This window comes from Chenopodium album, chromosome 18, assembly GCF_948465745.1.
Source record: "Chenopodium album chromosome 18, dcCheAlbu1.1, whole genome shotgun sequence".
In the NCBI taxonomy this organism is placed as follows: domain Eukaryota; kingdom Viridiplantae; phylum Streptophyta; class Magnoliopsida; order Caryophyllales; family Amaranthaceae; genus Chenopodium; species Chenopodium album.
In genome coordinates this window covers 48,517,637-48,589,725 of record NC_137851.1, presented here as the reverse complement: position 1 = coordinate 48,589,725, position 72,089 = coordinate 48,517,637, and the positions used below count along the sequence as shown (strand labels likewise).

The window sequence follows — 72,089 nt, the reverse complement described above, 5'->3', positions numbered from 1 at the left end:
AAAGAAAGCTTTAGCCATTTGAGCATTTATTTATTTTGGGATAATATTTTATTATTTTTGGACAACTTAACAATGGAGGTACACACGATTTTGTAAAAACTTTGTTAATAAGAAAACCTTGGAAATTAAACCTTTTGGCAAGCTTATCCAGAAGGTTGTTTCTACATCAAAAAAAGTAAGGAATATCTACTTCGTATATGTTATCATCACCCCTTGTATATAATATATATTAACACTTACACTCGGAAGAATTGTAAAAAAGGAAAAACAATTTATTTTTTTTTATTATTTTTTTTAATGTCTCTTTAGAAAGTCTTTTTTTATTTTTTTGAAATAAAATTGATTCATAAATAAAGTCATATACAACATCTACAAAGGGATTTAGATCTAATAAATACATAATAATTGAATCAAATAAATACATTCCATAAGCAAAGCTACGATCGTTGTTGCAAATCGTACATTCTTTATACCCTCTTTCATATCGCTGCAATTTACAGCATTCGTCGGCAAGAGGGTCTATCGATCTATTGTAGCCATGTAGTTATTTTCCGTCTGATTCACTAGATTGTAATCAAAATAATAATCTCTTTTTTGATCCCGCACAAATTTTTACCCATGAAACAACTCTATAGCAATCCATGAAATAAAAAAGCAAATCCTCCCTCAAAAGAGAGAAAAAAAAACCCGGTCTTTCGAAGGAGCCAAGTCCTCCTAAAGAAGAAAAAAAACCCTGTCTTTCGAGGGAGAAAAATTCCTCCTAGAAGAGCAAGAGTTATTATAAACCTAAAACAATAGAAAAAGCACACAAAAACAAAAGATTGGGGCTTCCACCGATAAAAATCGATGGAAGCCCCTCTAATATTCAATAATGGAGGCTAAGGTTTTAGAGAGAGAAGAGAGGAAAGAGAGGCTAGGGTTACAGAGTAGTTGATGTCTTTAGAAAGTCTAATACAAAATAACCTTATAAAATTAAAGTTTTTCTAGCTTAATTAGGATATTATTTATTTTAAAAGGCTTTATGCATAATTTAATCCAAAAATTGCTTAGGTCCAAGACCAATTTTTAAAACTTTTTGGTACCTGAAGACCGAAAAACATATTTCTCTAGAGATCAAAATTATAATTCGTTCTGGTCCAATTCATTTTTTCAATTTGGACCGGCTTTTGAACACCCCTTGCAACAAGAGTGCCCAAATTCTTTGCCTCTCAAAATCTCAATAGAGAACCCACAAGACACACACACAAAAAAAAAAAAAAAAAAAAAAAAAAAAAAAAAAAAAAAAATTGCATTTGAGGTAGTAAGCTTCTCGAAAAAAATTAGGGCTTGTTTGGCATCATTTTTGGTTTTGAGTTTTCTGTTTTTTTTTAAAAAACTAAAAACCAAAAACTAGAAACAAGAAAAAGGTGTTTTCACTTTTTGTTGTCAGTTTTCAAAATCATTATGATTTTAATTGGTTTAAATAATTTTTTATTCATTATGTGACATATATCATATACTTTTATACAGCAAAAAACCAAAAAATAGAAAACCACAACAATACCAAACGAACCCTTAGTTCATGGTTAATGTGTCTCTTTTTTGTAAGTCATGATAATAATGAAATGATGAATATGGCAACGATAATGAACTCAAATTAATAAAGGTAACCTACGTACAATCTTTCCTCTTCATTTTCTTTTCGCTTTTAGGTTACGTATAATATTTTTTCCTATTAAAAAATATTAAAGTTTCTTTTTAGTTACTCAAGGTAAACATTTAGTAAAGGGGATGGAGGTAATAACACTACCTCTGTTTTGTATTAGTCGCAACTTTAGAATATTTTATATTTCACAAATAATACTCCAAAGTTGCAACTAATATAAAACGAATCGGAGGTAGTATTTAATTTGACACCCCTATTACATGCAAAAATGTCTCTTAACTATAATCTTTATGTTATTTAAAAAAAAAAAAAAAAAAAAAAAAGTTACACACTTGGAATAGGCCAGGACTTTAATGATAAGAGAAGGCGATATGTACAATTAGGAATATAAATCCCTCAAAATAGAACACAACAATATAAGAATATTTATATATTCTCTTAATTTCTTTTTTCAATATAATTTCATCTCTATAACTCCAAGAATCTAGTTGTAATATTTACATAGAAATTCATCTACAAGAATTAAAATTGACTTGATAGGAGTACAAATAGTCTAAACTTCAAAGCACTATCAGGTCATAAGAATCCGTGTTTTTACCAACCTAAAAAGGAATAAATCGGTACATAGAGGAAATTGAATTTAATATGTCGATAAATACTTGGTTATTAAATTTGAGAATTTGAATTAACTTTGTTGATAAAATATTGCGAGATAGGACTCCTTAAAAATTGAGATTTATTCCTGCATTTTATATTGCAAATTGCCTTTTACAATGTACATACTTTTAGTCTAAACTTCAAAGCACTATCAGGCCATAAGAATCCATGTTTTTACCAACCAAAAAAGCAATAAATCGGTACATATAGGAAATTGAAGTTAATATGTCGATAAATACTTGGTTATTAAATTTGAGAATTTGAATTAACTTTGTTGATAAAATATTGCAAGATGGGATTCCTTAAAAATTGAGATTTATTCCTATTTTATATTGCAAATTGCCTTTTATAATCTACATACTTTTAAAAAGCCAATCAAGAATATAACAATAAATGTCTTTTCTTTAGTAAAATGAACTGAACACTTTTTTTTTTTCATTGGCACAAGTGTGATACATAACATTTAAAAAAAAAATAATAATAAATAATTACCTTATGCCAATCTTACTTATCTTATTACCATAGTGCAAGTAAAAAAAAAAAAAAAAAAAAAAAAAAAAAAAAAAAAAGTTAGATTGCCTTTTCTTTTTTTATTAGATCAAAGATGCAAACATGGTATAATAGCTAAGTTGAGATCTAAAACATTTTTATTTTCCAAACTAAAAAAAAAAAAAAAAAAGGAACAATAAATCACATGCCACATGTACATGTGTTAGGGGCACGAGATTAATGCAAAGACATAAATTGCACGAGATGTTTGTTCCCTAAATTGAAAGACATCATCTCACTATTTATGTTGTCTTTTAGTCACACTACTCACTGCTCCATCATGTTTTCTGCTGCTACACCGTCACCTGATTACTGATAATTAGCAGATTAACAATGAACCTCAAACTAAAATACAATCAACTTTGTCTTTAATTAGTGATTAAATCACTAATCAACAGCCTAATTGATTTATATTCCCATCATATGTCTGACAACCTTAGTCTCTCATCGTTTTGCTAGAATCAACTTAATTCAGGCCACCACCTGATGACTACATTACGTTAGCATAACCAAAAATTCTACGTATGTATTATTGACATACATCTAGTATGCTTGCTGCCATTATTGCATGGTTTGTGCACCCCATAAGCATAAAATTCAAGTTCAAATAGCACAAGGCTTAAAATAAATGAAATGATGAACTCTAAGTGAACATGCAAAATTTATATTAAAAATAACAAAATATGAGTCCGAAAAGATACAAAGAACATAATAATAAAATTTGAAAAATATGTCTAATTTCTATATTCAAATCCAAAAAATACATACTACTATATACGTATTTAAAAATAACCTATTGAAGAAATTAAAATATAGTTTAATCCCAAAAAATATATGTTGTTATTTTGGCCGTATACATCATGAGTTACTATTCCCCTACTAATTTGCATGCTTGGTGGCCATTGATCTTAGGGTATTAGATTTGTGAATATTATTGGGATTGGGATGAAAAGTTGACAATCAATAATTATTAGAGCTCGGAGTGTCCATTTACAGGGATAAGAAATAGAGGTAAGATATAAGAAATAGTGGCCGATTTCAAAAAGGGATGTGCATTTCCCTTGTTTGTCTAAGGGCATGTGAATGATGTGCATTTCCCTTATTTGTCTAAGGGTATGTGAAAATTTTGTTATAGAAGCAACTCAACTATAAGCTTAAGCTTGTGGTTGAAATCTATAATCAATTTATATAATCTATCACGTCTCTTCACATGAGAGCCTTTTCGCTTAATGTGTGGATGCTGCATGAGTCCTATCATACCCAACATTAAATATTAATTCACTTAAAAGTGGAAAGAATTGAACCCATGACGACCTTTGTGTCAGACTCTTGATATTATGTCATAGGACCAATTCAACCAAAAGATGAATATTATAGTTGAAACCCAAGATTTATAGGGTCAAATTAAATTTCTAATAAAAATATCATGAATACTACGTAACTTATTCTTATCGTATATCAAATGAGATATGGTAATTACATTAGTTGAATGAATTGTACCTACCTTTTCCTCATTGCATCCGGCCTTTTAATCTAGCTAGCTTCATTATCACAATGCAACCCCTAAATAATAAATGTCTTGTATCAAGGCTTGGAAAAGAATTGATTAAGCTTGGAATTTCTTGCTAACACAAAGACAACTTTAACCTTAATAATGGAAGAAGAGGAGGAGAGATGGCATCTAATAAGTGAAATTTAAATTTATTCACAAACATCTCCCATTATAAGCCAATGGTATGATAATAATTCAGTGAATTTTCAAATCATCAATTCATATCTTATCACTTTTCACTTTTTTCAGTCCCATCAGTCTCACTTAACTATTGTTCCATAAGATTATATAGCCGCATTTCAGTACGTCACTACATTTATATAAAGGTGGTAATTGGACACGGATGCCATATTAGGGTAGTGATTCATGATTGAACTTTGACCATCCTTTCTATTATTAGTCATGGCCATTTTAAGAAGAGGAGGACAGTGATGGTGTTAGCAAAGTAACAAAACGACAAATTTTTATATACATACCAGTGTAATTAATATATCTTTGGGTGTATGTTGAGCTCATGAAAAAATCCACGTGAGTGGTGTGTTGTCCAACATTGGTTGAGTTTATAAGTGGGAGTTTGTATTGGGATATGTATCCCACATTGAACAGATAAGAAAGTTGTGTCCACTTTATAAGGCTAAGGGGCTACTCTCCTCATTGCCATATGGTTTTGAGGTGGAACCTCCTTGGTCGTATGAAGTGGACAGTTGTGACGGGTATTGCCATATGGTTTTGAGGTGGAACCTCCTTGATCGTATGCCCTAAAATAAGAATCAAAGCAACTACAAGTCATTTAATTAATACGTGCATAAATCCTTAAAAACTTTCCATTTTGCATGTATGCATATCAAAAAGAAAATCCTTAAGATCTTGTGAAGTATATCTTACTTCTATATCAAGAAACCATAGAGCTAGTACAAACATGTGGAAACTCCTACATTAATTAACAGCCATTCGTTAGTAGATAATCAGCAAATACAAGATCATATCTTCTGTTGTAACAGACTAAAGAAGCTCAAGTTTCAAGTTCATGTAACCAAGGAGGATTCGTATCAGTCACAATTAATGTGACTTTCCCAAATTGAATTAGTTGGTTTTATTTTAATTAATTAAATTCTTAAGAAGTGCATTTAAATGATTGATTATGATAATTAGGTGTATATTGATAATTGAATGCCATTATCAAAGTATTAGACGCGTTCTTAGTTAAGTTCTCCGATTAGATAGCCGCAATGCTAGGGATTCCATATCATTTAAAGAGTATTAACAAATATCTATCCACTAACATTTGCTTCTTTGAAACCTTAATTAACTTTTGTTTGGTCTACAAATACTTTTCTTATGATATTTTAAGGTGTATTTAGAAATAGGTACACCCACAAGGTTACACTTGTCATGGCTTATGCACAAGCTCAAAATCTAAGTGGACCAAATTGAAAGACCGAAAGTTTTTATTTTTGTGGATGGAGGATCGATCAGATCGAAAATTCCAATTTGTACTGGTTTAATTTGGTTTTCTTGTCTTAATTTTTTTATGTGATGATACTTCCTTCGATATTATATTACTTGCTTATACAATTTGTCATATTCTGATATTCATCTATTATTTTGACCACACTTTTTTTCTTTTAGTAGTGAGTAAATAAGACAAGTACGGAGTAATTGTTATTATGAAAATATTGTTGGATTATTCTTAATTGTTAATTTTTAATATCAAAAATATTTGAACTTTTGCTATTAGATTTCTAGTGATACTAATGATCAAAATGGTATGTTGGTAAACTTGATCAATCGAAATGGGCAAGGTAATGTGGGACAAATTAATGAAATATAATACATAAGAGAAATACCATACTAACTAAATAGCTTTAAATCTTCCATCGAGTCATCAACATTTCCAATGATAGTAGTATAATGTAACATTGACATTGTAATTTAAGATTGCAATATATATATATATATATATATATATATATATATATATATATATATATATATATATATATATATATATATATATATATATATATATATATATATATATATATATATAAACCAAGAAATTTGATTGAATTTAATTACTAATTCAAATAAAAGGTAAGGTCTACATGATCAAGCCACCAATATATAAATTGAGAAATTGATCGAATTGATTTCCAATTATTTTTCTAATAACACAAAATGCAAAAACAAGAAATTGAATCATATAAGCAACAAAAAATGGTAAATGTTAGACAACAATTAAACATTAGACAAATTCATTAAATTGTGCAATCCCACTAGACAAAGTAAGGCCTTGATAAACCACATGCCAACCATACCATAATAAAAGGAGTGGGACTTAAAACATTAAAGTTGACCTAATATTAATTGCTCTTACACTATAAAGTACACAATCGTGTGATTAAGGCCAAACTATTTTACGCGGCATAAAACCACAACAAGAAAATTGTAACCAACAAATTACCTGTAATTTGAAAACCTGGCTAGGCGGAGTACCCAACGCGCAATCTTGCCACGTGGATGTGGTATCTAGAAGTTTAAAAGCAGGACCACTTCCCAACCAATGGATTCGATGCTTTTTGCCAGCGTGTCACTTCTCACGTGCTTTACTCCTTAATACCCGAATAATTACAACCCTATTCCGTTTTCCCGTTTACTTAATTTAATTAATCATCAAATTGTACACTAGCTTAGATTTCTCATGTTTAGTTATACTTATACATGTTAATTACATCAATTTTTATTCTCATGGTAATGTTATTTTACTCTAAATTATTACTTTTTCTTTGAATGATTATTGGATTGTCCTGTGACTCGACTATGAGCATGAAGACAAACATGGAACTGGTAATCATTCTCACTGAATTAAGGGTCTGTTCACTTCAGTATAATTTCAGTTCAGTTCAGCTGCTAATTTCCTACTCTCATAAAATATTCATTTCAACTCAGTTTGATTCAGCTCTAATAATCAGTTCAATTTAATTTAGCTCCTAATTTCCTACTCATAAAATATTCACATAAAATAAAATGTGAACAGGCCCTAAGACACATGTAATCTATTATAATTCTTTTTTATAACCTATAATGTCGTTGTTTCCACTTGAAAAACTTTAACATGCTAATTATAATGTCTAAAGGTGCATAATATTATTCACAATTTTTTTTTACTTAACATGATTTAAATTCACTTGAATTTTAATGAGCTTGCATTGTTTTAATTAAAAATTGAACTTACATAAACATTATTTACAGAATATTATTCATTCAAATTTAATTAATTTATCATAATTAATTAGCATAACATATTTTTTTTGTATATTACTTCAAGGTACAACGATTGAATTTACAAAAAGTAAAAACTATGCTATACTCATGGGGTAATCCAATAAATTTTGGTGGTGAATCTGGTGACTGGCCGGTGAGTTTATACTAGTGAATTGAGTAAGTTTATTTACACCATGTTGTCCACTAATTTACATGGACCTTAATCATCATAAAATATGGTTTTACTGAAATTAGTTAGCAATTGTTACACTCTAAAACACGGTTTTACCAAGTTGCCATTTTTTGTCAAACTCCACCATAAACTAAATTACCAAGCAAACACAACACCAAACAAAATAAATTTACTTCAATGCCGTTCGACCATAACTCTGGACTTTATATGATATATCAACTGATAAATTATATGAATTGAAATTAATTGGGCCTAGAATTTATTCGATTTTGCTTGATTATTTCTGAAATAAAAATACAGTAATATATACTTTGCAGTACTTGTAATTTACAATTCAATAGAGTCAATACTAAATTTGATTTTATCAAGCAAGGCTAAGATAGCTTAGCTTAACTCCCTTGGTAATAAGACTATATATATATATATATGAGTTTTAAGGTTGTTTAGGATTACTCATTACCATTTTAAAAAAAAAAAAAAGATAAATGATAAACATAGCCCTAAAGGGCTATGTATTAATGTATAAGAAGCTAAAAAATGAAATACTAAAGATAAATTAACATTAATTATATTAATTTACGTGTGATTTGTCATGAATTCTCAACTTAATTCCATTTTAAGAAGTATATTTGATACTTATATATAGCTCTTAAAGGCTATATATACCATTACCTTAAAATAAAATAAAAAAAAAAAAAAAAAAAAAAAAAAATAGGATACCAAATTTAGTTTAACATATAAGCTAGATCAGTTTGAAAGAGTCTATTTTAGAGATTTACAACCCTTACCAAATGAATTGAAATATACTTTGTACATACTTTTTTACAAAGTATGATAGATAAAGTCTTCGTATTACATTTTAAGATTTGATAAGATTCAATTTGATTTTATTTTCTAAATGCTCAAATCAAAATAGAAAATCACAACTTAATTTTTTATTTTAAAAAAAAATAATTATAATAATATAAAGTTACAATCACAAAATGCATCAAATCAAAAAAGAATGATTTTTGAGCTAATTGTAAGTTAAATTTTCTCTCTCTACATTAAACTTGGAGTACCCACATGCCTTTCACAGGCTGTACTAGTTCGTTCTCTCTCTCTCTACCCGTTCGTGCGCGCCTACTTTTCTTATAATTAAATTCTCCCTCTCTTTCTTAACCACCCTTTATAATCCCTTCATTTTTCCAACTCTATTCCATAACTTTTCCACTTCATTTTCTCTACAAATACTTCTCCATTTTCTCTACACTACTCTATCAATAACAACAACACAACCACAACACAAATATAAACTTAAAACCTCTTGCAAATTTAAAAGACAATGGGGAGATACAGGCGTACAGTTTCGTTCCCGAACCCGCCCACACCACACGTCCGGCCATGTGCTAATAAGGGCCTCCACGTCCGCTCAGCCTCCTTGCCTTGTGTCCGATCCCATCCTTTGATCCCGCAGCTCCAGGACGAGGTTACCGAGCTGCGGGCTTGGGAACGGGCCCGATCCGGGCCTGGATCGGGCTCGGTTGTTAACGGGCTGGCGCGTTTAAAGGGTGTCCTAGACTCCCTTGACGATGTCCTTCAGCTGCCCTTGACGCAGGACTCATTATCTACAAAGACTGACGTTGTTGAGAGGCTTCTAGAAGACTTTCTCCGTTTCGTCGACGTTTACGGAAGGTTTCGGGCCTCCATGTTGGGCCTCAAGCAGGAGGTTTCCGCTGCCCAAGTAGCCCTCCGTAGGAAGGACGACTCCAAGCTTGGACAATACATCAAGGCTCAAAAGAAAATCGCTGGCGAAGTCAGCAAGCTCATCACTACCATCGGAGTTCCTATGCTGCAACCGACACCCGTAAACCCTGCCGTCATTGCGGTGGTGTCCGACTATGACGACGAGCTTAGGCACGTGATCAGGGACGTGCATCGGTTAACGGCCTCCGTTACCGAGGCAGTTTTCGGGTCGGTGTCGGGCTTGCCGGGCCGAAGGCCCGTGTGGGCAAGTTTCGGGCTCGGCCGGAAGGCAAGGAAGGATGAACAAGGGATGATTGAGGAGTTCCAAAAGGTGACAGGAGGAGTGGAGGATTTGTTAGAGTTGAGAAAAAACATAAAGAAAAAAAATAGTAATAACAATAATGAAGAGGAAGTAATGAGAATGGGAGTTTTGAAGGGAATGCAAGAATTGGAGGATTGTATTGGAGAAATGGAAAGAGAAAGTGAAAGAGTGTTTAGGAGTTTGATAAGTACAAGAGTATCTCTCCTAAACATCCTAACTCATGCATAGAAGAAGAAGATGATGATATCTTTTACAACATTTCCTTGGAATTGATATTTGACAAAAAATATTTACTAATTTCTTTGATTTCCCCCTTATTTTTTGGTGATTGTAAGAAAGTAAAAAAAAATAAAAAAAAAAAGGATGGAAAAAAAAAAAAATCAAAGAGTTAGAAAAGAATTGATGAGGCCATACTTTAATTTATTTTTTTAACTATTTTTTTCACTTGTAAATCAAAGTCATTCTTTATATACACACTAGATTTACTATACACTTGGTATATTATTTGATTATCTTTTATGTTTTTCTTTAATTATAAAGCATTATCAACAATTTTGTAGCATTGTCGGCAATTGGTAATGGAATATTGTAGAGTTGATTAATAAGATATTCCATTAACAAATTGATGGCCTTTTATTCCATTTATGATCTTTGTTAAAAAAATTTGAACTCAATAATTTGTGTCAAAATGCTAAGTAAAAATGAAGAGCAACTTCTAATGGTAATCTTCAATTTATGCGTTCAAATTTGTGTTAAACGCAAACTTGTCCTTATCTAGTACTAGATCTAAGATCAAACAGTCTTCCATAAAATTACAAATTAAGGGCTACACATTACGAAGTATTAAATTGTCATTAACTAAGCTAGTTTTTAGATTTGTTTGTTTTGAGAAGGATTGCATGTCATTCTAAATCATACTTCTTCCTCTAACATTGTTAATCGGGCTTAACTTTTAACAAATACTACGAATAAATTATCAAGATAAGAACTAGTTCAACAACGTATTACAATGTGAAAAATACAAAGTAATTCTTGATCTAAATGATCACTTTATCCTTGTGGGTTGGAGGTGGTGATAGATTTTCGTGGGTAGGGTTAGGTTTTTGAGTAAGGGAGGTTACTTTTGGTGGGTGATGGAGAGTTTTCTAGCAAGGTTTGAGTTTTGGGTTGGTGGTTGTGGATTTGTGGTGGGATGGGGTGGGGTTGGGTTATTACTTATTAGGTGGGTAAAAAGGGTTTTCGGGGTTCGGGTTGGGTTTTTGGGTGGGTAGGGTGAATTTCGGGGTGGTTTGTTGGTAAAAGGTGGTGGTTATGTGGGTGGGTTGGTGCAAGTAGTTCAGGTGGAGAGGTTGGACGGTGGGTAGTTTTATTGGCTAGGGTTGTTTTGCCCGATGGTCAAGGTGGTGCTTGTGATGGTCAAAGTGGCTATGGGATAGAGTAGAGCTGAGAAAGGGAATAATAAGAAACCTAGGGTAGGGTGGGGTGGGGTGGGGAATGAGTGTAGAGGACTTTGGGTATGAAGGGGGTAAAGAAAATGATTGAATAGTGTGTTTGGATAGAGAAAGTAGTGGAAGGAAATGAAGGGGGGGGGGGGGGGGGGAGAGGAAAGGGTGGGAAGAATGATGGATTTTCCTTCTATATCTCTCTGTTGTTGTAGAAATCAATTTCTTACAATTTAAATATTTAATCCCTCTATTTCTCTCTCCTCCATTTCCCTTTTCTTCCCCATTTGTGATCCAAATGAAAGATACTTCATTCATTCATTTTCCTTTCCTTCCTTCCTCCCCCTTCATTTTTTATCTTCAATCCAAACAAAGTGTTAGTAAATTTGCTCAATTGATTCCCTTACCCTTTCTTAAAGACCCTGAAACAAACACCCCTCCTAATTGAAACCAAAAATAAAAAATAAATAAAATAAAAAAAATAAAAAAAATATTGAAATAGGGAATATATCAAATCTCTTTTAGACTAATGAGTATATGCTTATATTTTAATAAGAGAAAACAACTAAGGTACTACATTGAGATGATTGAGTTGTACTTGCTCTTACACGTAGATCCAATAGAAAGAAAGCAATTAATAAAAGCTTGAAATTTGCACTCTTGGTGGCCTTAATTTTATTTTATTATTGTTTTATGCATCAAAATGATCAAATAATGTAAGATATCTAGTCCTAATTATTTTAGCTATGTACATTTTTTTAAGTATTTCGAATACTAATTTAGAATTTGATCAAATAATTTTGCCAAAGGTCTAATATTAATTGATTTTTTCTTTTTTTTTTGAGAAAATTAATTAACTTTTATTAGGTCAAACTTCAATAACTCTTTTATTTTTCCTACTCAATTCAATAATTCTAATAAAGACACCAAATTAACCTTTAATATATAACTTCTCCAAATTAAAGTGTATAGCATATACGCCAATATTAAAATGATAGTGGTGAACGACATGAAAAGATAAAGCAAGGATGGCAAATAATGTTTTTGTCTACAATTGGGAAAAATAATGAGGGTTTCAGTTACAAAATTAATCAATAATTCAAAGATATTGTTGTCTCCTAGTGATCCTAATAGCCTGTACAATAAACCGTATTCAGAGGTTGCCTCTAATAATACATCTTCATCATTTGATTATCATCCCAACATGTATTAGGTAGTTTTTTTTCTTCCAACATGCATCATGCATGCCTTATTACTATACATAATATTAGAATTATTGTGCTTAATTACACATGAAATTAAGAACTTGAATGTTTGGTCTCATTTTTGTACACAGATGGGAGTAACCAAGCTAAGTGGTGTTCCTATGGGGCTTGCTCAAACAAATAAATGGTTAAATATACACTTGCTCTTTATCGGTTCAATCGGATATGGTTAATATATACTTCCTCCATTTTCCTAAGTGCTATTTACTTTCAGTTTTCATCTTTACTTTATTTCTATTATGACAATTCTTAAACTCCGAATTCTTTTTTTATTTTTTTATACCATATACAACTTTACTTTATGAGCCCTAATTATATTTAAATAATAAAACTCATACTCTATATCTTTCTCTTATTTAAATAAAAGGGTATCTACATTCATGATGTCCTTTTCCACTTTTTTCTTGGTTTACGTAGCTGCTATACATAATTGGGTAAGACTTAAGAAACTAGATCGAGAGGGTACTAGATTGTAATGGTGTTAATGCACGGGATTTGTAATAAATCTTTGAATTTATGCAAAAGAGGACCAAGCCCGAACACACGAAGAAGACACTTGATTGATTGACATTATATATTAATTGTTGATAGAGTATAAAATATATTTTTGGGCCTCAACTATCAGGTTAAGCTTTTGGTTAAGTTGATCCTCTAACATAGTATCAGAGCCAGCGTGACACAAAAGGGTCATGGGTTCGAATCTCATCCACTCACACTTTCAAGTGGAATTAATTCGCACTGGGTATAGAAGGGTCCGAGCTAAAAGATTAAGAGAAGCTAAGGGAGAAAATAAAATCAAATGTAACATGCATATAGGTCGTGAATAATATTGTGTTATCAGAATTCAGAAGCAAAGGCTATGGCTAGTGGTTTGAATATCGCAATCCAATGTGATGCGAGGAACGTCATTGTTGAGAGTCTTAACTTGGTGAGTGGTATGAATAGAAAAGGGTCATTCTTGGATTGATATATAGCTAGGGAGATTAACTCCATTTCTATTTTTTTTTTTTATAAGATTGAGTTTGCTCATATTTTCAGAATAGCTATTAGTGTAGCGTAGAGGAATTAACAAACCCAGCGTGCTCGTGAACTGCTCTAGACTTGTCTCGGTCAAAGCTTTGTATAAAGCTCGGCTCGAGTGGGCTTAACTGATGACTCAACTCGTGTTCAGCTCGAGATCTTAACGAGCCAAGCTTGAGCTATCATTGGCTTGGCTTGATAGCCCGTGACTTGAATATGTTGCAAGTTTTTTATTTATTTTTTTACTTTTTTATTATATATATATATATATATATATATATATATATATATATATATATATATATATATATATATATATATATATATATATATATATATATATATATATATATATATCAATTCAGAACTTAAATTAGTTGCTTTTTTTTTTAAAAGGAACTTAAATTAATGATCAAAACTCTAGCTTGCTTCTTGCTGAGTCACTAAGTGTTAGAGCTTTCGTTCATGATTTTTATTGTCGTTTATGTAGAGAAAAAACCAGCAAAATTAAAGAAATAGAAACAAAATATATAGTCTCACATCGCAAGATAGGAGCAATTGATAGTATATATATAAGAGTTATCCTATCTTTTCAAAAGTATCACTCAACACTTTTTTTTTGACAATTGCAAAGGAACAACAAACTAAGGGAAATTAGACAAACTAAGACGACATCTTCTAGCCATGTCGTTGGCTCTTTTTACCTGTTCCCTTGGCACCTTTAAGATTGCACAACTCCTAAAAGTAGCCCCTACTTCCCTAATTTCCTTAATCAACCAAGTAATTGAAACGTCCTTACCATTATTATCCTGCAAATTGTTGAGGAGAGATATAGAATCAGACTGGAGAAGAATACCTTCTCTTCCTATTGATTTAGCCCATTTCAGAGCTTCGAGACAAGCCCAAGCTTCACACTGTACCACTGATGCCGCTGCCCCACATTTCCCCTGCTCTTCCAAACTGTTCATGGAACCATCCGTAGCAACTGCCCAACCAACCCCTGCCCTCGTAGTTCTCTTATCCCACGATCCATCTGCTTCCACAATGAAGTCATCATAACCAGTCTTGTTAATCCCTAATTGTACATGATTAAACCCCGGAGGACGAGCTGGATCAGTACTCCTAGAGTCCCCGGTAGGATTGTCTTGGTTATCCCTGTGTGTGAAAACTTCATGGTCTTGCATTGCTTGGTTTATGAATTCCATTACCAGACTAACACCCCCATTTGTGTTCTTGAAACACCTAGCATTTCTTGATTTCCACAAACCCCATAAGCAATAAACAAAGCAATTCGAGTACCATACTTACCATCCTCGCTATGAAAGAGCAGGATATAACTTCGGATCCACCTCCTTAGGGAGCTGGACCCATGTGAATCATGGCTTACAGGAAGCGGGGACTGTCCCCAAACATCCCTAGCCAGAGAACAAAAACGGAAGAGGTGTTGACTATCTTCCGGATCCAATTCGCAAAAATCACAGGTCTCCACAACTTGTAAGCCTCTCCTTGCTAGGTTGACCTTAACAGCAATACCATCGTGGAAGAGTCTCTAGACGAAGATTTTCCATTTTGGTTGAACATTCAATTTCCAAATCAGCTTTACAAAATTTTGGTCAGTGGTGGTAAATGAGGAAGGATTTAACCCTGCATCCTTCAGGAGATAGTAGTACCCTGTTTTCACCGTGTATTTTCCCGACGGGTGAAACTTCCAATAGGTGAAGTCATCCTCTCCTGTGGGCGGAAGCTCCAAAGCCAAAATGGCCTTGGCACTACTCCAATCAAAACAACTCCTAACCTTCCCTGCATCCCATGTCCCTGTAAACCTATTAATGAAATCCTCCACCTTCCAACTTAGTGCTGCTCCCAATGTCTGGTTTGACTTGACCATTGGAACCTTTCCTTCCACCCATGGCATGCTGATTGCCTTAACCTTTTTCCCATCTCCAATTTTCCAAGCGAAACCATCCTTGAAAACGCGAGACACTTTCTGTAGACTAGAGCGCCCCAGGGAGGGATTCCCCAATCTTAAATATGGCATTGCCATACTACACATACCACAGGCTTGCAATCCTCCATGGACTCTTGAAATTAGAAGCTGAGGGTTAAGGTGCATTCTTGAAGCTTGTTTGAACAGAAGGGCATTATTAAGGACAGAAGTTCCTCTGATCCCTAAGCCCCCCATACTTTTGGGGGTTTGAATGATATCCCTACTAACCCAGTGCATTCCCTTACACCCCTTGTTAGACCACCAGAACCTTGTAATCAGAGAATCAATCTTGTTGGCAATGCTCTGAGGAAGCTTGAGACATTTCATGACATGGGCAGATATACTTACAAGAACTGTGTTGATAAGCACCAGTTTCGCTGCTTGTGAGAGATTAAGAGAAGCCCAAGACAACACTCTATCTACTACTCTATCCACCAAGAATTGAAAAACCAAACTCTTCTTCCCCTGTATATCAATTGGAGCCCCCAGATGTGTACCCAAGTTGTCCGTTTCTGGCATAGAGAGAATATTCTTCACCACTAACCTTTTGTCATTATCAAAACCCGGGGAGAACTTAACAAAGGATTTCTGAAGATTTAATTGTTGCCCTGAAGCTTTCCCAAATCTCCAGAGAATATCCTTAATACACAAGCATGCTTCTTCATCTGCCTTGAAAAACAGCATGGCATCATCTGCAAAGAAAAGATGAGAAATAAAAGGGGACCTTCTTGACACTTTCAACCCCTTAAATTGTTTGATGTCTTCTTCTAGTAAGAGCATTCTTGAGAGAATATCCATACAAAATATGAAGAGATAAGGGGATAGAGGGTCTCCTTGTCTTAGGCCACACTCTGGAGCAAAGTGATCTGACGTTCTCCTGTTAACAACTGCCTTGAAGCTAACAGTCGAAATGCATTGAGAAATCATCCTAATCCAGTGACTAGAGAACCCGTATGCCTGCAAAACCTTTAGCAGAAAGAGCCAGTCCACTCTGTCATAGGCCTTTGACATGTCAATTTTAACTGCCGTGAAATTTGACTTTGTCTTCGAGTTAATAAGGTGCATAAGCTCGTGGCTTAAAAGAATGTTATCTTCCATGTACCTACCTGGAATGAAAGCATGTTGATTTTCCGATATGAGCTCAGGCAGGACATTCTTTAACCTGTTGACCAGGCATTTAGAAATGCACTTATAAACTGTGTTGCATAAGCTAATGGGTCTGAACTGGCTTGCAACTTCAGGAACTTTAACTTTTGGGATTAGCACCAAGAGAGACTGGTTCCATTGTTTAAGCATGTTCCCTGTCCTCAAGAATTGCTGCACACTCTCCACCACTAGATCCCCTACATCTTCCCAGTAAGTCTGAAAGAAATCTGCTGTGAAACCATCCGGACCTGGAGACTTAGAACAATGCATACTGAACATAGCCTTTTTAATTTCAACCGCAGTGAACGGCCTGTCAAGCTCTATCATGTCCCCATTCGAAATTTTGGGAATATCAAGCTGTCGAAGGAGAAGGTCAATATCTTCCCCATGATTATCAGAAATGGCTGGGCTAAACACCCCTTTTACGGAAGCTAAGATCACTTCCTCTACCTCCATGTGCCCTTCTACCCAGTCTCCACTGTCATTCTTCAGAGTTAAAATCTCATTGTGAGCTTGGCGTTGTTTGACCTTCCTATACATCGTAGGAGTAGGCAGATCCCCCATCCTTACCCAGTTTGCTTTCATTCTTTGTTTCCAGAAACTGAAGCTGAGCTGGCTTTCCGGGACCCTGATATTTACTTGTTCAATATAGTTGTTCCCATCTTGAATCGACCTAATACCTAAGGCTGTCCCATGAAGATCCTTCGTTATTCTCCTCCAATTTATCCCCCAAGTTTTTTTGTTTTCCAAGCACCAATACTGAAGCCGGGATCTAAGATTACTAAGTTTCCTTGAGAGTTGAAACATGGAAGAGCCTTGAATCCTTTCTTTCCACTCATTCACCACTATTTCCTTGACTTCTGGAAAATTAAGACACCAGTTCTCAATTTGGTAAGGTCTATTTGAAGTGACCTCTGTAGCTTGAGAATGGTAAGTGATGGCAGCATGGTCCGAACAAATGATTGGTTCATGAACAATCCTTCCATTTGGAGAGTGACTGAACCACTCCTCCGTGATGTAGGCCCGATCTAGCCTTTCCATGATAAGGCCATCCCCCTCCCTCTTGTTACTCCAAGTAAACCGTGGCCCTGAGAAAGGCACTTCCGAGACATTACTACTAAACCTCCAGTCAAGAAAGGCATCAAGGCCTCTAATTACAACCAAGCCTCCTAACTTATCACTTCCACTCTCCACTTGATTGAAATCTCCTATAACTAGAACATTCTTGAACTCATTTAGGAACCATTGAAGTTGTTCCCAAACTAATTTCCTACTATCAACATGAGGGTCACCATAAAGAAAAAGGACATACTTAAAACTTCCATTAGATTCCATGATCTTACAAAAGATAAAGTTTTTTGAAGAGTACATACAATCGACTACATCATTACCCCAACTTAAAACTAAAAGCCCTCCACTACTCCCATCCGAATCCCAACCAAAAGTGGAAGTAGGAGCTAGAAAATCTAACATTGAAGCCGCTTCAACGAAAGCCATCTTTGTTTCCGAAATGAACATAAATAAAGGTAACTTAGTACGATAGAGCCACACTAGATAGGGAATTGTAGGGGAGTGTGGATCATTTAAGCCCCTACAATTCCAAGCCACTATCTTCATATATCACTTGGGGGCTGATCTGGTACAGCCTCCTCACCCTTTGACGAAACCCTCATAGACTCAAGAATGGACAACTGTAGATCGATATCCATATCATCCCTTATCTCCCTAAAAGCCGAAGTCACTTCCTCACTTTTCTGCCTCTTGAAGGACTCAGATGAAGATGAAGAAAACCCTTGGTGCCTTTTGTTGCTTCCCTTTCCTTTGATGTCCTCATCAACTTCCACCCCGAACTCACGAGCCATGTCGGGATCCGAAATTGCCTTAGATGCAAATTGCTCTCACCATTTCTATCCTTGATCCAAATGCTAAAACCACCTTTTTCGGACCACCTATGAAACCTTTTAAGCCTCTTTCTCTCCACCCACTCATAATCCGTCTCACTATAACGAACCGAATCCCCATCACAAGAAAGCGGCATATGCCCTACGGCTTCCCTAATCCTCTTCTTTGTGTTGGCACTATCATCAAAATTAAACAAATCCGTGAAATTGAAAGAACTAAGATGTGACAATGGAGTATTAGGCGATACCGGAGTGTTAGGCGGATCAAACTCCGTGAGAGGAAGATTGGGAAGTCCTCCCAAGTCGGATGGAGAAAGCCTCAAAAATGGTGAAGTAGTGCCCCTCACATTTCGATGTATGACTTGGATCTCCCTCCTCCTTGCATCTCGAATACCGAGAGATAACATGGTGCTAGCCTCCATAATCCGTACATACTCCTCACCACTCGGCTCCTCACCATATTCCCTCACAGTTGCCATGATCGAAGACGTTTCAATGGTTTGAAGTGGTATTGAAACTGCTAAGTTGTGCCCACTTCCCATTCCTAACAAACCCGGGGTGCGCCTCTCAAATTCCGTAGGCGTGGTGGCCCAATCCGAGATGCCTAGAGTGTGAAACAAAGTCCCCGGCCCCCCTCGCTGTTGCGGTTGTGGTTGGGCTGAAGAGGATTCCCCTACCTCAAACTTAGATCCTTGAAAAAAATGCCGAGGAGGTGGGGGTAGAGTAGCCGCAGGTGGCGACAATACCCTTGCTGCAGCCTGCTGTTCCACCTCAAAGTCTAAGACTCTTCTCGCTAGTGGGGCATTCCCCCCTAGAGTTAATTGCTGATTCCTTCTCACATAAGGAGTGGCGCTCACTGTTACATTTGGCTGCTCTCTTGTTACCATTTCTGCGTAAGGATCACCCCTCAAACCCAAACGCATCCCTGGAGAAAGCCTCACATCAGGCCTTATTGAGTCAATTTCCATTTCCGCAGCCCCCGATTCTTCACTCGACAGTTCTTCCTCTCCAGTGTGATAGTGGTTACTATCATCGCTATCTGACGAAGAGAAAGACCCCTCAGAAGGATAGCCATCCTCGAATTCAAAGCTTTCCCTTGGCACCCTTCGATTCAATGGTGAGTTATTTTGTGCCTCCCATTGCCGTAGATCCACCCCCGTGTTTCTAAAGCGATACCAATCTGGTAAACCCCTAACGTGGTTGGTGTAATAAGGGTATTCCGCCGGACCATAAAGCACTCTAACCCCATCTGCTTGAACCTCATCGAGTCTCCTTTGAACCCTTCGCCTAGCTATCACTGCATGTAGAGGGCAGCGTCTAGTCGAATGTCCTACCCTCCCACAAGACTTACAAAATCTAAACACACCCTCGTACCTCAAATAGACCCAAATAACCCGATCTCCTTCCAAAGGGATGAAGCAACCCGGAATGAGCGGCAGAGATAGATCTACTAACATTAGAGCCCTCAGCTCTGCTTGCGGAGGTAGCTCATTCCCCTCTTGATCAAGCTCCTCGATGTATCCTACATGGCGTAGGATTTGCCTTGCCCAACTCGCCGTGAGATAAGCAAGTGGCAGCCCGTAAACCCTTACCCAGATTCGAGTAAGAGTAAAGCTCATTTGGTGTGGTACGAAATCCCTTTGGTACCTTCTTAGATTGATGATTCTCCCATCAATTATAGCAGATCCCACCTGAATCAGCCCCCCTAGATCCTGCCTGTTTTCACACTCAAAAAGATAATATGGTCCCGACCTATGAACCCTTATTTCTCCTCTCATAATCCAACGAGAACGAACAATGTGTTGCACGAATGCTTGAGAAGGAGGGTGGGGACCAATGAATATTCCTATAACACAAGAGTTGTAATTTATATTACTTTCATCCAAGTCGAAATCAGGAGGGTTTGGAATAAGGGGCCCCCCTCTTAGGTCCCAGTATTGCTGCTCATCATGAGCATTTGGGGCCGGATTAGAATTGTTATTGTTGTTCATATTTAGACAGGAGGAATAACTCAGAAGAAATTAAATAGAAAAAAGAAGACAGAAGAAGACAGGAGAAGAAGAGAATAAAGAAGAAGAAAAGACAGAAGAAGAGAATGTAGTTGAATGAATTAACGAGTGAAAATGCTATTGCATTTATAGACTAACACGAGTTCTTGGAAGTTAAACCAATTCGAGCATGGGGAACAAGAACTGGTAAAAATTAATACTATGATAAGTAGCCGCCTCTATCTATATAACCACTGCACCAGTAGGAAATGAGCAATTACTACTCGAAAAATATTGGTTGAGAAACCCAACGGAGGCGCTCTTACAAAACTTGGGAGAAGAGAGAAACAGATTAAAGTTTTGGCTCTTTTCTGGGGGAAACCGAGACTTTTGCTTAACCAAGAAAAGTAGTATGGAAACACTAAAAAGATAGTTAATAATCCACAGACACAAGTAATCTGTTGAGATTCTTCCCACCAAATAGGAGCTAAATGATCCTATTTCATGAATGCCAAGGAGAGGGAAAGAAAATTGGATAAAAGATTGAAAAACTGGAAAAAGATTGAAACTGGGTAAAAGGATGAATCTGAAAAAGAAAACCAAGAAACCTAGCAACCTAGGATGAACTCACTTGTAGTGAGAGATGCTCTCAATTTTAGAGAGAGAAAAAAAAATGATGTTTACTGAGATCACTCAACACTTATGAATAGTGTTGAGGCTAATATATCCCTCATAAAGTTCATTTACATATTTATCCTTATATTATTGCTTTTACATTTTTAATAAGCATGATGTAGTAGTTAAGGAAGGCCAAAAGACTTGGTTTAATTGCTTGATAAAATTAACATTTAAGTTGCTTGCATTAATTTGTTGGAAAATTTTATACATAGCCCTTAGGGCTACATATAAATATTAAACTAGTGTGCGGCCCGGGCGTTGCACCGGGTTACCACTTTGATTAAATTGTTTATTTATGAAATATATTATCATCCATGTATGTTATGTATAAATGTAAAAATAATGTTACTAATTAACAAAGAGTATAAAAAGCAATTTTTAATACTCTATTATTTGAGAAATCTTGATTTTATTCCTCTTAATTTTTTTCAAACTGCTTATCCGGTTTTCTTTTTAATTGGTCCGTGTCATTTATAGTTATATTTATTTGTATAGATAACATGAATTATTATTAGCTAAGATGGTAAAGAGTTAGGCCTTATATCCTCAAGGTCTAGTGTTCGAAACCCATCAAATACTTTTTAATATATATTAATCTATCAATAATAGTTGGAATGATTTGTTAATTGGTAATGACATGTCATTAAGTGATGATGTGGCACAATGGTATGAGAGGGGAATGACGTGGAACATAAACGATTTTGGGAACGCTTTTTAATATATAAAGTATAGATTTACACTTGAAAATCGTAAAAAGTTAAGAAATCATCAAAATATAAACGCTAATAACATTGATTTACGCGTGTTTTTGTCATGAATTCCTAATTTTATACAATTTCCAAAAGTATATTTAATGCTTATATATAGCCCTTAGGGCTACATATAACATTACCCTAATTTGTTTGCTTTTTTTTAAAAAAAAAAAATAAAATAATGTAATTTCAATGTTTAATCGTGTCCGCTAGGGTGACAAACCCTTTTGTATACCAAGAGGTAATTTGGACGTTTTTCATATACTACATGTCTACATGTACAACCTTTAAATTGTGATAATTTCTTGCAGAAAGTTTTTGTATATCCTTCCATTTGATTCACATGATTGCATACATAATTTTATTTTTTTTAAAAAAAAAAACAATTGAATTCTATACTTAAATATTTAGCCATTTCTTTCAAAAAAAAAAAAATATTTAGCCATAATTATTCTTTGTTCTAGCCTAATCCAATTAATTTGTATAGTTAGATCTCTTAGTCAACCTCGACCATATGATAAATTGAATTATATTAGTAAAAGTAATTATACAAATTTTGTTTTATATTAGTAAAAGACAATGGTGTCATAGCGAATGATTTTTTTTTTTTTTTATTATTGGTGGGATAAAAATATGATCATCAAAATGCTAATGAGCAATGTGAGTGAGAAACTGAGTAGAGAGAGAATAAGAAAGTGTTTTTTTTTAATCATTATATATTGTTGGCAATGCCCTCTGGTATGTGTTTAAAAGTCTACCTAACAAGCTTTTAGTATAAGGCAAACTTTTACAATTTGACCATAACAACTAAACATTTGCGCGCAACGCACGCATAGGCTCCCCTAGTAAAATCAGAATTTGATTGTCTTTGGAAGAATAACTATAAGCAACATTTGGGCCTTGCTGGTTTTAGGTTTGACGAACCTTGATCATTGATTAAGACTCGAGCCAAACAAAGCTTTCCTTTTAAAATCTATAACTAATACTAAAAGAACAACAGCTGACATCATTCATTTATCCAAATTGTACACGTGTCAACTTCTTCTTCAAAATTTTCCCGCCTAAACTTTTTTTCTCTTTCACATTTTTTTTTTAAAAATAAGAATTAAATATTGACTACAAAATATTTTAATGCATAATATTATACATTAAACTCTTCACAATTTTTTTAATAAGCCTTTTGACAACTGTTTACCTAATATCTTATGATTTTTTTATGGAGTATTATTTAAATAGCTCCTTTTTTTTCATGATATCCGTGCATCGCACGGGAGCTAATCTAGTATATTATAATAATTTATTAATTCCTTTATAAAGATAGTAACAAGATGGGAAATCAGTGGTAAGGCCCCGTTCACTTCACCTTATTTTTGTTGAAGTGGAATTATTTTACTGAAATAAAATTATATTTACTGAGCTTAAATTATTTTTAATGAACTTAAATTAATTTTACTAAACTTAAATTATTTTTACTGAACTGGAATTATTTTAACTGATTTTCTATTATTTCTTCTTTAAGATAACTGAATTTTATTGAACTGGAATTATTTTTAATGAACTGAAATTATTTTTATTGAACTGGAATTAATTTTACTGAACTGAAATTAATTTTACTGAACTGAACTTATTTTTATTGAACTGAAATTATTTTTACTTAATATTTTTTTTTAAGTTGAAGTGAACAGGGCCTAACTCTAAGCTTGTTCGATTTGCTTCTTTAAATCAAAGCAATATTTAATTTCTTTTGCAGAATTGGATCTTAATCGTGTTAAGTAATACAACATGGCTATCTTTCTTTGAAAAAAAAGAGTTAAAATCCAATAAAAAAAGAGTTTAAATATGTAAAAGTATTCATCAATTTTAAATGCGGGAGCCTAGTTTAATCATTGAAATTAACATTTTAGTTTATCTCCTCTCACAACTTTATGCTTGATTTCTGTGTTAATTTATAACTAGTTCAAAACCCGTGCTATGCACGGGTTTACAATAATATTTTACTATTTGTTTATTAGAAATTGTACAAAACGAATCATTAGAAGTACAAAAATATTAAAAAAAAAAAAAGGTATAATAAACATTTTGATATACCATAAGATTAATTTCAATGTCTAAATTACATTACAATTAATGTGAGATGGAAGAATTAATAAGATTTTAGTATTCGTAATATAAAAGCTACTATTTTCTTAATAAAAAAAAAGTACTCAATATTACATTACAATTAATGTGAGATGGAAGAATAAATAAGATTTTAGTATTCGTAATATAAAAGCTACTATTTTCTTAATAAAAAAAAAGTACTCAATATTACATTACAATTAATGTGAGATGGAAGAATTAATAAGATTTTAGTATTCGTAATATAAAAGCTACTATTTTCTTAATAAAAAAAGGACTCAATATTCATGTTATTCGTAACATTTTATTCAATAACACTATATTTTTTTAATTTTATTTAAATTATTATTGTTGGATATTACTCCTTAAATATAAGACAAAAACTTCTCCTTTAGATATAGTAACAAACTTATATCAATAGCCAAAAAAAAAACAACAAAATATTATGGCGGGAAAATTTTTTATATGGTGATGACACGTGTACTTAGGGGATAATTACGGGGATTACTTTAGTATAGAAGTATAGATTTCACCTTTTTTTATTCAATAAATAAAAGAAAAACAATCTATTGTGAGAGGAGATATATTTACAGATTTATCTCAGAGATCAACTTAAATTTTCCTATTTTAAATACTTTCTTCATTTTTATTTAGATGCATCACTTTTGTAATTGCGGACTTCTAGACCATTTTTTTGGAGTAGAAAGGGATAGAGAGAAAAAATAAAGAGGGCCCCATGTGATAGGGGAGAGATAGATATAATCTATAATATTATTAAATCTCATAGTAAAAATATGCAAACGCTATGCTTCACCCTTCATTCAATTTGATTTGGTACCACATGTGCGCCATGTCACCACCCTTCTCTTACCATAATGAATGGTAGTACGGAGTAATGTGTAGTCTCTTTGAAGAATTCTTTATTGGCGTAACTTTAACTTTCCATAGTTCCTTATATTCTTATAATCTGATTCACTTTTTAATAATATTGTTCAACACCAACCCTTTTTAATTAATTTTAATCAAACATGCATATAAACTTATGATGAGACGAGACATCGCCCGGGCCAATAGCTAGTTTATTAACTAAAAGGGAGAGTGAAAAATTTAAATTAAAACTTTCGTATTTAGAATGTAATGCATCTTATAAAAAATGGAGGAATTAAAAAATTATTCTATAACATAAGATAAGCGATAGTATAGCAATCGTTTTAGGATGGTTTACGGATTGGATTGGGTTGGGTTTAGGTTTAGGTTGGTAATTGAGTTTTGTTGGCCAATTTTTTTAACCAAGAGGTCCAAGACCCAACCCAACCACCTCAAAAGTTGAGTTATGTTAGGCTATTGTTGGGTTTTGATTAGATTGGATTTGGATAACTTGTTAATGAGGATTATCCAAGTGGGTTGTCTTAACTTAACTCATTGGCATTCTAAGTTAAGGCAAGTCCATAGACTTGGTATATCTATTGGGCTCAAGTAGCTTCGACTTTCAACCATTATCCAACCAAAGTAGACCCAAAAAAACATAAAAATATCACTTATAGAATTCAACCAAAGTAGACCCAAAAAAAAATGATGTGAAACTACCATAAAATTTCATCATACTTTCTTGACTGTTGCTAAACTTTAAGCTTTAACGACCAAACCATAAAATACACAATTAAAAAAACGAGTTTGATTGTCAACGGAAGAATGAAGAATCATCAAAACCAAACCCAGCTTACAAGTTACAATGTGTAAGCTGTACCTCTCATAATCATCATTCTCTCTCTAAATTACTCTTTCAGATCTCTTTCTTTCTCTCTCTTCTTTCAATTGACTCTCAAACAAATTCATTTCATTCCAAACTTTTTACAAATACAAAGAGTTTTTTGTCAACCCCTTTTTTCCACCAACCTAAGTACCCAACTTAAGAATACAACTACAACTACAACTACACCCTTTAACTAGTTTAAGCTTTGGTTTGGTGCTGTTTTTGAGTTTTTTTAATGGGTTGTTTTCAGTCAAAACTGGGTCCACTTAAACAACCCCTTAATCACGCTACCATCAATGGTGGTGGTTCCGCCGTTGTCGGTGATGGTGCTTCGGCGGGTTTCTCGGAGTTTACTTTGTCGGAGTTGAAGACGGCCACCGACAACTTCAGCTCGAAATCGATTGTTTCAGAAGGTGGTGAAAAGGCTCCTAATGTTGTTTATCGTGGCCGTCTTCAAAACCGTCGATTGATCGCTGTTAAGAAGTTTTCTAAGCTTGCTTGGCCTGACCCTAAACAATTTGCTGTAATTTTCACTGGTTTCTAATTTTGGGTTTTTCAATTGATTGGTTTTTTGTTATTGGGTTGTTGTTGAATTTGATCTTTATTTTGTTTTTTTGGCAGGAAGAAGCAAAAGGAGTTGGGAAATTGAGGCACAAGAAATTGGCGAATTTGATTGGGTATTGTTGTGATGGAGATGAGAGGTTATTGGTTGCGGAGTTTATGCCTAATGATACTCTTGCTAAACATCTCTTCCATTGTAAGGGTGTTGCTTAATTATTTATTTCTATTTTTGGTAATTTAGGTTGAGTTTAATTATGGTAAATGTAGTTTTGCTTTGGTTTGTTTATTATATGATTGATTGTTTAGGAAAAAATCTTGAAGGAAATGCTGAATATGGAAATGGGTATTTAGTAGTATTGAATTGGATTTATATTTAATTGGGACTATATTAGGGTTTCTAAGTTGGGGATTGTTCCAAGGTTAGCTTACATAGGTTTAGTTGCATGTGTGAAAAGAGATGTGATAGTTACTTGCATTTTGTTGCGTTTTGATGTAGAATGGGATTGGATTAAATTGTAGGTTTAGTAAAGAGCAATGAGCTTTGTTTACTTTGCTAATCAAGAGTTTGTCTTCATCATCGCATTTTTGCTCATGTTAAGTATTACATTGCTGATTGTTAACTAGGGTTAGAAGTTCAAGAATTTTTAATGACAAAAATCCCTGTATTGATATAATTGAAGTATGTGCAATTTTTTGATGTCACATTTTTAGGGCTAGTGAAAGCCTGAGCGTTTGCCTTAATAGCTCAAACTTTGAAACTAAAATAATATATCGTTTAGTGTTAACTGTGTTTTCATTGGGATAATAATTTATGCCTTTTGCTGTTGTGGTGAAAAATATATGACTATAGACCTTAATGATCTTGGTCTCATAGTACTGCTATTCTTGATAGGGGAGAACCAAACTCTTGAGTGGGCAATGCGATTGAGAGTTGCTTTATATATTGCTGAAGCACTGGAGTATTGCAGCACTGAAGGTCGCCCACTTTATCATGACTTAAATGCATACAGGGTTCTCTTTGATGAGGTATTGCATTATTCCCATAATACCCCTGCTAGACTAAAATAACATAGCACATTTGACTTTTGTGGGATTTAACTTTGATATGTCATCGATCACTGCTTGAAAAAAAAACATCTAACAAGTGTTGACCACTAGGCCATTACAGTATTTGTTAAAAAGAATTATTAGTATGCTTGTATTATTAATGATCTAAATCTTGTTATTTCATAATCAGTTCCAAAAGGCAAATGTAGCTTATATATCTTTTATTTTATTTTTTTTTTTTTTTTTTTTTTGTATTGATGGGATATGATCCTAGGTCTTCACCTAATACTTTAGCTAATAAAGCTAGTTGGCATTCAGCTTTTTTATTGATCACATCTAATTATTAGTGAATCCAATTTCTATCATCAATTTTTCATAATTCCTATGGAAAATGGATACTTTTGAATGGAGAGCATTTATATTCTGTTTATGCACTCAATATGATTGACTTTGTTGATTTTTAGTCTATGATATGTAATATATACACTACTGTGATTGAAAATTAATCTGTTATAACCTGAAAGTTGGTGAAAAGCAATTATATAACCTTTAGATGTTAACCACTTATGCTTTTGGCAGAATGGTGATCCACGACTTTCTTGTTTTGGCCTGATGAAAAACAGCAGAGACGGAAAAAGTTACAGCACAAATCTTGCCTACACACCACCAGAGTATCTAAGAAATGGTATCAACTACTACTTATGCCATTAGAGTTTTATATCATCTTGTTGGTTCAATTATAGTAGGTCTTGGCAAGACTATATATTCAGATATGAGTTATTGAAAATTTGTGCTATTTTTAGTTTCTCTTGTGATACTTGAATCTGGTTTCATGTTTGTGATGTTCTTGGGGAGAATTCTAATATTATTGGAAATGCAAAACATAGATATGAACCTTACTCTGACTTTCTGAGTATTGTGCCAATATGAATAGCATACCCTAGTAATGTTAGCACTTGAAAAGTAACTTTTTTTTCACTCATTTCAAAACCATACTTATAGAATCACGAAATAAATGGTTTTGAAAAGAGCGAAAAATATTAACATGCTTGCTTCTTGAATGAACCTTGGTAAAAATAATTTTTCCTCGTGAAACTCTCCAATAAGTTTTGTCATCCTTCAATCTTGATCTTGTTGTCATATTAACTGGAATGGAACATGCTATTATAGTTTTAGAATTGTTGTGGATTACCTGCATCGGCTGCATGGTACCTTATGCTGCAATAGTGCCATTTTTCTGTTGTCACCTGCAATGACAAAGTTCACTTACTTTCATACAGGAAGAGTTACCCCAGAAAGTGTAGTCTTCAGTTTCGGAACAGTCCTTTTGGACCTCCTTAGTGGCAAGCATATTCCTCCGAGTCATGTGAGTTCAAATATGTAGTTTTACTCTTATAACTCTTGCATGAAGGATTAATGTTGTTTAGTTTGTAGTCATTCAGACTTGGGCTCTTTAGCAGGTGTTCTTGCCTCCCTCCTTACTAACCTGTGAACTGCCTGACTCAACCCAATACACGACTTGCAGGAATACAAAATGTTGTTTGGTGAAAGAGGGGAAGTGATGATAATAAGATGTTTTGACTATAGAAAATCTGGTATAAGTGCTAAAGTTCCAGGAATACAAAATCTTGTTTGTTGAAAGGATTGATATCATCAAGGCTGAGATAGATTTTGTTAATGAACCTGTAGATGGAATTACTTTCAAGCAGAGATTGAATGGGCTCTTATTGATTATCACTCGTTCTTTAACTGCATTTTTCTGCATGTGTAATGCAATGCTTTTTAAGTTGCTAAGATGTTTGTGCTCTGCAGGCTCTTGACATGATACGAGGCAAAAACATTCTTGTTCTAATGGACTCGCATTTGGAAGGCAACTTCTCAAACGAAGAGGCAACAGTTGTTTTTAATCTTGCCTCGCAGTGCTTGCAGTATGAACCTAGAGAGCGACCAAATGTCAAAGACCTATTTACAACACTTGCTCCGCTGCAGAATAAAGCTGATGTAAGTCGTTAACTACCATTGTTCACAATTTATGTGAGTTGTACTTGGCTTTTTCATTCAGATTTGGATTTAAATGCTGTTATGCTTGATATGTGGGATGTTCAACTATTATTATAAACTTTGCTTGGATGTTTGTCTTCTTAAGACGCTAAATTTAGCCTGATCTCATCCGAGTCCTGATTTGACTAATCTTTGACCTTATTTGTATACTAATCCTTGGGGTGGGGAGGGGGTGGGTGGGATTATTTAATGAGGTATTGTTACATTTATAGATATCGTTACAGTTATATTACTGTAGTGTATACAATCAAATGTGGAATTTTCATAATTTTTTTTTACTATGGAATTAAAGATATTTAACAATTAAACACACACACAAAAAAATATTGTCTGATTTGGTTTGATCATTTCTAAAATAAGATTGACTATATATAGCTTGACTATCTGTCTGTAACTCTGTATATCCGATTAACATGAATAGTGTTAAGCCATGCTATGGGTAGAAAGTCTTTTCTTGAATTTAATTTATTTGTATTATACTTTTCAGTTTGAGGAATTGTGGGTATAAATCATGAAAAAATTCACCTCATCTTCAATATATGTATAAAAAGCCTGAACAATTAGATGAAGCAGCTCTTGCTTTACTATATCTTGAATCACTTCTACTACTTTCAAAAGATAGATCCTCCTTTTAACTTTTTATTAATTGCTGATTAGCTAGTGACAAAAGACTTATTGGTTTAGGGATGTATTGAACACTATGACACCTTCCTTTATTACGCTTGCTAATCAATGAACAATCCTTTCCAATTTGTAGCCTCCCAACTTCCAATGAACAGTTATGAGCATTGATTGATTAAACATGATTTTAACTCCCAATTGTGTATCAAGAGTTACCCTCTCCACCCCCATCTAAATTTAACGGCCTCTCAAAATTCCGATTTCAGATATCTTCTGCCATTACTTATGTCTATCAGATATGAGGTATGATTACGGTATGAAGTCTGCACTATGGAGTCCCTTATTCACTAGTGTCACAGTTAAACTTCATTTGTATTTGGACTGCAGAGTAATCTGTCTGCCATATCTTTCATAATATCTGCTGGGACTTTGTAGTTTCTACATACCGATGGATAATTTTCAACGGCCCTGGGAAAAAAGGGGTGGGGATGAGGGGAAGTGGAAAATTAGGGTGAAGAAAACATCTGTTTCCTAGAGGTAATTTGTAGGTTGATTTTGCCATTTCAGGTTCCATCTTATCTGATGCTGGGAATACCAAAGCCTGAAGATGTACCTCCTACACCTCCGCAACCACTTTCTGCCATGGGAGATGCCTGTTCTCGTTTGGACCTCACTGCAATCCATCAAATACTGGTTTCAACACACTACAAAGATGATGAAGGGACCAATGAGGTAATTAGTACATTATAATGCAGTTTCCTTGTGAGAATCATCCCTCGTCTAAAATTGATGAGTTTTGTACTGTGGCTCAGTTATCTTTTCAAGAGTGGACACAGCAGATGAGAGACATCTTGGAGGCAAGAAAGCGTGGTGATTTGGCATTTCGTGATAAAGATTTTAAGACTGCAATAGATTGCTATTCGCAGGTATGCAACCCTTCTCTGCGCTCTTCTTTTCAGTAATGGACAAGAAGGCTGAAATTATCCTTTAAGTGGAAATTCATATTGTAGGGTCTCAGTGGTCGATTCTTACCCCAGTATTCATGCAACATTTTTTGAGTTTTGCACTATATAATTTATATATACTTTGAGTAGTCTCAAGATCATTTTTTGAACTAAATTTCTGTGGGCAGTTCATAGATGTTGGAACTATGATCTCTCCAACTGTTTATGCTCGCCGAAGTCTTTGCTATCTGTTCACAGACCAGCCTGATGCAGCTCTAAGAGATGCAATGCAGGCACAATGTGTATACCCAGACTGGGCAACAGCTTTCTACATGCAATCAGTCGCCCTATCGAAGCTAGACATGCACAAAGATGCAGCTGACATGTTGAATGAGGCTGCTCAATTAGAAGATAAACGACAGCGTAGTTTGAAAGGAAACTGAGGACCAAACTCTTGTATAATTCTTTCATAATTGGTTCTCAGTTGTTTGTTTTAGTCTTCATAGTACAGAGGGTGTGTTGGGTGTATGTATTACTCTTGCATTTTGATGCTGTACCATAGAGGGAGAGGAGTGTTTATTTTCTTGTGAATGTCAGTGGTGCCATTTATTAGTATCGAAATTCTTTGAAATAATTTTATATATGTATTTTGTACATTTTCAAACCTATAATACAACACAATTTTGGGAAGCATATGGCTGCAAATTGATAAAAAGTGTTATCAATGTTTAGGTTGCAGGCCGAGAATCTGAGATCAAGTTCCTATTCAGTCGAAAACTAAACTAGTTATATTTAGCATGAGACTTGTTTGATATGTAAGGTTGACTCAGAGCCAACTATTTAAAGAACCAGCTTCACAAGAAAATAAAAACAAAAGGTGGATTTTTTTTTTTTTTTTTTTTTTTTTTTTGGGAGCATATAAAATGTCAACATACTAAGGACTACAATGAATCTGAAAAAAATCTGACATATTTAACTTGATGGATATGAACCATGGTTGCTTTCTTGATGATCCAGTTAAGTGGTTCCATTTCAAACCAAAGAAGAGCCTTTCAAGTCTATAGATCAAAGGGAGCTATGTTTACAGTTTAAAGCAATGACGAAACTAAGATATAGTAGAAGAAGCCAGTTCATTCATCGAATTTTGTACACAGAAAGTTGTCTCATTTTTTTCAAATATGCAGTATGTATTAATGTATTATCTAACAAGTTTTGTACACGCATGGAAACTGATGCACTTGAATCATATACTACAAGAAATCAGGAATTAATGACCTGACTTTAAGAAACATATAATTCAGCTTTGCCATCAATGAACAAGCTCATGAACTCTTCCCCATCAACAGTCTCCTTCTCAATGAGTAGCTGAGCAAGTTTGTGGAGGATGTCAATGTGGGTGTTGATGATGTCCTTCGCCCTTTTGTATGCAACCTCAACCAATTCTCTCACTTCACCATCAACCACATCGGCAGTTGCCATAGAGTAATCTTTCTGACTTGACATCTGTAAAATATATTCATATACAGATATGTAAATAACATTTGCGAGGTTGCTTTGAGGAGTGGGGGGCAGTTCATAGCTTTGAGGAGTGGGGAGCAGTTCATAACACAGGTTATGACAGACACAGAGATGAGTACTAATTACTTCACCTGTTGTTATTGTATCAATTTTTTTTGTACTGATTAGAGTTGATTATTTTGACTATTATTTATACTACATCAATTCCACATTTTATTTTGTTACTAATTATTTGTTCTTCGTAAATTTTAAGTTCAAGAGAACCCATTGACAAAAATCTAGGTCTATGATAAAAAGTAAGGTTGACAATTAAATAATGTGCCTACCTGCTGGCCCAAGAATGGATTTCCACCAGCTCCACCAACAGCAAGTTGTCCAATTTTCTTGCTGAACCCAAATCTTTCAACCATCTGCCTGGCAACCCTTGAAACTTGCATGAAGTCATTAGATGCACCTGTTGTAACATTGTCTTCACCGAATATAACCTCTTCAGCTACCCTGCAAAATATAGGGAAATTTAGAGTTAACACTAACATACTGTGTTAGATGTTGATAACTGTTGAACACACTACTGACCTGCCACCAAGAGCAACGGCCATCTGGTTTTCGAGATAGCTTCTGCTGTAAAGGCCTGATTCCAGCCTTTCTTCACTTGGGGCAAAAAAAGTGAGACCGCCTGCTTGACCACGAGGAATGATTGAAATTTTGGCTACAGGATCATATTCAGGCATAAGAGCACCCACTAAAGCATGACCGGCCTCTGCACAAAAAGGAAATATTTATAGCAGTTACATTCTAAAGACTAGCATTATAAGGCAAGAAGTTAACAAGATATGATCATTTAAACCCACCGTGATAAGCTACTAATCGCTTCTTCTCCTCTGATACAACTGCATTTTTCTTTTCTGGACCAGCAATAATTCTCTCTAGAGCATCTGATATTTCATCTTTGCTTATTTCCTTAAGATCTCTTCTAGCTGCAAGGATTGCTGCTTCATTCATCAGATTCTGCAAGTCTGCTCCAGTAAAACCAGGGGTTCTCCTTGCAATCTTTTCAAAGTCCACATCCTTCGCTAGTGCCTTTCCACGAGAGTGTACCTTCAACACCAACAATGGCAACAAATCAGCAGTTGACATCCATGTGAAAACATGCCAGAAATAAAACAAGTTGACGAAAATTCAAATACCAAACAGCATTAACACCCTGATATTCTCTTTTCATATGCAAAATTTTAGTTAGATATGTTTCATTCTTGTATCCATCCTTCAACCGATTACCATTTTTTTTTCCTTGAAGAATATTACTGTCATAAAATCATAGTATATACTCCATATTAAATCTCAGACATGCTGATTTACTAGGCAAGCAAGCTTTCTATAGTACACCTGAATAAGTATTTAATCTGGCAGAAAAAGTCCCCTCAATTCAAGGTCTGTTGTTAATTAACCTTGGATTTATTCTTAAACAATCAAAGTCAGAACACTATGCACGTACTCATACCGTCCCATGTTCACATCTGTACACTCACAGCAATGATACTCTTCATTTCATATCCATCACAGCAACTTCAGTCTTAACTAGAAACATCTTTTCAGCAAGCACAGGACAAAATCCAATGTTCTTACAAAAACATCAATAGACTAGACTTGCAAGTGCTGCTACATTCATACATTCTAAAAAAATGAATTCTTCCAAGGCATGTAAAATAAAATAACATAATCAAAAGCATGCTGATAAATAGTCTAATAAGTTCACAAATTATACCTGAAGGATCTTAACTCTCCCCGCAACATCAGGCCGATCAACGGTCACTTGGCGATCAAACCTACCGGGCCTCAACAAAGCAGAATCAAGAACATCAGGCCTATTAGTGGCAGCCAAAACAATCACACCCGAATTCCCGGAAAATCCATCCATCTCAGTCAACAACTGATTGATAGTCTGTTCCCTCTCATCATTTCCACCTCCCATTCCTGCTCCTCTTTGCCTCCCAACAGCATCAATTTCATCAATAAACACAATGCAAGGCGCCTTACTCTTCGCCTTCTCAAACAAATCCCTCACCCTGGAAGCTCCCACACCAACAAACAGCTCCACAAACTCCGAAGCTGCACACGAAAAGAACGGCACACCGGCCTCACCAGCCACCGCCCTCGCCAACAATGTCTTTCCGGTTCCAGGGGGGCCCACAAGGAGACACCCTTTTGGGATTTTAGCCCCCAATGCAGTGTACTTATCAGGGTTCTTCAAAAAGTCCACAACTTCCTGCAATTCTAGCTTAGCCTGATCAGCACCGGCAACATCGGCGAATGTCACACCAGTTTCCGGCACTTCCTGGAACTTAGACTTCGACCGGCCGAAATCCATCGGCCCGCCAAGTCCACCAGGCCCACCGGGCCCACCTTGGGCCCGACGGAACAAGAAAAACAACCCTGCAAAAGCAATAATAGGAAACAGCAAATTCCCAATAAAACTAAACAACCCATTTCCACCCTCCCCTTCAGAAACAGAGATATCTACACCATTCATTGCCAAAATATCAATAAGATCAGGATCATTAGGAACAACTACAGAAGCTCTTTTACCATCAATTGCAGTCAACTGTAAAACGGAACCATCTTTACTGAATCGCACCCTTTCAACCTTACCCTTCTTCACTGCATTCAAGAACTCACTGTACCTCCATTGAGAACCTTCTGGAAGATCCGAATTCGAAGGTTTTGGAGCATTCAAGACTAAATTTTGCGAAAAGGGGGTTGAATTTGGGAGACCAGGATTGTTGGGTTGAGCTTCAATTACCTGGGGAGGTTGCGGTGGAGGAGAGATATTATCCGCAGCAAAAGCTTGCTGTGAAGCAAGAGTTGAAGATAGAATTAAAGCTGTTAAAGCTGATTTTGATGGAAAATTAGGGTTTTGAGAATTAGGGGTTAAGGATTGAGTGATGAATTGTTTTCTTCTTGGAGAAGCTAAACTGGGTTTCGTGGTTTTGGGTGTTGGCGGGTAAATTAGGACGCCATTTCCAAGGAAGCTTGAAGATAGTAAATGATTAGTCGCCATTGTTGATTGGTTTGAAGCTTTACAAAAGTGGAAATTGGGTTTTGATTTTGAGTGTTTTGGGTTTAAGAGAGGAAAGAGAAGAGAGAATCTATGGCTAAAATCTGTTGCTGCTGGAGCTTGGTGGTACACAAATGAAAAATGCAATCTTTAGTCTATAGTATAGATATTTTATTTTATAAAATAAAGTATTTTTATGAAATGTGGGAATTAAATTGAAGTAAGTAATTAAATTAAAGTTTATAAGTATGTGGATTAATGTGTACAACAATAATAGTGTGGGATTGAGAGAGTTTGGAAAGTAAAAGATGAAATTGGGGTTCAATACAAGCCAAGAGATGAGGGACTTGCTTTGTTTGTGTTTACGTGTGCTTTCTATTATCCATTCATTTTTGTAACTTGTTAGAATTTGACATTTTGAAGACTTTATAAATTTGAATATTGGGGTAAAACTGTAACATATTTTATAGCCGGCTTGCTGGTAATAATCCCACTTTTATAGGACATCTTCTTCCATTGGTCCATAAACTGTTGGTAACTTGTTTTGATTGATTGAGTTGTAACGTGTCACTTTGTGTTTGGTTGAAAACATTAAAAAAAATAAAATAAAAAAAGAATTTAAAAAATTACAAAAAAGGAAAAACCCTAGCTTACCCCAACCCCCACGCCACCACCCCTCCCGACAGCCCTCCACCCTTTTGGCAAGCCCCGTCCCCACCCACATCGTCGGAAGTCGGAACCCCTTTCCCCACCCTTAACCAGCAAAAAATGGCCCCCTATTCCTAGAGGTGTCAATTCGGATAACCGAATGAAGTTTGGGTCAGGTCTATTCGGATCGGGTCTGTTCGGGTTAGATATGTTCGGGTCAAAATTATTCTTTTAACTCGGATCGGATCGGGTCGGGTCAAATTCTGGTCGGATCAAATTTGGGTCATGGTCTATCGAGTCCGGGTCGAATACGGGTCGAGTCAACTCTAGATCGGTTCATGTTTGGTTCGGATAAATTCGAATCGGGTTCAAAACGGGTTTAACCGGGTTAATTTCAGGTTGGATGAATTTAAGTCGGGTTGACTTCAGTTTGGATGATTTCGGTTTGGTTAAGTTCGATTTGTATAAAATAAGGTTGATCCTATGATTCATTAATTTGTCAATTTTGATCAATTCCTTTCTGTGTTTGGCTGGATTTTAATCGAGTTTACCCAATACATATCTAAATAAGGTTATTTTTAAACTAGAGATATTGAGTTTTTACCTTATTATTGGGTCAATATCAAGTCATTCATGTATCAATTTTTTATCGAGTTGAAAGTAGAGGTTTTAATGTTCAAGTATTATAAATTATTTGTAGCAAATTTTAGATGAGACGAATATAAAGCTTAGAAAGTAATTTTATATAATTGGTATGTACATAAAGTAAAAAGTTAACTTACTGTAGTATAAGAGCTTGAATAAAAAGGTCAATAATTGATTATGGTCGGGTTAAATTTAGATCAGGTAAAAATCAAATCGAGTTAAAATCGGGTCGGGTTAATATCAGTTTGGGTCAAAACAATTCGGATTAGATCGGTTATTTGTCGGTTCAATTTCGGATCGGGTTGAGCTCGGGTCTGGTCAAATCGGATTCGGATTTAGTTCAGGTCGGATCAAATCGGTGCCGGGTTAAGTTCAAATCGGGTCAAGTTCGGATTCGGGTTGAGTTCAGTTCGGTTACAGATTGGGTTTGGGTCTTGAATTTCTCAGATCAAATCGGAACGGTTACAGTTTGAAACAAATAATTTTTTTCGGGTCGGTTCAGTTTTGACACCTCTACCTATTCCCCTAAAACCATCCCTCTCCTTGATAGGCGTGTCGCGTACCTAACAAAAATAACCAAACTAACTTTACTATGTAGTTGAGCAAGTAGGGGTCAAATCTCAAGAGACTAAGGACTAACTAATTAAACAGACTCAAATTAATACTAAGCAAGTAACCAATCAATATCGAGAAATTTATACTAGAACAACTACGAACTATCAAGTGACGAATTTTGCCTAGGAGTCCGTGCACCCTTCAAAGTTGCAAAAAATGTGAAACGGAGGTAGTAATAATGAATTAATCAAGAACTAAAGACGTCTAAGATTAAGTATCCCCACTAGTATGAATCAATGCAATAAAACAATCCCTTTCCTTCAATTAAATCAATAAGGAGGCGTTTGGTTCGCGGATTATAGGTATTAGGTATGGGTTTAGATGACCAAAACCCATACCATATGTTTGGTTGTCAAAAATATGATTTTTAAACCCATACCTCAAATCCATGAGGTATGGGGTTTAGAAACCTTGGGAGGAAGGTGGGTTTGGCTCATTCCATTCCCTTAGGTATCAAATATATGAAATTAAGGGGATGATATTTCATTCCAGAATTGAACCAAACACATGGTATTAAGTATCAAGTTCCAACCCGATACCACCTTAACCCTATTCCTGATTCCAAACCTATACCACTATGCGAACCAAACGCCCGCTAAATATTCCACAGGACAGATGCTCCCTTAAATAATACTAAGAGTTTCTTTCGATCAACTAATAGCTTCTCTAACATGCAATCATACCTATTTTCATGGAACCATACATATTAAAGACATTGAGAACGGCATCCTATAAGTCCTAGCAAGAACAATTAGCTATTTTCATGCATAAAAGCTCTTACTTTTAATTAGGGTTCTAAAATCAATTAAGAATCAACTTTCATTGTAAACCTAATCACATTCAATAATACTATTTCTAGTTAATCATTGATAATAAAACCAACCATAACAAAGAGGATTTATAAATTAATTAAATTGGGAATTGGGAATCAAATAACACATTAATCCATATTAGGGTTCAACCTAATTATCCCTAGATTTTAAAACTACTCAATCATGATAATTATATAAATAAAATAAACAATAAGAGAAAACATAATAACAATAATAATAAGAGAATAAAGGGAAGAAAATACTTGAATTGAATTAATGGAAGCTTGAAAGTAAATCTTCGATGAACAAAACTTGGAAAACAAAAGAGAGAATGAAAATAACATAGAATCCAAAATAACGTAATATGAAAAACTATTTATTTATCTTCCTATTAACCTATTTATATCCTAGTGCAAAACTAGGAAATTCTATCTTATTAGGACTCTAAACGCTTAGCTAAAAGAATGACCACAAGCGGGTTGTGGCGGGGAATAATTTGCCACTAGCAGGTTGTAGAGTAGGCTGCCACACCTTCCATTGCACACAAAACGCATCTTCTAACAAATCAAACCACGATCAAGGCTAACATCTAGCAAACCGAGCCCTTTTCCTACAAAAACAAACTAAAACATACCAAGGAGAGCAATATCGAAATATAAAGAATAATAACTCTAAAAGAGTAAGAGAATTGAGAAAACACAATAAAATATAATCAAATATAACATATAAATAGTATATAATATCGTGTTATCACTCCTCTTTCCCGGTGTCAAACCAGCGTTTCGGGGTGGTTGATAATTGAGACAAAATTAAAATTTTGACAATTGAATCTAATGTACAAGATCTCACAACATCATTATTTAATTGACACACATGTCAAAATACAACTTTGAACATTAATATATTTTTCGTGTATGATTGTTTATTAGCAAAATTAATAAAAAGTTGATATGATGAACATATACATTGTGTCTAATAATAGTGCAATAGTCAAATAAATTAGTGTACTTATCTATACTATATATTAAAAGACGTTCCTTTTAAAGGAACGGTGCCACGTGGTACTCTTCACAATATGTATGTTATGTCACAATGCCACGTAAGCAAAATAAAATATGCATTGAACAAGATTCGAACCTATAACATTTGATACATACAAGTGATACATTTACCATCTCAATCAACTTTTATTAATGTTTCATATTTCACATAATATGAAATATTAAGAACATTAGAGGTAATAAAATTCATTTATTTTTCACAAGATTAGAATATAAATACATATGATGTAAAAAAAAAAACAAAAAAAGTGACACCCGAGACAACACCCGAACCATTACACACACTATGCCACTAACTGTACAAATAGTCGAACATAATCATTAAATTAAAGAAATACGAGTACACGAATTAACAACCCGGGGCATCGCCCGGGGTACACACTAGTTTTTATATATTAAAAAACGTTCCTAAAAAGGATCTATAATTATATTGCGCCATGTCACTTTTCACCTACGCCACGTCACCACTAGCATTGTAGCATTGATTCCATGTCACTATTAATGAGAAAAAAGCATCCCACAAGTTTAGAACATGTGACATCATGAGATCACATTCTTACCATCTTAGCAAATAGTAATTCCTGTCATTTATAAACACATAAATTAATATATGTTTGAGTAAGCACATAAAAAGAATAAAAAATACTTGCTTTGTTTTTTTTTAGTTGACACCGTTTGACTTTTACACTATTCACGCACTACACTTTGACTCGCTTTTGTGATTTATAGATACGATAAAATATAATCATGTGGGATCTTGTTTGAATCGTCTATATGTATATTTTATTATTATGTATTTTATAAATTTACAATGTTGATAATTGAAGTTATTAAGCGTTAAAACATGCGTTGGCAAACGTGATAATAGAAAGGTGTCAACTAAGGGCCTGTTCACATTTACTGAACTGAACTGAACTGATTGGAGCTGAACTGAACTGAACTGATTGGAGCTAAAATGAATTGAACTAAATAGATCTGAAATGAATATTTTATGAGAAAATGAAATTAGGAGCTGAACTGAACTGAACTGATTAGAGGTGAGCAGAGCTGAAATGAACTAAACTGAACTGAACTGAAATTAAGTTGAAGTAAACAGGCCCTAAAAAAACAGAGAGAGTAATTATATAGCCTAGAAAAAAACGGAGGAAGTAATTATATAGCCTAGAAGTAATTATTAGTCCCATATACTATTTTGGGCGTTTTAAAAAGATCTATCCATATTGAATATGTTACATTTTTAACTTAATTTTTTTGGAAATAATTTGTTGTGGATTGATGAGATAGATCTAAGTAAGGAAATCTCTACCTTAAATTATGCAATTATGACTTCCAAAAAAAATAAAAAAAACTTAAATAAGGTAAACTAATTATGAATTATTTTGTAATTTGATGTTAGATTCTAAATATTTTTCTTTTATTATTTTATGTGATTGATTGCATATGGGACTAAGGCTCTCTTCACCTTAAAAAAATAATATTAATTAAAAATAATTTCAGTTCAGTAAAAATAAGTTCAGTTCAGTAAAAATAATTTCAGTTTAGTAAAATAATTTCAGTTCAGTAAAAATAAGTTCAGTTCAGTAAAATTCAGTTTTCTTAAAGAAGAATTATAATAGAAAATCAGTAAAAATAATTTCAGTTCAGCAAAAATAATTTAATTTCAACAAAAATAATTTCAGTTCAGTAAAAATAATTTCAGTTCGGCAAAATTAAGGTGAAGAGAACGGGGCCTAACATTATGAAACGGAGGGAGTAATAAATAGGAATAGGTTCAACAAAATTAAGACAATGTTAAGTCTTTTTTTTTTTTTTTACTAACATTATTTATGTCATTATGTTAGAAAATAGTAACCCGGTGAACGCCCGTGCACACTAGTTATAACAGATTAAAGATAAGGATTTTTTTAAATTAACCGGCAACCATTATTAGTGTTTTAGTAAAGACCACCAACAATTTTTTGTTTTATTGTTTTTTTTTTTTTTTTTTTTTTTTGGAAATATACCACATTATCACCTACTCTTTCTCAAAATATAAAACTTCCTACCAGTTTGACTATTCACTCATGTGTGACATTATTGTGGGATTCACTAACTACATTCATGGCAATATTAAGTGGATATCAACTAGCCCGCTCTATTTGCTTTAAATAAATGGATGAAAACCCGAATTTAATGAATGAGAAGCGGGTGATGGATGAAGCGGGTGGATAATACTTTTCTCACCCGTTAACCATCCACCCAACCGTTTAATATATATTAAAATTTTAATTGAAGAATTTTAATAACAAAATATGAAATGCGCAAGAAAATTACTTGTTTTTTTTGTTGCAAATTAATTTTTCAAACAATATGTTGTTATTTTTTCCTTTTTTATTAATAAAAAAATTATTATTGTATAAATAACCAAAAATTAGAGTTTATGTGAATTTTTTTCACTTTAATACTCATCCATTAATTATCCGCTCCACCCGTTTCATTCGCAGATGATGGACGAACGGATATGGATGATGGGTGAAGCGAGTGACGGATGGATGTGAATGGAGCGATTAGAATAATGGATGGATGCAGGTGAATCTCCACCCGATCCATTGCCATCTCTACCTCCTTTTCTTTCCTCCTCACTCGATTCTCATGATCAACTCCCCTGTATTCACTTCCCACCAATTTGCTCGTCTATTGTACTTTGTACCATTCGTACGACGAGTTCTTAAATTGCATCAATTTAGTCACTAATGACCAACTCTTTTCTTTGTTCATTGGTTCCGAAACATAAGCCATGACATATTTTAAGAAGGAGCCCCAACTTTTTTTATTTTTTTTTTTATTTTTTTTAGGATAGAAGGAGCCCCAACTTGTTTATCAAATCACAAAATTGTAAATAAATTAGCAATTTTTGCCTAATTAGCAACTGTAATATTCATTTTCAACAAAAGTAGTTGATTTATTTAACAATATGTTTATCAAAGAGATAAACTTGTATTTTCTCATATTTTAACGCCAATAAACTAGCAATCTTAGCTTTGTTTAACATTCTCATCATTGAGATGTTGTAGCTATCAACTTCCTCTAAGTTCATTTTGTTAAAATTTTTTAAGCATTTAATTTGTTAGCCATTTTTTTGGATATTTTTCCTTGACATCAAATAAGAAGCATTGATATCCTTCTCCTCGGCGGCTCGGCATGTTCACTACCTTTTCTTCTGACGATTTATTCTCTCATCATGGTTAGCACATCATTTGTAGATGAACACGCTTCCAACAAGCCAAGAGATCCTTCTAGAACCTCTTCAATGTTGGTAAAATAACTGTTGAAATCAATAACAAACAAAAGATTAGAACTTTCATGGATTGAAGATCCCAAACTCACATTCGCGCCGTGGCACAATAATCCACTGCCTTAGAAGCGAAATACGCCACCACCGGTACAAGTTTCCTAGTGACGCACGCCCCCCAAGTTTAACGCAACTCTCTCCGTAATCCGTGCACCCGAACCCGAAGAGTGGAATTGCTCAAGAACTGTTCAGATCTCAAAGGGTAGGTTTGTGTTTTTAGTTTGAAAGTGAATGAATGAAGATAGAAAGGCAATGCTCGTATTTATATGAGTCCCGAAAATCGAAGACAAATAAAACAAACCGACCTAGGAAAAAAGGCGGGCCCAATCGGGCAACCAGCCGCCCAATCGGGCACGAGATGAAGTTTTCCAGACTTGGTGTCGCGCCCGGTCGGGCGAACCACCGCCCGGTCGGGTGATCTAGAAAACACACCCCGGGCGAGTAATCGGGCGAGAGCCGCCCGATCGGGTTTGTCAAAACTCGACTCCGTCACCCGGTCGGGTGAGAGCCGCCCGATCGGGCACGAGAGCCCTTCTTTTTCCTTAGCCAACTCCGCCTAGTCGGGCGAACCACCGCCCGATCGGGCGCGAGAATCCGTTTGCATTACCATTTCCAACAATCCCCCACTAATGCGAGCGGATCATCGACATATGAACTGTAAATGAAAGTCTTAGTACTTAAATGCTAGTATCCAAAGGTTTGAACTAACACATTAGTGCACAAGGTTTTCAACACTTCCCTAGTGAGTATCCTAGGATTTGAACTCCTAGGAGCGAGGAAGGGACCTTGTATACACATACCTTGACTTTAGAGCTTAAGCAACTCCGCCAATCTTGGCTAACACTTGGGCTCTTATGAGTACTTCAGGAAAACTATACTCCAGTCTTCCTTTGAAGGAGGCCACCCCTCGTACTCCGTAGGTGTTCAACCTATGTGTTATACACACGCATTCCCAGCAAATTCAAAGGTCTTTCCCAGCGGGCTTAAACACGTTTAAGCACCTTGCAAACTAGAGAATTACATGCAATGGAATTAGAACGTTAAGAACAAAAGTTCAACCCTCAACTTTCGGTGTCATTATCAATCCTGTTTCAAGAGCCACTGGGCTAAAGGTCTTAACTCACTTAAGAACCTCCATCAATCCCTGCTCGGAAAACAACTGGACAAATGACATTAAGAGACAAGCTCATCTTAGCAGAATCTAACTGGTAAAACTTACCACTCTTAAAGAGTAATAGATTCAAACACATGATACTTAACTAACAAATCCACATGATTCACGAAAATGAAACAAATAAACCAAAAAAGGTTTCAGATTTATTAAAAACTAAAGTATCATGTCACATAGCTTATATAGCTACAACTTCAAGTCATTACAACATAGGTCCTAGACCCATACCAGTTGATGACTCCACCACCAGTCTACGACTTAATCCCTTAGTAAAGGGATCTGCCAGGTTCTTCTCTGTTCGAACATATTCCAACGAAATAACCCCATTCACAATAAACTGCCTCACAGACTCGTGTCTGACTCTTATGTGCCTTTTCTTACCATTGTAAACGTTGTTCTTAGCAACACATATTGCAGCTTGTGTATCACAACGCATTGACACAGGTGGTGTCGGCTTCCCCCACAAGGGAATATCAATAAGCAAGTTCCTCAACCAATCTGCCTCTTGAGTGGCAAGATCCAATGCGATGAACTCAGCTTCCATTGTCAATCGAGCTATACACGTCTGCTTTCCAGACTTCCATGAAACTTCACCCCCACTAAGGGTAAAAACATAGCCATTGGTAGAACTTGTTTCATCGCTGTCCGTTACCCAATTTGCATCACAATACCCTTCAAGAACCAAAGGATGACCAACAAAATTCAATCCCCAAGTCATGGTTCCACACAGATTTCTAAGCACGCGCCTCAAAGCAACCCAATATTGCTCACTAGGACAATGAGTATAGCGACTAAGTCTACTAATTGCGAAAGCAATATCAGGGCGAGTACAGTTCATTAAAAACATCAGACTACTAAGCACCTTAGCATATTCAGTTTGAGACACACTGTCTCCCACATTTTTCACCAAAGTTCCAGAAGGATCAAAGGGCGTTCTCAATGGAGGCAAATCAAAACAATTAAAGTTCTTCAGAATTTTCTCCACATAATGAGACTGAGACAAAAAATATCCTTTCTTGGTCCTAGTAACTTTAACACCAAGGATCACATCTACCTCTCCCAAATCCTTCATCTCGAACTTTGAATTCAAATATTTCTTAGTTTCATTTATGACATACATATTTGTGCCAAACAGGAGCATGTCGTCAACATATAGGCAATAATATCACACATTGGGCACCAAACATCTTAGAGTACACACATGCATCACTACCATTGACGACAAAACCAAAACTAAGAACAGTTTTATGAAATTTTTCATACCATTGCTTTGGAGCTTGTTTCAAACCATACAAGAATTTCTTTGGTCTGCACACCTTATTCTCCATGCCAGGAACTACAAAACCCGGAGGTTGCTCCATGTAGATCTCCTCCTCCAAATCACCATTCAGAAAAGCTGTCTTAACATCCATCTGATGCACAATTAATTTGTAAGATGAAGCTAAGGCAAACAAAACACGAATAGTTGCAATTTTAGTCACAGGAGAATAAGTATAAAAAAAATCAAGGCCAAATTTTTGAGTGAATCCTCTTATCACCAATCTAGCTTTGAACCTTTCCACGGTGTCGTTGGTTCTCATTTTTCTCTTGAAAATCCACTTGCACCCAATAGCTCTACTCCCTTTTGGCAAGTCCACGAGCTCCCAAGTCCCATTAGACATGATTGAATCAAGCTCACTGTTCACAGCTTCCTTCCAGAAGGTTGCATCTACTGAACTCATAACTTCTTCGAACGATTTCGGATCTTCATCCACAACCTATAGACACAGCATGATCTCATCTAGATCATCCTCGAATTCACCAAGATTTCCACACTCTGCTATAAAGGCTGTTAGGAAATACGGCTCAAAGCTTGTCTCCACTCTCTGCCTTTTACTTCTCCTAGGTTGAATTTCACTTTCAATCCTAGGGGAAGCATCTTCTGGCTCTGCAGATGAAGAAAATGAAGAAACATCGTTAGTATCTAAGTTTTTCTTCAACGGAAATACCTGTTTAAAGAACTTTGCATCACGGGATTCAGTTATAGAGCGATCTTCCAGGCTCATAAACCTGTATGCGGCACTATTCTCAGCATAACCAATGAAAAATGTATCATAGGTCTTAGAACCTATCGTAGAGCGCTTGAACGATGGATAACCCACCTTAGCTAGACACCCCCACACTTTCATGTGATTCAAGTTTGGAGCATAACCCTTCCATATTTCACATGGAGTCTTGTCTAACTTCTTGTGAGTCACTCTGTTCTGTACATAATTTGCTGATAGAACCGCTTCACCCCACAAATTGTCTGGCAACCCGGAACTCAGGAGCATTGCATTCATCATTTCCTTCAAGGTCCTATTTTTCCTTTTTGCCACACCATTTTGCTGTGGAGTATACGGGGCAGATACTTCATGAATGATTCCCTCACTTTCACATAGATCTTTGAGGAAATCAGAGCCATACTCTCCACCCCTATCTGAGCTAACTCTCTTTATTTTCCGCTCCAACTGATTTTCTACTTCTGCCTTATACACAAGAAACTTGGACTCAGCTTCATCCTTTGTTCTTAAAAGATACACTTTGCTATATCTCGAACAATCATCAACAAAAGTGATGTAGTAGCGTTTCCCGCCTCTACTTTCCAAGTTCTTAAAGTCTGCTAAATCTGAATGAATTAGCTCAAGTAGTGTGGTCTCTCTCTTTGTGTCATATTTGTAGGGTTTCTTCACAAATTTAGACTCCGCACACACTTCACATTTTTCAAGTCCATCTAATGACATGTTTGGGAGCAAATTTAAACTCTTCATTTGTTTCAATTTCGTTACACCAACATGACCCAATGTACAATGCCATAATTCAAAGGACTCAACAATATAAGCAGAAGTAGAAATCTTATTCATTGAAGAAACAGTTACAATCTCAAGGACAAATAGGCCCCCATTAAGGTAGCCTTTTCCAACATACTCCCCATTACGGGTTAACACAAGTTTATTAGCATAAAAAACTAACTTAACTCTTACTTTGTTCAACAAAGTACCAGAAATTAAATTTCTACAAAGAGAAGGAACATACAACACATTGTGTAGAGCCAAGGTCTACCCTGAAGTCAGCTTTAGAACCACTTTGCCCTTCCCAAGTACCTCAGAGCTGCTTGAATTTCCCATGTAGACTTGTTCACCTTCCTTTGTCTCTTCCATATTGACAAACAGATCCTTGTTAGCACAGAAGTGTCTAGATGCACCAGTGTCCACAATCCATTCAGTGTTGTTCTCAACCAAATTGACTTCAGAGACAACTGCAGCAATGACATCTTTATCCTCATTCTCAACCAGATGAGCCTGACCCTTGTTCCCTCCACCCGACTTCAGATTTTTCTTCTTCTTGTTCTTGCACAGTGAAGCAAAGTGTCCCACTTCACCACATAACCAACACTTGACAGTGTTCTTCTTCTCAATCTTGCCCTTAGCTTGGAGATTTCCCTTCTTCTCAGATTTCCCCTTCTTGGCACGATTGTCACTTGATTTCCTGTCAGATTCAGTATTAGATTCAACAAGGTTAGCTTTGACTGCTAACACGTTCTTTGGCTTAGAGGAAACATCCTTAAGCCTATTGGCTTCCTCAATCTTCATGTGGCTCACAAGTTCTTCTAGGATTAAATCCCTCTTTTTATGCTTGAGGTGATTTCGATAATCAGACCAGGAATCTGTTAGTTTCTCAATTAGAACATTGGCCTGAAGGATTTCACACATCTTCATACCTTGAGCAAGAATCTCAGTAACATAATTTTCATACACATGGACTTGGTCCATGATAGGCTTTGAATCAACCAATTTGAAGTTCAACCAATTTCCAGTCACATACTTCTTTTTCCCAGCATCATCAGCACCATAATTCTTTTCTAAAGACTCCTACATCTCCTTAGCAGATTTTATATTGACATACAAATCAAATAATGTTGTTTTTCATGCTGTTCAAAAGATGACCTCTAACAAACTTATTATCACGATCAAATTTCCTGATTTCAGATTCATTAACAATGACAGTAGTGGTCCTCTGGCTAGTACCAGATTCTTTATTCCCAGGAACAGGAGTACTAGAAATTTCAATCATAGCATTGGTTTGTTCAATAGGTTTTGGGGTATCCCTAAACAAAACATAATCAACCTCTACTTGTTCAAAAGCAATCAACATCCTTTGTGACCATCTCTTATAATTAATTCCATCAAGAGACTCAACCTTAGACAAATTTAGGTATAAACGAGTTTGAGAATTGCTAGTCATGATATCAACAAAACAAATAAAAATTATTTCGCTTCTAAATTGTTGGTAAAATAATTGTTGAAATCAATAACAAACAAAAGATTAGAACTTTCCTGGATTGAATATCACAAACTCACAGTCGCGCCGTGGAACAATAATCCACTGCCTTAGAAGCGAAATACGCCACCACCGGTACAAGTTTCCTAGTGACGCACACTCCCCAAGTTTAACGCAAATCTCTCCGTAATCCGTGCACCCGAACCTGAAGAGTGGAATTGCTCAAGAACTGTTCAGATCTCAAAAGGTAGGTTTGTGTTTTTGGTTTGAAAGTGAATGAATGAAGATAGAAAGGCAATGCTCGTATTTATATGAGTCCCGAAAATCGAAGACAAATAAAACAAACCGACCTAGGAAAAAAGGCGGGCTCGATCGGGCAACCAGCCGCCCGATTGGGCACGAGATGAAGTTTTCCAGACATGGTGTTGCGCCCAGTCGGGTGAATCACCGCCCGGTCGGGCGATCTAGAAAACCACACCGGGCGAGTAATCGGGCGAGAGCCGCCCGATCGGGCTCGTCAAAACTCGACTTTGTTGCCCGGTCGGGCGAGAGCCACCCGATCGGGCGCGGGAGCTCTTCTTTTTCCTTAGCCAACTACGCCCGGTCGGGCGAACCACCGCCCGATCGGGAGCGAGAATCCGTTTGCATTACTATTTCCAACATTCAACACCACTTTGGTGTTTTCCAAGGGCGCAAGAATCCGTTTGCATTACAATTTTCTCCCTTCAAATTAAATTCTCATCAAAACTCAATATATACTCCGCAGTCCAAAAAAAACTGAAAAACCAAACCGTAATCGTACCGAAAAATTGGGTCCAAACCGTTTAAGAAATTCGGGTCGGGTAACCGAACCGATAAGGAATTAACGGTTCGGGACTTCGGGTATTGGATACCCGTTAACACAGTTTCGGGTACCCGAAATACCCGAAAATCTAAAATGTCAGTTAAAAAAAAAAAAAGCTGAGCGAAGAATTAATGAAGACCGTGTGTTTTACTTTTAAAAAAAATTAAAAAACAAAAAACCCTAATTCTGTCCTCCATCCCATTTTCTCTCTCCTTCTCCTTCTCCTTCTCCTTCTCCTCCTCTTCTCCTTCCTGCATTCACTTCAAGTCGCCAGTAGTTTCCTAGTTCATCGAAGTAATTTTATCGACGGTTTCTCCAGGTAATCTTACCGGATCTAATTTATTTGCAATGAATTTAAATTTCCCCCTTTGTTGCAACTTAGTGAAACCCTTGTCTCCGTTTCGCAGTATCCTTACCGGCCACTACTAGACTCGTGGTGGGAGTCTTCTTCGGCGTTGCAGACTTATTAGAAAGACCAAAACAAATCGATTACGGTGAGTTCTTAGTCTTTTGTTTGTTATAATTGCACTAATAGAACTTTTTAATTTCTTGGTTTATTCATGTCTTATGCATAGTTTGAATTGTAATCGTTGGTGCTAATGTGATGTTGCTTTAATTTGATGAAATAATTTACTTGGTACTATTTGTGGTTGCCGATTTGATGTTGTTTGGCGTGAATTGTAGTGCTGTAGTTTGTATTAGTGGACTGCCATGAAATTGTATAGACTGATTTCTATCAACATGCGAGTTATTATTTCAATTGATACTTTGGGCCCTCTAAATTTGAAATGATCTGTTTTATATTTTATTGTTGCTTGAGGGCTCTTAAATTTGAAATTTTATCTGTTTTATATTTTATTGTTGCTTGATGGGTAGCGTTGTATGTGTTTTATTGTTGCTCGATGGGTAGCTCTGTATCAATGTATGACCGTATAGGTGGCATTTTATGCATTTTCTTGCATGTTCTCCCAACTTTTAACATAAATTGTTAGTGCTAAGTTGCTAATTCAATACCCTTGTACTCCCATCTTGTATTACTGTACAGTAGCTTTATATACATAGTTGTTTAATAATTACCTCAGCTACAACTTAACAAACGAAGCTCAGAACACGCTTCAATGGAGGAAAATTCAACGCAGCTTCAATAGAAGAGAAAATGACAACACAGTAATTGGAAGGGAAAGAGAAAATAAGTATGAAGAGAGAGAGAAATAAAAAAAGAACACAAATTTTTGTATGTGGCTGCCACACGCCACAATTTTTATTATTTTTTTTTTAAAAATACCACAACTCTTCTCTCTTTTCTTTTCTTATCTTCTTCTCCAAGCCAAATCACACATCACCAACAACCATATCTCTACTCCACCCATTTTCTTTCTCCTCTTTTCTTAGCTTCTTCTTCAAGCCAAACCACATATCACCAATAACCATATCTCTACACCACCCATCATCTCTCTCCTCTTTGCCAAATTGCTGCAATTAAAGCCCGAAAATGTAGAAATTGGGTGTTAAATGGCTGTAAAAAATTGTGATTAATTATCCTTAAGATCATCAACAACATTTGAATTAGTGAAATCGATGAGAACCAAAGAAATGTGAGCTCGTTTTTTTCGTGGAATCTTAGATCGAATATTCTACGTCAAAAATTGTAGGGTGTTACTGGTTTGGTCAGGGGGTACTTGTAGGGTGTTACTGGTTTGGTCAGGGGTTACATGTAGGGTGTTATTGGTTTGGCGAGGGTGTTACCGGTTTGATCAGGGGTTACTCGTAGGGTGTTACTGGTTTTGATCAAAGGTTACTTGTAGGGTGTTACTGGTTTGGTTAGGGGTTACTTTTAGGGTGTTACTAGTTTTGCTGAAGGGTTACTGGTAGAGTGTTACTGGTTTGGTTAGGGAATACTTGTAGGATGTTACTAGTTTTGCTCAAGGGTTACTTGTAGGGTGTTACTGGTTTGGTATGGGGCTTACAAGCAACCGTTGAATAAGTAACAAGTAACCCTTGATTAAGTAATCCATACAAGTAACCTTTGAAGTAACTCATATAAGTAACCCTTGAATTAGTAACTCATACAAGTAACCCTTGTATAAGTAACTCATACAAGTAACCCTTTAATTAACCCATACAAGTAACCCTGAAAAAAAAAAAATAATACAAGTAACCCCTGGAAAAATTACAAGTAAATCTTGAAAAAAAAATACAAGTAACTCCTGAAAAAAAAAATACAAGTAATTCTTAGAAAAAAAAATACAAGTAATTCTTGAAAAAAAAATATAAGTAACCCCTGAATAAGTAATCTATACAAGTAACCCCTGAAAAAAAAAATACAAGTAACCCCTGAAAAAAAAAAAAACAAGTAACCCGTGAAAAATAAAATACAAGTAACCTTGACAAAACCAGTAACCCCGTTATGCGAGTGAATAGTAATCCCGTTATGCGTACGTAATCTGTTATTTTTACTGACTTGGCAGCACCCTATTGCCCTGCTGCACCAAAAAAGCTCCGAAAAAAGAAAGCAAATGAGTGATAGCAAGTGATGTCAGGAAAAAGGAGGAACAAATTTCGGTAAGACACTATTCTACTGTTCATAATGAATAGTTTCGCCAAACTTCTCTCGTTTTAAAGATTGTAGATTTCAAGTTACGGTCCATAAATAGATAAAAACTTTTTATGATTCCAACAACAGCTATAATAATTTCAAATTGCAACATAAAGTTTTTCACTTGACAAAAAAAGTTATTTTTACTCATTTAAATAGAAATGAGCAAAGCTATATTTTTATATCACTAACTCATAGTACGTACAAATCTTGCTCATTTAAGTCAAATGAGCAAATTTTAAAACCAATTGGACTTTACTAGGTACAACAGATTGTACAGTGCATGAGTTGCAACTTAACCTACAAAGCTCTTGAACTGATACAACCTCCTACCGGCTACCGCAGACCCACAATAGATAGGTTGCAGGCGTGCAGCTTTTGTGTCCACCTGCAGAACGAAAAGTTTAAGTGTAAATTACGTAGGAAATGTAGAATCAGACTATTAAAAATACATCTATATTAGCAACTACTTGAGCATGAAAATATGTGAAGAAATAATTATAGCAAGTAGCAAAGCTATATGTTCATGTTCACATATCAAATCGTCCAGAAAATTACCAAAAGCCTCTTCTAACTCTGTGTTAGTCTTGGTCTACAGAGTTCTCATATCAGTTTTCTTTCTTTTTAACTTAGGTCCCACCTTACCTGATTTGCAAAAAAGCCAGTTATGCACATGATAGAATGCGCCGACAAATAAGGACAATAGTAAAAACTTGTATTACTAAATAGAAAAAAGCAGATGATACTGTTGAAAGCCATACACCAACAGTCCAACACCAAGAGGTTACACTACATGCCAAAAACTGAATGGCGTAAAAGTTCACTCTAATTAGATGTTACTTTATGTCCACACGGCTACCCTGGAATTCATTTTTTCTTTGTAGTCTTAGTTACCTTGTTTATCAGATATGTACAACAACAAAAGAAAGAAAAAATCAAAATGCATTCTCCATTCTCCATTCTCTAGAAAGAACAAATAATGAGAATTCTATGAAAAAAAAAATCCTTACCCTGTTTGGGGAGAGTGGATAGGGAATGATATATAAATGTACAACCTTTCTCCAAATAGGATAAATTAAAAGCATATGTATGCCTTATTTTATTTATTTTTTATGTAAGTTGGTATCTATCATAAGGAGGCAAGCACTAGTTTCTACCCGTGAAGGTTAATAACATCCACTTGAGAAACTGGCTAATATTAGTAATCCAGGTCTAAGGGCAATATTATGATTCCTCACCCTCCATTACTATTCCCTTATTATTGTGATAGAAAAAAGTGAGGACAAGGGGTTGAATATTGGTAAGCTCTTCAACCTCCTACACCCAAGAGTTGGTAAACATACCTTGACTTTGCTTGACCTCCGGTCTTTGCATTTGCTTGACTTCTAGTGTCTGATTGTTCCCCTGTGTTTGCTTGCTCCCCCGTCTCTACTCTATTCTCCAAATCCAATTTCAATAGATTACATCCATTAACCAAATCGGCCAACCCAGTTAATCCTGTCAATTGCAATTCTGTAACACCCTCAAAATTCGAGTATTTTTAAAACAATAAGAGTAACCTTTTTAACTTTCAAAATCCAACTATCGAACTGTGAGAGTGTTACTGCCACACCTATTTTCCGTAGAAAATAAAAGCAAAGCAAAAAATGAAATAATAATTAATAAACTAAGTGGTCTAATTGGTGGCAAAATAAAATAGACATTACATCAAAACTGCAATTATTTTGAAACTAATAGGTGAAAAAAAAATAATTAAATTCGGAAATAAACTAAAATGTCTTAGCTACGTGATTATTCTAACGTCTTCTCACACGTAACCGAGTACTCTCTTACCAACCTGCAAAATAAATCAGAAACAAGAAAAGAGAGAAAACTCCCAAAAGATAAACTGAGTAATTCCAACTCCATCCCGTAAAATAAATAATTTTAGTTCAAAACATTCTATACATAATATAGTCTCATAGACATTATAATACTTAACTAAAATTAACTTGTCACATAACATTTTATTACTTTAGTTAAGAGAGGGAAAGAGAACGCCAATAAGCCGGGACTAGTCCTTGTCACCACCTACTTTACAGTGGGTCGCGCGTTACCCCAAATGGCCATGAAATAAACAGAATATCCCTAGTATGCACACCTCTCACTAATACCCAGTGATTAGGAGGAAGACTAACAACAATATACAATAATTTAAACCAACTAGTAGCAACCATAACTACTAGTGGGCAACCTGTTCTTCACCCTTTCGGGTTTCATTTCCCTTCTTAAATTAAATTTCACTGGACATTTTATTAGATTAAATCATCCGATTACATTGTACACAAGTATTGCACAAATCAATTTAATTCCAAGTAACAATACTTCAATTTCAGTATTATTAGACCATAGTCATCCTACATAACACATAGACCATCAATCACATATTACCAATCATCCAATTCCTTGTTTATTTAAAAAAAACTCATATGATATCAAATAATCAAATTTTCCGAAAATACATATACTAGTACACAAAATAGAAAGCTAGTATATAAATTGATTCCATAATATATATCATACGATAGCCTACTCCTCACATATAATTACATAAGCACGTATTTGGCACACAATATATCAAAACAATTTCCTTACGGGATTTTAAAGATGATGGACATTGAAAATTACCTGACTCGTGGATAAAGGTTAGTAGTTCCCCGAGTAATCACCTATACGACCTTCGTCTACAAATAAACAAATAAATGGCCTAAGTTAGATAATTATGCAACTAATTGAGAAGTTAGGCGTAAGATCAACATATTACCACCCATAATCTAATCACCCCATAAGTACACTAATTGATAATAAGTTGAGTGATAAATATTGAAGATGACCATTTAGCTTTCGTAAAACAAAAGTTAAAGGTAAAATTCTTTCTTTTTTTTTTTTTTTTTTTTTCAAAAAAAAAAAAAAAGAAACGAAACCCACAAAACACCATTAACCAAACTTATGAAATCATCAAATTAAATGTTTACAAAATATGACAATCCACCACCATATATATAGTACTCCAACCCATATACTGTAACTTGTTCCACTCCCCCTTTTTGTAAGATAGTAGCAGGATATATATACTAATAGTATTTTGATGGATTTAGCAAATTTCGAAAGCGGAAATGTGTGTAGCAATAATGATGATGATAATTGACGGTATGAGTTGAAGCTATGGTGGTGTAGTATTGAGATATAAAAATGGAGATAAGCAACAAATTCGATTTAAGTGCCCAAAAGATTGGGTTCGTCAACGAAGTTACGGGTTGTACAATGAAAGGAGTTAAAGGTTTCTAGTTGTAAGATTGGAGCTTAATTGTCTAGTTAAAGTCATCAAAATAAAGAAGAATTATGAGCTCTTTTACCTATCAATTTGGCTTACCAATTAATGGAGATGGGGTGGAAGAAGAAGCAATGTAGTAGTATTTTTTTTTTTCTTTGTGCACTCCCTTTCTCACGGCCAAGAATTATATAGGGTGGAATTTGGGTGGAATTGTGGTATAAGATAGATTCATGTAACTAACTATGATAAGATTAAAATTCAAATTGTAGATAAAATTAGTTTTTTAATAGGATTGAATCCTACGTTGAAATAAGGATGTATTTTTTATTTTATTTTATTTTTATTTTTTAATTTTTTATCAAATCCGAAAATAATAATTATAAAATCTATTAAAATAACATATATAATTAAAGTTTATACTAGCTAGAAAATTTGGGGTATTACATCTACTCCCCCTTAAAACAAAAGTTCGTCCTCGAACTTGAAAGTTAGCTCTCAAATAAGGCTCACGCGATGACATAGGCTAAGTTAGTATTGCATTCTACCCCCCTTTAAGAGTTTCGACCTCGAAACTTATCATACCTAGTCAAAAAGTCCTAGGTAACGCTTTTTCATATCATGCTCAGCTTCCCAAGTTGCTTCTTCTATTAGACCATAGCACTTTAAGTAACTTTACCGCCTTATTTTGAGTACTTCTCGTTTTGGTGTCAGAGAATTTTCACAGGGCGTTCTTCGAAAGTTAAGGTCTCATCTAGCTCAATAGTTTCAGGTTGGATAACATGGGTAGGGTCATGAACATACTTTCGGAGTTGGGAAACATGAAAAACATTATGAACATTGGCTAGCTCCATGGGTAAGGCTAATTGGCATGCCACCTCTCTAACTCTCTTTAACACCTCATATGGCCCAATGTATCTAGGACTCAACTTCCCCTTTTTACCAAACCGCATGACTCCCTTGGTAGGTGAAACCTTAAGTAAAGCCTTTTCCCCGACTTCAAATTCCACTATTCTCCTATTCATCTGACTTTTGTCGATCCTCTGCCTTCATGTTTGCCTGGATAAGCCTAACTTGCTTCGTTGTTTCTTCAATCATTTGTGGCCCCAAAGTTAAAGACTCATTGATATCGCTCCAACACAAGGGACTCCTACATTTTCTCCCATACAACGCTTCATAAGGTGCCATTCCTATGCTCGCATGATGGCTATTATTGTATGAAAATTCGATCATAGGTAATCTTTCGTCCCATGATCCACCAAAGTCCATCACACAAGCTCTTAACATGTCCTCTAGGGTGTGAATTGTTCTCTCCATTTGTCCATCTATAGTAGGGTGAAACGCTGTGCTAAACTTCAGGATAGTACCAAATGCTTGCTGAAATATTTCCCAGAACTTTGATAAAAATCTTGAATCTTTGTCTGAATTAATATCTTTAGAAACTCCATGTAACCTCACAATTTCTTTCACATAGGCATTTGCCAACTGATTCACATTCCAAGTGTCCTTTATTGCTATGAACCTTGTTGTCTTTGTTAGACGATCAACTATGACCCAAATAGCATTCTTTGCTGCCCTTATAAGTGGTAATCCCATCACAAAATCCATAGAGATAGACTCCCTTATAAGTGCTTAATGTTTGGGTGAATTTAATAACTTCACAGTATTGAATGATAGTTTAGATTTTTTTTTCTAGTGAAGGATGACAATTGATTTATTTACTTAAAAAAAATGATAATTGATCGCTTCTAAACCTGAGAAATAGTTGAATTCAATTGCATTTTTAAAATTTATGACTAGTGATTTGAGTTTTGGATTGTGTTATTGGATTCAAATATTGAACATGATAAATATGTTCCTTATTGTACTGATATGTAATCTTATACAGAATTGTTAATTCTTCTATTTCTTTATTTTTATTGATAGGTTTACGATGTCAGAGACCATGGATGAGATCAAATTTATTGGTAATAATCATCCTGACGATGTCAAATGGCTGTGTTCACTATCCGAGTCGGAACTTGTAAGCTTGACCTTATGTTATGATCAATAGGCTCATATTCTGCTTATATTATGTCATGAATTCATGTTAAATTAGGCCAGTAATATAAATTCTTATATTGAATAGTTTGCACCAAGAGCTTTAATGGCAAGGCTGGCAACTTGATAGGATCAAGCGTGATTCTACAAACTGAGCGCATTTGTTACCGCTCATCAACATAAGTGTTGCTGTTCATTACTTAGTCAGAAAACTAATAGTTGGTTGATGTTTAGATAGTGGTATAGTGGATCTTGTGCCATATCACATTGGTGTGAAAATTAGGTAATATTTCTTAGGACATACAAATTTAATTGATAAAAATTAGCAGATTCAGGTTTCAAAAGTTCAACAGATTAAACCAAATTTCTTATTTATTTATTTTTTACGTCCTATGTTGCAGTTTATTTTCTTTGTGTAATCTAAAAGCATTGAGATACCCATGTCAACACTAGCACTTATTCCAAACTTTAAAAGCATACTATTCAATGTGGTGCCATTGGGGTGGAGGGGCTATTGCAGTAGACATTTAGTTCTGCATTTATATTAGAGATCTGTTACAAATTTACAATCTTTTGGGTTCAATAATGTAAAGACTGATCTGACTAATATTGTAAGGCTATTGCTTATAATTTAGTTGTGGCTGGAAGCTGGATGATAGATCATGTACCTCCTTATGTTTATATATATATATATATATATATATATATATATATATATGCAAGTTAATTAATTGTTGATGCATAATTTATTGCCAAAACTTTGTTACTGACTTGATGGTAATACAACGTTGACAGGACATGCTTATCAGCCTAAAGAAGCTTGCCCTTCAACGAGCTCAAGCCATAGGGCATGAAAGTCTAGCCCAGAAATTTGATCTGAAAATGCTCCGAGCACTTGGCAAGTTCATACGTTAATTTTTTTAAAAAAACCTTTTAAAAAAAAGGGTAAAGAAAGAATGACATAAGCGTTTGGTATGTTTTATAATGAGTTTTTTTTTTTTTTTTTTTTTTTTTTTTTTTTTTTTTGTCTTTTTCCTCCATTGTATTTCTCCTAGAAATTTCATATTCAGTAAAATGTTCACCCATCTGAAACTTTGACTCTGTGCCCATTATTTCTGTTATACTGCCTATCCTGAGTTTTAAATGAGATATTTGGTCAGATTAAATGAGGTATTTAAAACGCGAGTTTTAAATGTGTAATTATAAAACTTGGCACATTTGAGTTTTAAATGTGGTTATGCACCTTTTGGGTGACAGCTAGGAGTAAGAAATCTGAATGATTTATATGCATTGTTGCGCCTTTTGTCTGCTATGCTTGTTTGAAACACAAATGTGCCAAGTTTTATAATTACACAGCTTTCAATGGATGTATTGATCAAAGAAAACTAGAGTCTGCAGATTGGCACAACTGATTTATCTCCTCATCTGCATGCTTTTGCAGGATATATATTGATGCAACACATCAAAGGAGAAGTAAATGAATTGCAATTGACAGGATTAACTGGGTTGGCCGATTTGGTTAATAGATGTAATCTATTGAAATTGGATTTGGAGAATAGAGTAGAGACGGGAGAGCAAGCAAACACAGGAGAACAATCAGACACTGGAAGTCAAGCAAATGCAAAGACTGGAGGTCAAGCAAAGTCAAGGTATGTTTACCCACTCTTAGGGTGCAGGAGGTTGAAGAGCTTACCACTATTCAACCCCTTGTCCTCACTTTTTTCTATCACAATAATAAGGGAATAGTAATGGACGGTGAGGAATCATAATATTGCCCTTAGACCTGGATTACTAATATTTGCCAGTTTCTCAACTGGATGTTATTAACCTTCACGGGTAGAAACTAGTGCTTGCCTCCTTATGATACATACCAACTTACATAAAAAATAAATAAAATAAGGTATACATATGCTTTTAATTTATACTATTTGGAGAAAGGTTGTACATTTATATATCATTCCCAATCCACTCTCCCCAAACAGGGTAAGGATTTTTTTTTTTCATCGAATTCTCATTATTTGTTCTTTGTAGAGAATAGAGAATGCATTTTGATTTTTTCTTTCTTTTGTTGTTGTACATATCTGATAAACAAGGTAACTAAGACTGCAAAGAAAAAATGAATTCCAGGGTAGCCGTGTGGACATAAAGTAACATCTAATTAGAGTGAACTCTTACGCCATTCAGTTTTTGGCATGTAGTGTAACCTCTTGGTGTTGGACTGTTGGTGTATGGCTTTCAACAGTATTGTCTGCTTTTTTCTATTTAGTAATACAAGTTTTTACTATTGTCCTTATTTGTCGGCGCATTCTATCATGTGCATAACTGGCTTTTTTGCAAATCAGGTAAGGTGGGACCTAAGTTAAAAAGAAAGAAAACTGATATGAGAACTCTGTAGACCAAGACTAACACAGAGTTAGAAGAGGCTTTTGGTAATTTTCTATTTCTGGACGATTTGATATGTGAACTTGAACATATAGCTTTGCTACTTGCTATAATTATTTCTTCACATATTTTCATGCTCAAGTAGTTGCTAATATAGTTGTATTTTTAATTGTTAAGACTTAGGGTAATTTTTACTTCTTGCAACCTACATTTTCTTGGCTTGCCTTATGTGAAAGGTAGGCTCTAGTTGTGGGAAGGGTTGCTGCAGTCTTTTATTAAAATGTGTTTATTGGTAATTTTTCCATGTGGTTTGGGGACCAATAATGTCTTGCTATGTGAAATGTGGTTAGCTCCGGCTGTCGGAGGATCATTGTATCGATCATTTTAGAATGTTTTTGTTGGTAATTTTTCCTTGGGGCCTGTTCACATCCTCGTGAAGTTTTTAGTGTTAGGATACTTTATTATTTATCTTGGATGTGGATTATGATGTTACATGTTTCTCCTTTGTGGTCAATGGCTCAATGTCATGTCTCTGGCAAAACTAGAATGGAATGGATAGCAAATTTTACAAAAGGTTCACTTTTCATTCTTTATAAGGGACCTTTTTTTTTATTCTGACATCATTGTTGTTATGCTTACCTTGCCAATTATGATGTCAGTGGTATTATAATGAGAGCCTGATGAAATATTAAGAAACGTTCATTGTTGGTGTTTGGTTTCTATACTCTATAGGTCCAAATCACAATAAGACCCTTGAAGTTGCAGTAGTAGTAGCCATTGGGGTAGTGGGGAACTGCATTTAATTATTAATACACTTGAGGTGCTATTTCTACATTGAGGAAAAAATTGAAGGATTTTAGAAGGTCATGATTGTCCTGTTTTATTTTCAGCCACAAGGTTGTTATTGGTGAGGGATAATCATCTTGGGTTTAATGTATTACATCCATGCTAATAGGATATCTTCTTCTAGCTCGTTAGCTTATGAAAAAACCTCTTTTTTTTAAGTAGGAAAGACAAGGCTGTCTGTTGAATCAGGTATTAAGTTTGTGGACCTGTTGCCTAAAAGGTTTGTGTTCGTGTGTGTGTGCAAACACTCTTTGGGAACAATATTGTATGAAATGTTTGGAGCATTGTAACATGTAAAAAGTGGAAATGTTGATTTTTCTAATATAAGTAAATGGAGCATAAGATTCTCGTTGAAAGGCTTGTTGGTGTTCCATAAAGATTAAAGTACTTTAGTAATCATTTGAAATTAATGTATTTGCTTTAATTTCACCTTTTGTTTGTTCCTATAGATAGGTTATTTAGAATGTTTGCTACTAGTATTAAGATAAGCAAAAATACACAGTAATTCTTTTTAGAACATTTTAAAATGTTCTACATTTCCTATGTAATTTACACTTGAACTTTTCGTTCTGCAGGTGGACACAAAAGCTGCACACCTGCAACCTATCTATTGTGGGTCTGCGGTAGCCGGTAGGAGGTTGTATCAGATCAAGGGCTTTGTAGGCTAAGTTGCAACTCATGCACTGTATAATCTGTCGTACCTAGTAAAGTCCAATTGGTTTTAAAATTTGCTCATTTGACTTAAATGAGCAAAATTTGTACGTACTATGAGTTAGTGATATAAAAATATAGCTTTGCTCATTTCTATTTAAATGAGTAAAAATAACTTTTTTTTGTCAAGTGAATAACTTTATGTTGAAATTTGAAATTATTATAGCTGTTGTTGGAATCATAAAAAGTTTTTGTCTATTTATGGACCCTAAGTTGCCGAAATTATCCTTGGCTTGGGAAGCTATTTACGGTCTTACCACTGCATGTTGACTTGCGTTGCCTTCCACCTCAACTTTGTTCTTTTTTTTTGTTCCTCCTTTTTCCTGATATCACTTGCTATCACTCATTTGCTTTTTTTTTTTTTTTAATTTTTTTTATTTCTCTCTCTTCATAATTACTTTCTCTTTCCCTTCCAATTACTGTGCTGTCATTTTCTCTTCTATTGAAGCTGCGTTGAATTTTCCTCCATTGAAGCGTGTTCTGAGCTTCGTTTGTTAAGTTGTAGCTGAGGTAATTATTAGTTCTTATACATGTTTCTTTCACTTTAGGAGATGCCTTAACTTAGAGGTGGAAATTATAGGTGAAAAATAGCGTACATTGTAATCAAGTTTTAGTTTGGACATAACATGGGCGTATTTGGGTAACACAATTTTGTGTTGTCGCAAGAGCAAGCGAGCATGATAATAACAACCAAAAGGTTTTTTTATCTATTAAATTTGATAAATATATTTTATCAACATGGTGGTTATGATAAGTTAGGGTATAATCTTGAGAGAAGATTATCCTAACTTCTTGTGTATACCTTTGCTTAATAAAAAAAAAAAATGATAGGTTAGAGGATTGGATTGGAAAAAAATGTAAAGTAATATGAAGAGTTGATCCATTTTACTTTATAAATTGTCCAGTGTTAAGAAACCAAATGGCAAATAAAATAGAAGGTTTGAATCAAGGTTATATTTTTCACAAGCTTCCCCACTTTTGTAAGTGGACACTAATTTATTTGGAGGTAGTTGTATTAGTCATGTTTTTTTTTTTTAAGAACAACCATACCTTTTTATTTTTTTATTTTCTATTTTTAACAACCATACTTCGATCACAAGGAAAAAGTAAATGGAATTGGTATAATTTCCATGAGAAAAATAAAGATAATGTAGTTCTATTGGAATACTTTTATTTGTGTAAAATAGAATGAATTAAGTTTTTCTTCCTTTACAAAATTGGTTTCCCAATATAGTGGAAACTAATGGCTAATTACATTAAGAAGGGAAACCCTTGTTCTTAATAAGCATCTAGATATTGCCTCCAAGGACTCTTCAATCTCTTGAACACTCACTTCAAGTGCTCCTAATTGTTTCAACAATTCTTGACTCATTTTAACATCAACGTTTGTCTTCTTTGCTCTATGAGCAAAAATCGCGTCATCAATCTTCATTATTTCGTTAGAATCCGCTTGTGTATCGTATGATATGCTCTTAGATTGCATCAATTTAGTCATTAATGACCAACTCTTTCCTTTGTTTGTTGGTTCGGAAAAATAAGCCAAGACATATTTCAAACTCGAAAAACTAATAATCTCAGCTTCGTTTAGCATTTTCAAAGTAGGGATGTTGTATTTTCCATCTTTCTCCAAGTTTAGCTTGTGCAACTTTTGTAAGCATTTGTTTGCCCTTTTTTGAATTTTCTTCCTTGACATCAAATAAGCATTGATATCCTTTTCTTGTTCACTGCTTTTTCTTCGAAGACATGATTGAAGCTCGACGATGGATTCTTTCATCATGGACAAAACATCATTAGTGGTTGAACAAGCTTCTAATAAGCCAAGAGAACCTTCTAGAACCTCTTCAACAACACTTTGGTGTTCTCCAAGGGAAAGCACTTTTTGGTTCATGGAACACTTGATTAAATTGTTGATGCCTTCATACAAATTCTTGATATCATACAAGTTGTTACATATGGATGCCACCGAAGAAGACGGTGATGAGCTCGAGCTAGTGATCTTGAGCAAGAGATCCTCGATGCTCGACTCTAGAGGGTACGGAGTACATGGCCAACTGCTTGAACGAACGTGAGAAGTAGTTCTTCGGATCGAATTAGCCATTTTATTGTTGGATAAAAGCTAACAAGAGCTTATGTTCAAGCTATAATAAGAAGTTTTGGAAGAACAAGATGAATGATTTCATTAGGTTTCATGTATATATATATATATATATATATATATATATATATATATATATATATATATATATATATATATATATATATATATATGGACCAACACAAACTTTTCGAGTAGTACATACGAATATACGATACGTACATTATTCGTGTGCATGGATGGCATGCCTCTGTAACACCAGACACACATAATTTTTAAATTTCATTTGGATGATTTTGAGATCATTTATTTTTATAGTTAGGAAACATCAATATAATAAAGGACGTGGACATCATATATTTCAAACATATAATGTATAAAATAATACTACAAAAATGTATTATTAATTAAATTATTGTTCATGTTCATATGCACGTCAACCAATTTAAAATGTAACTTAACACATGAATGAAATACACATAAAATAATAATAAATTAAAAGAGTGTAGCATGACTTATTATAAGACAGGCCACAACACTAGAGCAACTTGATTAATGTTTACAATAATTAGCAAGATCGTATGTGATTTCCTAGTTGGTGGTGCAAGACTAATTATAAACTAATCATAATTTGGTTGGGGAGCATGAAGAATCTTTACAGCCTTGAATTTCTTGTATTTAAATCGATTTTATTTACCTTCGTGTAAACTATTTGATACTCAAACTATCATTTCTTTGTTAATTAGCTTAAATTATGGTTTTTTTTTTCTTTTTTTTTTTTTTAAATATTTTTTTTTGGGCGCGTGAGTGATTTTTGATTGAGATAATTTACCAATATCATTGGATAATATAGATTGTACTATATATTGTACTTGTACTAAACCATTAGTTATTTAGTTATACTTTTATTATACGGAAAAAAAAGTTTAATACTCCCTCTTTTTCTTTTGTTGGTCCTATATTAAATTTTTACAAATTTTTATACATGGCTGGTCATACCGTGTGGTCGGAATTACTTGTAGAGGGTTACTTGTTTGGTCAGGGACACAGGGATGTAAGGGTAATTTATTTTTTTAAACGGGTAGGGGTTACTTATTCTAGGGTTACTTGTTTGGTTAGGGATTACTTGTAGGGGGTTACTCGTTTGGTCAGGGTATACTTGTAAGACTTACTTTTTTTTTTTTTTTTTTTTCTTTTTTAACGGGTAGGGGTTACTTATTCTGGGATAACTCGTTTAGTCAGGGGTAAATTATAGAGGTTATTACTTATTCATGAGTTACTTATTCAAGGGTTACTTGGTCGGACAGGGGTTACTCTCACACTGAAAACGAGCTAACCAACTAAGTAAGAAACCTCTACAAGTAACCCCTGAATAAGTTAACCCATACAAGTAACCCCTGAATAAGTAACCCCTACAAGCAACCCTACCACACCTGAAAAACGAGCTAATCGACCGAGGCCCCGTTCTTTAGAGCTGCTCTGCTTTGCTCTGCTGAAATCTGCTCTGCTTCAATCTGCTCAACTCTGCCCTGCTCTGCTCTGCTCTACTTAACAATAATACTTAATATTGAATTATAATAATAATAATAATTAATATTTAATAATAATAATAAATAATTAATATTTAATAATAATAATTAAAATATTAAAAATTAATACTTAATAATAACAATAATAATAATAATAAATAATTAATATTTAATAATAGTAATACTATTAAAAATTAATATTTAATAATAATAATAATAATAATTAATAATTAGTTTTTAATAATAATAAATTTATTAAAAATTAATATTTAAAAATAATAATAAATAATTAATATTTAATAATTATAACAATAATTAATATTGAATAATAATAATAATAAAAAATATTTAATAATAATAGTAATAAATAATTAATATTTAATAATTATAATATCAAATAATTAATATTTAATAATTATAATAATAATGATAATTAATATTTAATAATTACAATATTAATAATAATATTTAATATTTAATAATAATAAGAATAATAGTAATAAATAATAGATAATAATAATAATAATAATAATATAATTGATTTTTTATAATAAAAATTAATATTTAAAGATAATAACTAATATTTAAAGATAATACTAATTATTAATTTTTAATAATAATAATAAAAATAATAATTATTAATTTTTAATAACAATAATAAAAATAATAATTAAATAATATTTAATAATTATAATAATAATTATAATTCTTATAATAATAATAAATATTTAATAATAATATTTAATGATTATAATAATAATGCGATAATATTAAGAATAGTAATAAGAATAGTAATAATAATAGTGGTAATAATAATAATAATAATAATAATAATAATAATAATAATAATAATAATAATAATAATAATAATAATAATAATAATAATAATAATAATAATAATAATAATAATAATAATAATAATAATAATGAAATCTACTTTGCTCTGCTCGGCTCTGCTCTGCTCTACTGACTCCTGCTCTGCTCTGCCTAGAAGCTTAATAGAACAAAAAAAAACCTAAAACTAAAAAAAGAAAAATTAAAAAGAAAAAAAAAGAAAAATAGCTAGCCCACCCTAACTTCAACCCCCACGGCCCTACGCCAACCCTCCAGCAACCCTCCTCAGAGCGCCAGCTGACCCAGCCTCCTCTCAAGCGCCACCGATCTATCCCTCTCCCACGCACCGGCTGACCAGCCCCCTCCCCCGCGAATTGATGAACACTTGGTAAAATTGAAGACGAAGATTGTGACATCGAAGGTTACCGAAACCCTAATTGACGACGAACTGGTTGCAATTTAGAGTTGAAAAGGTTTTGAAGGCGAAGGAGATCGACGGAGATTTCTGACGACTGATGAAGGGGGAGAAAGAGCGGCGATAAGGGTTTTTCGAGTTAAGGGTTTAGCCGGCGGTGGATGGTCACGACGGGGTTAAAGAGGAAAGGGAGGGGGGGCTGGGTCGGACAGTGTAGGGGAGGGGGCTGGGTCGGACGGAGCAGGGGAGGAGGCTGGTCGGCCGGTGCGGGGAGGAGGCTGAGTCGGCCGACACTTTTGGAAGGGCTGCTGGAGGTGGGGTGGCAGGTGGTGCGTAGAGGTGGGGCTGTCCATTTGTTTTTTATTTATTTGAAGGATAATTTGGTAAAGCAAAAGTTTCCGACTAAAAGGGAAGTTCTCTTTAAAGATTAACATAGATAACATATATATGGGACTATGTTTTTTAGTTTTCCAGGGTAAGTTTTTAGGGGACTCACTTTTTAACCAAGGGACGATCTTTTTTTTTACTCATCTTTGGTTACTTTTTGGCCGGAAAATACCCTTGAGGTCCCAAACGGTGAAAAAAAAGTAAAGGTCATAAAAGGTGAGAAACTTATAAAGATAGACCCTAAATTTGTGCTTAACTCAGTTTTTCAAGATTGAATAGACAATTTTGTTTACTTTTGCTCCATGATTCTAAGTTTTCTTGCGTTCAGAGCCCTACATATTCGTGTAAAGTATTAAAACTAGTTTAACTCCCATGCAATGCACGGTTTTTACTTATTTATGAATTACAATGTTAATTTAACAATAATTTAAAATAAAAATCAATATTTTTAATTGAAACAAATACTTGATTTTCTTTTCAAAAAACAGTTAACTTGAATTTTATATTGAATTGAATCAAAAGTTATTGCTCATTATACATTTTTTAAAAAATTGAAAAAAGCAATATTTAATGATTATAGGGTTTTATATGAGATTAAAATTTTATGTTAATTATAACCCGTGCAATGTACTTATGTACCCCTTCCAGTTTAGGGTAAAAAAACGTGGTCCAATCCCGTAGTGACACGTGGCCCAATCCCGTAGTGACACGTGGCCCAGTCAAAGGGCAACACGTGTCCCTATGGGAAGATGACGCGTGTCAGATGCCCTAATGAGCACCTGAAATCAGCAAGAGAAAGGGCCCTTATTATATCAGGGCCCAAACCCCGAGGAAAGTTATTGAAAGCCGCAAAGCGGCACCCCCATGTGACACGTGGCACTCTCTGATTGCGCAGCCAATCATGTCACGGAATTTTAGGTTACAGACCCTACAGGGGCACATACTCCCACCCCTATAAATACCCCAATCATTTATGATGGGAGGGTGGATGATGACATAACCTTAAAAAGAGCATCAAAGAGCTCCAACTTTTCTCTACTTTCTCTCTCTAAACTTTCTGTTTCCCGATCTCTAACTTGATCGTCGGAGGCGAATATTCCGGTAAAGGAATATTCGTTGTTTTGCAGGTGTCTCAGTCTCGTTTCCAGAAGAGCGCGACCAGTATCCTAGGAGATCACAAAAAACCCCGAAACATTTGGCGCCGTCTGTGGGGATACTCGTCCGTTATGGCAATAGATGGTCAGACACCTAATACCGGTCCTCGTCCAGGCGAGGACAGTCATGTAGAGGATATAGTCCCTACAATTCATTCCAGTGACCCTTTGACCGCCTCATTTCAAGAGGCTGATGATCCTCAAGTTACTGTTGCTTCCTTGCAGACCGCACTCAACAAACTTCGGAAGGAGTTTGAGAGCATTCGAGCTTCTACCTCTAGGCAGCCGCCCAGAAAAGAGGGAGAAAGAGCTCCAAAGAAAACTCAGAATAGAGTAACCCATGCAACAGATGCTGGGAACACCCCATTTCGCAGGACGAATGGAAGGTCTCCTAGGGTGCCAAGAACGAATTTATCTAGTCTGTTGGCGAAAATCCAGTCGGTTGGGGAGAGGGGCAGACAGCCTCGAAGAGAGGACACGGAGCCGTCTCGACGCTGGAAGGACGCGAGAGACTATCTTCGGCATAAACAACGGGAACGTGCCGCTTACTCAGACACGGCCTCCACTCCCACAATGCCGGATGAATTCTCCAACCACTCTCTAACCCAGCATAGCAACGCGGCCATCTCCAGCAGAAGTCAAGCTGTGCGGACTCAAACCCCCATTCTAGTGCAATCGCCCCAGTACACGCCTCCTTAGGGTCTTAACGACATTCTGCAGCCGAGACCCCAAGTCTTTGGACAATATGGGCCGTTCGGTCAGACGTTCGGTCAAACTCCTTATCTGGCCGGACAACCTGTGCAGCCTCAGCCAATTGATTGGAAAATGCGGTTGCTGACTCTTGGAGATAAGATGCCTCCGTTTTCGCAAGATATTTTAACTGCCTCTCAGCCGCCGAAGGTGAAGAGTGTACTCGTGGGAGCCTATGATGGTACGGGCAACCCAGAGGAACATATCACGTCGTACAGGAACCTGATGTACTTGCAAAGTGTAGATGATGCTACATGGTGCAAATGCTTCCCGGCCACCTTAAAAGGAGTGGCGCAGGATTGGTTCAATAGCCTTCCGGCCGGGTGCATTAATTGTTTTACCACCCTCAGTTTGCTGTTTGTAGGGAATTTCTCCTACAACATCCCACCAAGAAAAACAAGTCTCAACTTGGCAACAATTGTGCAAGGAAAAAATGAAGGACTACGCTCGTACGTCCAAAGATTTAACCAAGAAAAGGCCAAAATCCATAATCTTCCGGACGAAATGACATACTCTGAGTTTCTCCGGGGATTAAGGCATAATGGTTTTAAGTTTGATTTGGTAAGAAAAAAGATTCGGTCATACGCAGGTGTTTTGCGGGAAGCCGAAGCTTACATTGAGGCGGCGGACTTTTGTTCGCTCACAAAATCAGAAGTGCCAGCCAAGGGGGCTGAGAAGAAGCAACCTTCTCAGCAAGACTCGGTCGGCCGAAAGAAAGACGGAAACAAGAGGAAAGAAGTCTGGGTGGCCGACGGCCAGCAAGCTGGGTTAAAGAAAGTCAAGACGTACGAGCCCCAGTATGAGTTCAACAAGGACTGTTATTCCATCCTGATGGAAATCAAAGATAAGTTCGAGTTTGAAAAGCCCCAGCCGCTAAGAGGCCCGGATTAGTACAGGAACAAGAACAAGTACTGTCACTACCACAAAGATGTGGGTCATGACACGAACGATTGCATCAACCTGAAGAGGTTGTTGGACAAGCTGGCCAAGAAGGGAATGCTGAACTCTTATGTGATGAATTCCAAGTTCACATACACACGGACATACAACACGTCCGAGAAGAAACAGAAAAATGATAAGAAAAAAGACAAGGAAGATGATGGGAATAACACTAATTCAGGCTTTGTGGCTGTGATATCAGGAGGTTTCGCCTCAGGCGGCCCCACCATGAAAGGGATCAAGCAGGACGCCTGGAACTTGGGAAAGGTAATACAAACGCATGTAGTAAAGGCCGAACCCTTCCCTGAAGTAACCATTAGTGAGGCTGACCGGGGGGAGGTCAAAGCCTTGCACAATGATCCTATGGTATTCATTACGAAGATAGCCAACTTGAAGGTCGGACGAATATTGATTGATACGGGTAGCTCGGCCGACATCATCAGCCTGGCCGCCCTGAAGAATCTAAGCTTCCCAGAGGATGCTCTTCAAGACATCACTCACCCGTTGGTAGGATTTGGGGGGAACATTATCCACCCAGTTGGGCGGATAGACCTACCCGTCCGTTTTGGGCAAAAAGGGGAAGGAAGAGATATGGTTGTTCGCTTCTTGGTGGTAAAAGAGCTGACTAGATATAACGTCATACTCGGTCGTCCCACGCTGAATGCAGCTAAGACAGTCATTGTACCTCATCTAATGCTGCTAAAGTTCGAGAGGACGGACGGTAAAATTGGAACGATCCAAGGAAGTCAGAAAATGGCTAAGGAATGTAATCACTTGGCCGTTAAGCCTACCACACGCGGACCAAAATCATCCGAGCCAAAAGAAGAAGGAACCTCACTCCCAGCATACCAGGTCGTCCAAAAGCGCAAGGCGGCCAAGATAGAGCAAGCCTAGCAGCTAATGACTGTCGGTTGGCCAGAAGAGTTAAGGCCCCAACTGGCCGGCAGCCACCAAGATATAATGCTTGACCCCGATCAACCAGGTCGGACAGTTAGTGTAGGCACTGTAGCTTTGGGTATGCTTGGGGATGAGTTAGTTCAGCTGCTGAGAGAATTCAAAGATGTATTTGCATTTGAAGTTGGTGAAATGCCAGGAATAAGTCCTGACCTGGCCGTGCATAAGCTAGCCATGAATCCATTGATAAAGCATGTCCGTCAGAAGAAAAGAAATCATGGAGAGGAAAGGAATCAGGCGGCCGCGACTGAGGTGAAGAAGCTGCTGAACGCCGGTTTCATTCGACAATGTTATTACCCAGACTGGGTAGCTAATGTAGTTCTCGTGAAGAAGCCGAATGGGACTTGGAGAATGTGTGTGGATTACACAGATCTGAACAAGGCATGCCCTAAGGATAGTTTTCCCTTGCCCAAAATCGACCGCCTGGTTGATTCAATGGCCGGGCATGCCTTGATGAGTTTCATGGACGCATACTCCGAATTCCATCAAATTCCCCTATGGGAAGAAGATCAAGAGAAAACAGCGTTCGTGACTGAGCAGGGGTTGTACTGTTACAAAGTTATGCCATTCGACCTTAAGAATGCCCGTGCCACCTTTTAGCGACTTGTTAATACAATCTTTAGAGACCAGCTCGGCCGAAATATGGAGGCGTACATTGATGACATGATTGTCAAGTCGAAAGAGCCGGCTGACCATTTGAAGGATCTGCGAGAAACTTTTACCGAACTCAGGCGGCATAAGATGTTAAATCCAAAGAAATGTGTCTTTGGTGTTGAGTCTAGTAAATTTCTCGGATTTTTGATTGATCAACGTGGAATTGAGGCCAACCCTGAAAAAATTCAAGCCGTCCTGGACATGAAGTCACCAAGAACAATCAAAGAGGTGCAAAGGCTGACCGGCTGTTTAGCAGCACTTGGTAGATTTCTGTCAAGGTCAGGGGATAAGTGCCGTTATTTCTTTCAAACCATCAAGAAGAAAGCCATGTTCGAGTGGACAGAAGAGGCCGAGGAAGTGTTTGTACAACTAAAAAGCCATCTGCATACATTGCCTCGGCTCGTCAGTCCACTCAAGAATGAGAAGTTATTCATTTATCTCGCCATCTCCGAACGCTCTCTAAGTGTCGTTCTGCTTACTGAAAGGGACGGCCACCAGATCCCAGTTTATTTTATCAGTCATGTACTTCACAACGCCGAGCTTAAGTACCCCCCTGTTGAAAAATTTGGCCTAGCATTGTATATGGCATCAAAGAAGCTGCGGCCGTACTTCTTGGAACATTCAATTGTGATCTACACACACCAACCTCTGAAGAAGCCATTTACAACCTTAGAGGCCAGTGGCCGTATGCTCAAGTGGGCCTTGGAATTGAGGGGCTTTGACATTATGTTCGAGCCAAGAAAAGCAATCAAGAGGCAAGCCTTTGCAGATTTTTTGGTTGAGATGACTCGGCCTGATCTTCAGCCGGTCGGAGACCAGATCTGGAAAGTGTTCGTGGATGGTAGTGCAACAGCTACTAGGTGTGACGCTGGTATCATATGTCAGTCTCTTGAAGGAGGTAAGTTTGAATATGCAATGAGATTTCAGTTCCAAGCTTCAAACAATGAAGCTAAGTATGAAGCCTTGTTGGCTGGCCTAAGAATGTGTAAGGCGGCCGGGGCAACCAAAGTTGAAGTTTGCTCGGACTTTCTGCTAATAGTCAGCCAAGTCAATGGTGGCTTTGAAGCAAGGGAGCCGGCCATGATGAAATACATGCAAATGGTTAAGGAAGAGGCCAAGGGCCTAGAATATTTTTCTTTACGGCAGGTTCCTCGTTCAGAAAATCATCAAGCGGACGCGCTCTCCAAGTTAGCTTCCTCGGCATCATGTGACACTCCTAGATCAGTATTTTTGGAAGTAAAAGAGAAGCGGAGTATTGATGCCGAGCCTGTTCAGATCATAGATAGAAGTTCAACCTGGATGG

The 72,089-nt window shown here is 35.5% G+C and overlaps 5 protein-coding genes across 7 annotated transcripts; 3 read left to right on the top strand and 2 right to left on the bottom strand.

Moving 5' to 3' along the window:
* The first annotated feature begins 9,069 nt into the window (after nucleotides 1–9,069).
* Nucleotides 9,070–10,171, top strand: LOC145590993 (uncharacterized). Its single transcript, XM_081647380.1, has one exon. It carries the CDS (start codon nucleotides 9,185–9,187, stop codon nucleotides 10,133–10,135), a length of 951 nt encoding a protein of 316 aa, XP_081503506.1. The 5' UTR covers nucleotides 9,070–9,184; the 3' UTR covers nucleotides 10,136–10,171.
* A 15,693-nt stretch (nucleotides 10,172–25,864) lies between these two features.
* On the top strand, nucleotides 25,865–31,882 carry LOC145592481 (serine/threonine-protein kinase BSK1-like). Its single transcript, XM_081648950.1, has 9 exons — nucleotides 25,865–26,480; nucleotides 26,579–26,714; nucleotides 27,411–27,544; nucleotides 28,145–28,250; nucleotides 28,846–28,931; nucleotides 29,378–29,566; nucleotides 30,815–30,979; nucleotides 31,060–31,173; nucleotides 31,380–31,882. Exons 1-9 carry the CDS (start codon nucleotides 26,193–26,195, stop codon nucleotides 31,632–31,634), a joined length of 1,473 nt encoding a protein of 490 aa, XP_081505076.1. The 5' UTR covers nucleotides 25,865–26,192; the 3' UTR covers nucleotides 31,635–31,882.
* Nucleotides 31,883–32,304: 422 nt separating this feature from the next.
* Nucleotides 32,305–35,914, bottom strand: LOC145592480 (ATP-dependent zinc metalloprotease FTSH, chloroplastic-like). Its single transcript, XM_081648949.1, has 5 exons — nucleotides 34,475–35,914; nucleotides 33,561–33,807; nucleotides 33,286–33,469; nucleotides 33,036–33,207; nucleotides 32,305–32,694 (listed from the first exon to the last, which is right to left on the bottom strand). The coding sequence occupies exons 1-5, from the start codon at nucleotides 35,765–35,767 to the stop codon at nucleotides 32,473–32,475; spliced, it is 2,118 nt and encodes a 705-aa protein (XP_081505075.1). The 5' UTR covers nucleotides 35,768–35,914; the 3' UTR covers nucleotides 32,305–32,472.
* Nucleotides 35,915–49,342: 13,428 nt separating this feature from the next.
* LOC145592479 (uncharacterized) lies at nucleotides 49,343–61,252 on the top strand. 3 transcript variants are annotated; one of them, XM_081648946.1, is made up of 8 exons: nucleotides 49,343–49,509; nucleotides 49,598–49,684; nucleotides 51,659–51,752; nucleotides 57,023–57,119; nucleotides 57,932–58,034; nucleotides 58,578–58,785; nucleotides 59,479–59,565; nucleotides 60,940–61,252. In XM_081648946.1, exons 3-7 carry the CDS (start codon nucleotides 51,724–51,726, stop codon nucleotides 59,480–59,482), a joined length of 441 nt encoding a protein of 146 aa, XP_081505072.1. In that variant the 5' UTR covers nucleotides 49,343–49,509; nucleotides 49,598–49,684; nucleotides 51,659–51,723; the 3' UTR covers nucleotides 59,483–59,565; nucleotides 60,940–61,252. The 3 variants fall into 3 exon arrangements, with proteins under 3 accessions (XP_081505072.1, XP_081505074.1, XP_081505073.1); XM_081648948.1 differs by lacking the exon at nucleotides 51,659–51,752 and having other exon boundaries at nucleotides 49,346–49,509; nucleotides 60,940–61,250; XM_081648947.1 differs by lacking the exons at nucleotides 49,343–49,509; nucleotides 49,598–49,684 and having other exon boundaries at nucleotides 49,969–51,752.
* Nucleotides 61,253–62,315: 1,063 nt separating this feature from the next.
* On the bottom strand, nucleotides 62,316–63,173 carry LOC145592272 (uncharacterized). Its single transcript, XM_081648721.1, has one exon. The coding sequence runs from the start codon at nucleotides 63,171–63,173 to the stop codon at nucleotides 62,316–62,318; it is 858 nt and encodes a 285-aa protein (XP_081504847.1).
* Nucleotides 63,174–72,089: the final 8,916 nt, after the last annotated feature.

Coding starts and splice junctions, on each gene's coding strand:
- LOC145590993 (XM_081647380.1), top strand. CDS start 9,185: ATGGGGAGATACAGGCGTACAGTTTCGTTCCCGAACCCGCCCACACCA.
- LOC145592481 (XM_081648950.1), top strand. CDS start 26,193: ATGGGTTGTTTTCAGTCAAAACTGGGTCCACTTAAACAACCCCTTAAT. Junction 26,715..27,410: donor TGCTAAACATCTCTTCCATT/GTAAGGGTGTTG, acceptor TATTCTTGATAG/GGGAGAACCAAACTCTTGAG. Junction 28,932..29,377: donor AGCATATTCCTCCGAGTCAT/GTGAGTTCAAAT, acceptor TGTGCTCTGCAG/GCTCTTGACATGATACGAGG.
- LOC145592480 (XM_081648949.1), bottom strand. CDS start 35,767: ATGGCGACTAATCATTTACTATCTTCAAGCTTCCTTGGAAATGGCGTC. Junction 33,470..33,560: donor GCGATTAGTAGCTTATCACG/GTGGGTTTAAAT, acceptor CTTTTTGTGCAG/AGGCCGGTCATGCTTTAGTG. Junction 33,208..33,285: donor GCCGTTGCTCTTGGTGGCAG/GTCAGTAGTGTG, acceptor TATATTTTGCAG/GGTAGCTGAAGAGGTTATAT.
- LOC145592479 (XM_081648946.1), top strand. CDS start 51,724: ATGTCAGGAAAAAGGAGGAACAAATTTCG. Junction 57,120..57,931: donor CACTATCCGAGTCGGAACTT/GTAAGCTTGACC, acceptor CAACGTTGACAG/GACATGCTTATCAGCCTAAA. Junction 58,035..58,577: donor GAAAATGCTCCGAGCACTTG/GCAAGTTCATAC, acceptor ATGCTTTTGCAG/GATATATATTGATGCAACAC.
- LOC145592272 (XM_081648721.1), bottom strand. CDS start 63,173: ATGGCTAATTCGATCCGAAGAACTACTTCTCACGTTCGTTCAAGCAGT.